Source organism: Diadema antillarum, unplaced genomic scaffold, assembly GCF_040938485.1.
Source record: "Diadema antillarum isolate AM-2024a unplaced genomic scaffold, OU_Dant_1.0 seq00000675_RagTag, whole genome shotgun sequence".
In the NCBI taxonomy this organism is placed as follows: domain Eukaryota; kingdom Metazoa; phylum Echinodermata; class Echinoidea; order Diadematoida; family Diadematidae; genus Diadema; species Diadema antillarum.
The window spans coordinates 573,740-645,828 of record NW_027271581.1 but is presented as its reverse complement, the minus strand read 5'-3'; the positions used below and the strand labels follow the sequence as shown (position 1 = coordinate 645,828).

Sequence of the window (72,089 nt, the reverse complement as noted above, 5' to 3'; positions counted from 1 at the left end):
CAGGGAGATTATCTGAGAAAGATGTCTTAAAACTCCCACAAGTCTATACGAATATGCCTGTCAATTTGTGAACAGCGTCAAGGCAATCCATTAACCACCTTGTTTACGACGATGAAGTACTTTTTAATTGCTGTTCGTCGTGAGCATTGATAGAAAGGGAAGAGTAAGAAGTAAAGGCATTATGAAACCAGAGAGTGGGTCTGTGTTCGTCAATTAGGCGTGTTTTTCATGGATAAAAGACTGCGATTCGAGTTAACACAATGCACAAGTTAACTGTAGCTACGGTTATACCGCAAATCGGCGGATAATTTGCTTATATATATATATATATATATAGATATATATATACTATATAATATATATATATATATATATACGGATTTTTTTTTCAGAATGCTGTATGTTAAAGCAACAATGTTACAAAATATCTGCATGAATGCATTTTAATTTGTAATTCAGTCCGGCTCACAGCACTATTATAGGCAGTTCATGACGTGGGCAGTTGGAAAGAAAATGAATAGGGGTAGAGATGAATAAACACAGACAGAGACATACATAGGGACAGACGGAGAGCGAGTAATATTGACTATGTATCCGTGGTAACGTATTCTCAAACAGTCTGTCAAATATTAAAAGTGGTTTCTTGACTATTTGTCGTGTGATCACATCAGCAAATCTAGAACCTTCTCTGGGCCACCACTACAACAAACCTACAGCGCCTTCTATTCTAAATCTCGAATTCTCACAATCAGTATTCAGGATTGATGATATTGTATCAAGTCTAAAGTCTAAAGTGGTGTGATGGAGCATTAGACCGATTGTAGCGTAAGTTAATACACAGCGGTATACTTGAGAGAACAGTATGAGTCTCGTCGAGACAGTATGAGAAACACTGTTGGTTTCATCTTCGTCAAATAACCGCGTCTCAACTTTGCCCAATGATGGTGTACCCCATGAGCTGCTTGAGAGTCTCATTTAATATGTGCCAGCTTTCTTAAAATTACCTTTATAAATGTTATCTAGACTACCTTATACTATAAAATCATTTGTCGACAAAATATTTTGCTAAATCTATACTTGTTATTTGACTTTGACAATATTCTGCAATGCTTGCTTATTGGCTTAATTCGAGTGGTGTTCTCGATCCACAATGGCACTCCCAGTTTGTCTGTCCAGCATTGCGGTCTTTATCTCGTTGGTGTCTAGACCAGTGAATATGTGCACAGTGTGGGTATTCGTAATATTATTCCATTAAAGTAAGAATAATTGCTCTCGTGCGAGTAAAACGAACGATCCGTTAAAGGGAAGATAAACCCTAAAAGCAATGTGGATTGAGTGAAAGCAGCAACATTAGTAGAACGCATCAGTGAAAGTTTGAAGAAAATCGGACAATCGATGCAAAAGTTATGAATTTTTAAAGTTTTGGTGTTGGGACAGCTGGATGAGGAGACTACTAGAAGTTATGACGTATGAGTGGACAAAAATACAAGAAAATATAAAGAAAATTCTACAAAAATCCATTTTTCATGAAAATTACAAAGTCCGTCAACTTGATACTGACATATATTAAGGGTAACAATTATTCCCCCTGCTTTCTGAAAGCGGTTAGTCAAGTGTTCTTTCATAATGCTAGAAAAATGAAATTTTGTTGAATTTCCTTTATATTTTCTTTGTATTGTTGTCCTCTCATACGTCATAACCTCTAGTAGTCTCCTCATCCAGCGGTTCCAACACCAAAACTTTAAAAACTCATAACTTTTGCATCGATTGTCCGATTTTCCTCAAACTTTCACTGATGTGTTTTACTATTGTTGCTGCTTTCACTCAATCCACATTGCTCTTTGGGTTTACCTTCCCTTTAAAGGTATACCCGGACTCGGAATTTGAGAGGGCGCTATTGGATTGCGTGAATCATGAGTGGACACTGGTCTAGCACGATGATCGCCATCTTCAATCCGAAGATCGACGATGTAAAGTTAGCTGTCAATGAAGTAGGTCACGTACATTATATTCACACGTATAAGTCTCCGCAGCTATAGCTGACAAGCAGGTTTTGTCTTTGAACAGTCCGTGTTACTAGGCGGAACCAGCATGACCAGCCAGGAAGTTTTACGACCGAGTCAATCGACGAACTGATATTGACACTATTTCGACCACTTTCGAGATACCACATTAAATAATTAGGACGTTTGTAATACCATGAATACCACAGATCCGTAAATGTACCGTGGGTCGATGCAACAGCTCCCTCGAGAATTCTAGTTTGTTTCCCTTTAAATAATGAGAACATGGCTAGAATGTTGTTCTTACACTTTGCCTTATTTTTATGTTTGTATGCTGTAGAAGTAATGAAACACATAGATTTACTTTGGGACTGTAGGCGGATTATCGAGTGACTTTATCATAATAGGATTACCATTTCACATTCACCTGTGCAAGTGGGTCTATACGAACAAGGAGACGAAAAAACATGAAATAGATGACGACTGAGGAGAAACATACAAAGCGATCTGTCCGGAAGGCAGGCCGGAAGGCTTGAAATGCTATGTTATATGAAGAGATTATAACTTTCCCGAAATAGCATGTCGAACCCTGAGGTTACGACGCAAAAATAAAACTGTATATCATGCTCTACTGGTTAGTCAAAGCATTTTGAGGGTAACGCAGATGTGCAACAAAAGTATACGAGTCAAGCCGTGCAGAAGCGGACACATCAATTTCGTACACCTCTTATTTCATCTGTATTACACCTTGCCATGCACACTGTATATAGGAAGCCATCCAACGAAATACAGACTAGTATCTTAACAAAAAAGAAAGAAAAATGGCCAATGTGAGTTCGAATGTCAACCCATGGACACCGAGTCTACCGCCATGCATCAGAATCACCATGGTTTCTGTAATCTAGCAGACAGCAGACCTAAATCGACCGACACTGTATCATTCTGTGCGTTGTAAGATCACCTATATATGTGATAATGACAGGGGATAAATGGGGATAGGCGGAGTTTCCGCCATGTAACCCGTGCAGGAGGTTTAACATTAAAATAAAGGCAATCCAGTTAATATCACAAATCGTCACCAAGGCTCTATTACATGATATCTATGATAGGTTCACATTATATCTTGTTGTATTACCTCATCGGCGGAACTTGATTAGAATAAAAACTGACGGAGGCGCGGAAAGATTACTACGACCACCACCACCACCACCACCACCACCACCACCAACAACAACAACAACAACAACAACAACAACAACAACAATGTGCTATGTCACACACACCTCCCGCCAAAAATGATCATGTGACGGTGGGGGGGGGGGGGGGGAAGGAGGACAGGGGGAGTAGGGGTAAGATGTATTGTCCCAGAAATTGGTCATGAAATTGGTCATGTCACATTGACAAGAAGGCGATCGACGGCGATGTCTGATTCCAAAAGGGCATTATCCGACGCTTTTAACTGGAACTGACAATGTACCTGCCATACAATTTCGGAATATGTTTGCAGTATTTCCGCACTTTGGCCATGGATCCTCACACAATGTCTCGTTCCAATTTGAACTAATAGAACATGACAGGCACACAATGAATCGAACATGATTAGGAAAAGAGTGACATCAATTAATCCCCCCCCCCCCCCCACACACACACGCACACGCACGCACGTAAGAACTGCACAGCCAATCGACTTTGTGCAGACAAGAACATCACATTACCGCTTTTAGCTCTTGTAACCTATATCAAGGTGGCTCTTAACACTAAGACATTGCATTTATCTCAGTAGCTCCAAACTGAACACGCCGTCTGAATTTGAAATACGAATTCGATGTCAACATCTCTATACACTATCTGACTATAGCCACAATAATTATCACGCAGATACAGTATTTACGATTTTTCCTCTTCTAATCTCTTCTTCGCGGTAAAGAACACGGCTATAACGAAATTCCGGTTACAACGAAGTAAAAATTCAGATCGCAACATTATCCGCTCTATATTTTTGTTGTTTATTTGTTGGGTTATAACGAAATTTTGATATAACGAAAGAAAACTGCCGGTACCTAGGACTTCGTTATAACGGGAGTCTACTGTAGTCTGCTTCCTTCAACTGTGAAGATTCTTGCAGTACTTCTGCCGTCAAAATCACAAATTCTGACCATCATCACAGTTATTTGTTTGCGTGAAGACAGTTCGAGGAAAATGGTTGAGTCCAACAATAGAGCTCCTCTATGATTTACCTTAAAGCAAGACTTTGAAGGGAGACATTTTAGTAATACATGAGCGCATGTTGCTGAAATAAAAAGAAACCCCCTTGACATCTCCATGAAAATATTGTGACCTCCACTCTGCTGTGCGGTCTATCAAAAGGGAGATATAGTTGTACAGGTTCCTTTTGTGCGTGTACGTGTGTGTGTGTGTGTATGTGTGTGTGTGTGTGCGTGTGTAAAACGTGTGTGTGTGCGTGCGTGTATGTGTGTGTGTGTATGTGTGTGTGTATGTGTGTGTGTGTATGTGTGTGTGTGTGTGTATGTGTGTGTGTGGTGTATGTGTGTGTGTGTGCTTTATAGCTTTGTTTTTGTGATGTTTGTCCAGAGGGCGTTGTGACAGTACACTTACTAGAGTTCCTATGAATGATTATGCTTTGTTGGTAACATGAGCGTATCCCTGGTGACGGTAGAGAGGTAAAGGTGCCCATTTTCACCAACCAGTAGAATCAAAATTGATAATTAAAGCACCTACAACAGGAGCACAACATATACAGTGTTTGGGATGCAACTTCCCATCTATAGAAATGAGTTCAATACTTCGTTGCGAATGCGAAATGGCGTGAAGTTGAATATGGCATGTATATCATATATTATGCCGTTGATTGCATTGTGGCGACAAATGACAAAATCGAATTCCAAGAAACAGATCGATGAATGCCTTGTGTTAATAGCCACCATATTTAACAATACCATATTGAGTGAAAGAGATAATGTTGATATTATTATTTTTTTTTTGCATTCAACAGAATCATAATCAAGACGTGTCAATTACCCTCCTACTGAAGTGTACACACCGGTTTACTATCAAAATTGTGTAGTCTTGTGATAACTTTGAACTAGTGAATTACAATGGGTTGGAGGCTGCAGTCTCTGAATAATCAACCTAACGCATAATTTTAAGAATATGAAATATTTGTTTACAAGTGTTGTGAGGCGATGGCATCAGGTTCCCTTTCAATGCGCGTAGAAAAGACATGTGGAGCTTTTCAAATTGCTTAATTCTATTATGTCACATCTTACTTTTATGAGGTTTCGCTGTTTGTTGTTGTTATTGTTGTTGTTTGTTTTCTTTTTTCTTTTTTTTTTGGGGGGGGGGGTCTACTGTACCTATAATAGCATGAACTCGGTATTGTATTACATAATGAGTTGTGATTTAAAAAAGAAAACAGTTATGGACCCGAGGAAAAGATGGTGGCAAATCAACACGTCACACGTATCATGATCAGTGACACCAAACAGATCACCACCAGACTTTCTCTGAGTAACAGCAACAGAACTTTATTCTTGCTCTTGAGCGTGATGTCTTTCCGAAACCCTCGAAGCTTTCTGCCCCACGTGGGCTGAACGCGTTACACTCATAACTTACATAAATACATATTCATGACACAAACAAATATTAAAAAAAAAAACCAGATGACGCCTATCATGAAGGCTACTTTGCGGGGCCTCCTCTCGCGAAGGCCACATCAGGAAGATCCGGTTGAACATTAAGAAAAAAAAAACCATCTCTCCCGCGACTGTGACAGCGAAGTTGATGCATCTTCACTCGAGCGAGAGAGAGGCGCGCGTGAAGAAAACTTCCAGCGACAGTTACAGCTCCGCCAGGAAGGGGGCTCCCTCAGGGGGGCTAAGCATGTATCGCTTATAACTTCTTATCAATGTATGGGGAGATGGGAGGAATTATTGACTACGAGTTTTCTTTTCGTCATATTTGGCGGGAGGGGCAGGGGGAGGGGCAGGGCGGAGAAAGAAATGAGAGAGAAAAGACACAGGAAAGAAAAAAGACTTAAAAGGAGACGAAGAGAGATTGGTTAAATGAACGAATTGTGTCTGCATTAGGATATCATTACAATCTTTCCAACACAGTAATCGCAGCAGACTGTACATCAAAAGATCGACATGATAGAAGACCAGCGAACAAACGGACAGATAGTAAAATATTACATATATACATATATTATTATGATTATACCATGCATTTTGCTCAGTATTCGTTGCCGTAGATAGTGACAGGACCCCCGCGTTCAAATAATTTCATTTTCCTTTCTCATCATGTCCAAAATTTGAACTGCTTAAAATTGAATTCATCCGAAATTAAAAGAAGAAAGAAATAACTTATGTTGGCATAGTGTCTGCCATTAAAGGTGAATGAGAGCGTTTTTGTTTGACGATGGCAGCGCCGCACTGCTCGGTTTCTGTCATACAAGTCATCGAGTTCTCTATCGAGCTCGTGCTCAAACAGAAATTTTTGAAATAGGATGCCAATATGGCGCACTTATTTATAGAGTGGGCATGAATATCTGAAGAAGAGTACGCGATAGTTTGCTGCCATTATATCCCCAAGATCTAAACAATCCAACGACATGATAAATTGAATCACGGGAGATGGGCATAAATATTCAACAATTGAGTTGGTATTATTTGTTTCCCCGTATAGTCCAAGGGCGGCCGAACTGTATAATAGATTACTCTTCAGCTCGAATCTGACATACATTTCAAAGTGGGTAGCACGCGCTCAAATATTGGTCGAGCTTGTGTCTTTGCTAGTGAGGATTCACCAGGATCACGCATTGAGCCTCATGCATGCTTGTGCCTGGGTAATGAAGCCGGGTCGAGTGCACGAGGAATATAGAGAATGAGAGATTGAGAAACAAAATTGACGAAAGAAAACCAGGAAAATAAAAACGATGAAGGGGGAGAAATGGAAAGTAAAGAGGGGTAGATGGACAATGAATGTGAGATAAAGAGGGGAGAGGGAATAGAGAGGGGAAAGAGAGAGAGAGAGAGAGAAGGAGGGGGAGACATGGGAAGATAGCAGAGAGTGAGGAGAGCGACAGTTTTTAATGAAAGTTTATACCTGTCTAGAATCTATATTCGGCACCTTTTTGCGTCAGTACCACACTTGCCATGGTGAACATACCCGAGGGTGGAGATAAAGAAAAGAGGGGGGGGGGGGTGATAACTCATTTAACTCTTTCAGCACTATACCATCTCGCCATGTATAGCGGACGCTGTGAAGAGACATTATGTGGCAGTAGTTTGTCATTGAGCCACAATATCGCAATCCGATTCTCAAAACTTTTCATTAAATATATATATATATATATATATATATATAAGACTGTGCATCACAAAACGAACAAAAAATCGCACACACTGATTTCGCGCGAGGACTGAAAATAGGTGAAATGGGTCAACCTAGCCGATCTTGACTTTTTCATATTTTCTGAAAGAGCAAGTCTTCTTCTACATTATGTTAGAATTTGGGATCATAAAACGGTCAGGAAAGTGTGTTTTTAGCAGTTTATATCGAACATTTTTGGTAGAATACTGTGATTAGATGTGTCTTTAGAGACCAATTTTCATTTCTGAGAAACCTTGTACACACTCTTCACTTTCAACTCTAATAACTTTTGAAAGGATGACGCTACTGCTTTGAAAGTAGACATTACTTATGAACAGAGTGTGTTGATAAGGCATGCTGAATTTCAGTTTAATTTGATAATCCCTTCATTGTTGTTGCTCCAGTTTACTTCCTGTTTTTTTAGTCCCATTCATCGCACAGCCAGCACGGTTTGGTAAAGATTAAGCGCTTGAATACACACTGTAGCAGGGTAACATAAATATATATACATGTGTGTGTGTGTATATATATATATATATATATATATATATATATATATATATATATATAACATATATATATATATATATATATATATATATATATATATATATATATATTATCTGATTTATCATATATTTGGAAACGATATTATAAGCAATACATAACACAATATCATAATGGCAGAACCTCGTGCTTATCATTAGAAAAAAAAAAAACTCTATGAAAAATTCTCCGAATCGCAACTAACACCTAGATATACGAGTATCACCAAAATATAAATACCTGGTATATGAAACCCACAATTATAATGAATGTAATTATTCAGAAACTGAAATAGCTTACGGACTCTTCAAATTGAGAATTCAAAAATTCATTCAAACTGAAAAGAAGATTAAGTTTAAAGTCCATGTATTCTTTTAGGAAAGCTGTAAAAACAATGTTGCTTTCTGGATATCAGTAATTCCACTGTCATTGTTAATGTATTATACACGAAATTTTTTCGAAGAAATATCGACGCATTTAATTTATTATGTAATAATAATTATGTAACTGACCATGACCTGTATCAACTGTTCACCTGTACCTCGGTGAGAAAATATTTTGTAATGCCTTGCTAATCAATGATACAAGTAGTTTTATTTTGCATAAACCTTTAGTGAAAGCAGACAAACCTCTCCTTTCCCTTTCTCCTTTCTATCTCTACCCCATCCTATCTCTATGCAAGTCATCCCTCCCTCCTATTCCCCTTCCGATGTATATCATAATATTATGTTATGCTACGGGGGCTGCACGCAAATCAAGCCACGATTATGCTGTAGCCCCTCTGTATTATTCATTGTTGTATGTTTTGTTGTACTCTTGCTGTAAATTGTACAAAGGCAATGAAGAAGAAACTGCAAGTTATATTTATGTTTGCATATGAATGTGTATGTACAATGATGATACAGAAACCAATAAATCAAATCAAATCAAACTAAATGAGCCCTGTTCATACCTTTATTGAGATATCAAGTATGATGCGGTTACGTTTATCTTTTTGGCGAGCAACTCCATAATATCTTTTCATCAATTCGATTGATATTTATATATTTTCATAAAAATCATAGATTGACTACCTCCATTTCTATTCAATTCATTCAGTTACATGAATGTGCGATCAAATTTAAGCATTTGCCGTTCGCAGAGGAAGGCGATCAATTTTGAACTTCCAAAAATTCAATCCTGTTTTTTTATTCCTGCATAATGCATCCGACTCGGGCACTATTCTCGCACGAGAGTATATCATATTAGCAGACAGCCCCGAGGCAGTCAGTTCCAATTCACAGCAAGCAAAGCCTCGCGTTATCTGATTAATTTCACGGAGTCTAAGTGATTGGTTTCATTCTTATGTTGAAACGATCTACATTTTGTAAAACGAAATGATGTTTTCTATATAGATATGATTATCATTCCGGAGGTTTTCTCATATTAGATTAATTTCTATACTCTCAAAGCGGTATATCAATACTAAAAATATGTGAATTATATATGGTTGTGACAGTAACAAAGTTTTGTACCATGTACAAGCCCCCCCCCCCAAAAAAAAAAATGCTGTAAATTGGCATATCCATTAAAATGACCTGTTGCAAGTCCATTGTTTATGTAATATTGTCGAATCGAGTTTGCTTGATTTTCCACTTTTAATGGATCATTGCACGACCATTCATCAAAAGAAACCTTGACCCGACCTCATTCCCATACTATCGTATCAAGATATGAACTTGGAAGTACGATATGGCAGACCGTATAGAGATGACAGATCGGAGGGATAATACTATATGGCAACGATTATATAGCTTTGAATATTAACAGTCAAAGCTTATTCCTTTGCCACTTTTATTAGCTCTATTATTAGGTGTATACGATGGGCTGATTACAGCCTTACCATGGTAACCGTCACACAATAAACCAGCCGCTCTGGATGGAAATATAGCGTTCAATGCGATTGCGTCCTCGAAAACTTGTGGTAACTGGCTTCAATACGATTGTTTGTTTTTTTCCCCTGGCAATTACAGTGCATTCAACTTTCCGTTCTATTCTGAAGACTCGACATGTCTAGGAAATAATAGAAGAGCAAAAAGTGTTTGTTTTGCTATATAGAGAGGTACAAAGTAAAGTTTAAGACAACTTCCACTCTTTCTTCTTGTCACTATATTTTAGGCTGTGTTCTATAATATCAATCATGAAAATGAGCTGAAATCAATTTTTGTTTGTCTTTCACGGAGATGGATGATAAAGAAAGAAAGAAAGAAAGAGAAGAGAAGAGAAGAGAGATAGGTAAAAGCTTGTGATGTCATATGAGTACAACGATATAAAGAAAGAATAAAGAAAATTCAACATATTTCCATTTTTCTCGCATAACAAAAGAACATTCGACTTCTCTCTTTCAGAAGGCAGGGGGAATAATAATACCTTTAACATACGTTAGTAGCAAGTCGAAGAAATGTGCACTTTATTCAAAAAGTAAAGTTTTGTGAAATTCTCTTTTTATTTTCCTTATATAGTTGTACGCATGTGACATCATACACTGTAGTAGTCTTCTATTCCATGTAGCAGTGACTGCGCAGATACTTAAAATATTCGTAACTTTTGAACGGATTGTCCAATTTTCCTCAAACTTTTACTGATGTATTTTATTAGTATTGCTGCATTCTCTCAATCCTAATGTATATGACGGTGGACTTGTCCTTTGATGAAGGTGGTTTAAACTTAGGTCATGGAACAAATTGAAACCATGGACTAAAATAAGTGTGAAGTTGGCTTACCTTTGACATTCGCATATCAATGCCGTTTGCTGCTGGACGTCTGTTTGCGTACGTCATCTGTCAATCGTATTTACGCAGGAAAACAAAATGCATGGTATAAAGCCATGGTTAAGTTTAAATCACCTTCGTGAATTCGCGCCAAACAGGCAAGAGGGAGACAGAAAGATACACCTGTTGAACTACATACATATACTCGCCTAGGTGCTGGAATCTGCAGCAAGCGGGTTTGGGGAGTCACTCGCTGCTGCAGATCCCAGCATCTCCCTCAATGGCTCTCTATCATATAAAACATATACATGTATATTGTCTTACGTTCCTTGCGTGCGTTTCCCTAGCAAGAACATGGGATCTCTTCGTTCATATACCTATAGTGTTATTGATAAATGATACACCTTTCATCCTTTTTGTGGTGAGAACAACTTAAAATGTTTGTTAATCCCCTTTCGTATGAGTCGCCTGCACCTAAATAATACTTATAAACTTGTGGTTTGAATTTATTTTGAAGATTATTATGACTCCCACTTTTTGGCACTAAATCGTACTTTCTTTATTTTGGGGGGCTTGAAGCCCGCAGGTATACTCATACGTCTTTGAATCCAGGATTATATCTGTATCACATGTCTCCGTTGTTTGCTGCAAATATTTTTCTGTATCAACGCCTTAGAGCTCCTTGATATAAACACTGTATATATATGTATATATATATATATATATATATATATATATATATATATATATATATATATATTTATATATATTTATATATATTTCTTCTTCTTTCTTTCGAAACAATGATACAGTTATAGTAATTTTATCTATTTTGTAACAAACATATCATTGTGCGTGTGCTCTATTTAAATACTGTACATTATTTTGGGTTGAACCATGATATGGGTATGTCTGTGCGTGGTTGGAGGTGTATGTATGTGGTTGAGTGTGTGCACGTGGATGAGTTAGTGTGCGGTACACGCGCGCGTGTATTGTGTAATTATTTGAGTTTGTTTGAAGAATATGAGGTATTCATCAATATCATATGAGCTCCCTCGTGGAGACGTAATGAGCTCCTTTGTGGAGACAAAGATTATGAGCTCCCTCGTGGAGACGATATGAGCTCCCTCGAGGAGACTTGGTATACATTTAATATTCTTGTTTATATCTCTTTAAGATCAATAATGTTTATTTTATGTTATAAGTGCTGTCTGGGGCAAATTATTTGTATAGGGCCCCATTTCTCTCTCTCTCTTCTTTCCTTCTTTAAAACAACAACAACAACAACAACAACAACAACATCTACTCGAGTATGCAAACAAACACACATAGTAATACATACAAACATCGAGAGGGACATGGAGATGAAAGTATAACGTAGGCAGGCAAAGGAGAGAAGGAAAGGAACCCGGAGAAAGTGGGAGAGTGATATCGAGAGATATTATTAGTTCCGCTCGATTAAATGGAGCTTTATATTTATCTCCACCCTCAGGATGAGGATTAGATCGACGGCGTGAAAAGCAGTCACCGCCCAAAGGCGTCACCAAGGCAACGGGCACTTCCCTTCGATATAGGGCGAACCTAGCTCGATCGTGCGGGATGTCTTGTGGCGCTAATTACTACCAAAGTGTTTTCCCATCGATTGAAAGGAGGAACTTTTGGTATTAAACGCAAAGGGGACTGGGTACGCGCTAAATTCTGTCGGCATACACTGCTTGAAATGAAAAGGCGGGAGGACGATCTAGAGAAAGATGAGGATGCAGAGAGGGAAGGGGATGAAAAAAAAAAGACTGGGGTTGAATGACATCGTCTCCATTCAAACGTATATAGTTCTTGCATAATAAAGGTCAGAGCAAACGAATGGGGATGTGGGCGGGGAGGGGGGGGGGGGTGGGGGAGGGGGGCAATGGGGAGCAAAGAGTCGCTGAAGCAGATGGTTAAAAGAGAAAAAAATGCTGAAAATAGATTATTACAACTCGTTCGTGGCGGGTGACACGTTTCACTTGAACAAAAATACGTCGTCGCTTGTAAATATTTCATCGGAAGTAGATTTCGCAAAACCTGTATACTGTTTTACAATATTCGCCAGTATGGATTTTTTCAAGCGTACGTGTCTTCATGACAACCGTGAATGACTGATGGGGGCGTATCGACGGCTAACAATGTCATGCCGGAAAAAAAAAAACTGACTACACACAATGACGGAGAAGTGCAATTTCGTTCACAGACTTACAATCACGAAATGTCAGTAATGCCATACTCGGAGCAGTCTTTCCACCAATTACGATTACGAAGACGTGCGAGTTACTTAACTGGCCACATTTACTTTGTGCGGATCTTCATCTTTTATTGAAAGTCATCGTTTGTTTGTTTGTTGTTGTTTTTTAGATAACAAGAGGATTAGAGCAACCAGGCATGCCAGGGGTGTACTCTGTGGATGATACCATTTATATTTCTACCAATGGACCTTGACGGCCGCAGAAAGGATGACGCTTATAATATGTAGACGAAAATCTGCCCTATCGGCACAGCCGAGGCACAGCCGAGATGAATGGCAGTTAGCGCGGTCAAAACGTCACATCACTGGTTATTATTGTTATTCCGGTTTCATTGGTTTTATTTTGATATTTTGACTTTTAAAAAAAAGAAAAAAGAATACAGAATGACGGACAGAAAAAGTATGACGAAATTAATATCACCGATTGCCAGCAATCACTACCCTGACCTCAACCAGCCGGCAGCCGCCCTCCGGACATCGAGGCGACCTCGATTTCGAGCAGCGAAGCACGACTTGTCACGTTCCGTATATCTTTCTATCTCGGTAACGCCACTTTCCGCGCTTACTTGTCCCTCCTGGCATTCCGGGCTACCGAGTTATGACTACTTATGGAAAGCCACAATCAGCTATAGATTCGTTTGCACGGAATTTATCATCGCAGCGTTTGCGTATGAACAATATGCTGTGTGCTTCTGATCGAGCAATAAGCAGTGTACTATAACGCTTTGATCAAACAGCTAGGTTTATGCCTGTGAGATGCATGAATATTTGACTTTGATCATTCATACTTACTCAATTACTCATACCCCGTCCGCCTTTTCAATATCCGGTCTACGATTTTAGTCTCATTTGCCAACTTTTTTATTTGATAAAGGCGAATCGATTCTAAGGAAATGTGATCCTCTTTGCTATTAGGGCTTAATGGATACAGGCTTAAAACTTGAAAGCCACTTTCTGAAATGAAAGCAGGACATAACACTAGGGAATGGGAAAATTTAAGCTGCTCCCCAACCCCTCAAAAAAAGAAAGAAAAAAAAAGACGAAGAAGACAATCTCTGGTATAATTGAAATGCATCGATCAATATACAGACTCTATACCAAAAAAAAGTGTGTGCATATCACAATCTTGTGTTGACTACGGGCAGATTTGAATGAACACTGCTGATTGGTCAGAAATCTGCGACTAGAGCTCCAATCCAGCGGTGTCGTAATCGGGCGCCACGATGCGAATTATGTCCTCAGCGGCTTTTCATATATACGCAAAGTAGACCGTCACCTCCCTTCATTAGATGACAACGTTTGGATTGCATGAACATTGACAAGAGTAAACAAGTCATTTTTTTCTTCTCCTCGTTTTCCACATGATTAACCCGCGCTAATATGAGATGAACTTTACAAGATGAATGAAGCCAGACTTGGCAATTTTGCGCCATATGCATCTCGCCCCTCCCCCCCCCCCCCTCTCTCTCTCTCACTCTCTCTTTCAATCTTTTTCTGTCCGTGTACAATACGTTGTATGAATTTATGCATCTCTGTCCCCCCCCATATCAATCTGTTTCTGTCCCTGTATGATATAATGCATATATTATCTCCCATTAAGCATGTTAAGTCCCTCTCTTTCTCTCACATACAAACTGCTTCCATCCCTGTATAATATAATGTATATTTCCCGTTAAGTCCCTCTCTCTAATACATACAAACTGCTTCTTTCCCTGTATAAATTATAATGTATATATCTCCCATTAAGTCCCTCTCTCTCACACATACAGACTGCTTCTATCCCTGTATAATATAATGTATATATATCCCCTTAAGTCCCTCTCTCACACACATACAATCTGCTTCTATCCTTGTATAATATAATGTCGATATATCTCCCATTAAGTCCCTCTTTCTCACACTTACAATCTGCTTCTGTCCCTGTATAATAATTATATCTCCCATTAACTCCCTCTCTCTCACACATACAATCTGCATCTATCCCTGTATAATATAATGTATATATCTCCCATTAAGTCCCTCTCTCTCACACATACAATCTGCTTCTATCCCTGGATAATATAATGTATATACCTCCCATTAAGTCCCTCTCTATCACACATACAATCTGCTTCTGTCTCTCTTCTATCCATGCATTATAATGTATATATCTCCCATTAAGTCCCTCTCTCACACACATATAATCTGCTTCTATCCCTGGATAATATAATGTATATATCTCCCATTAAGTCCCTCTCTCTCTCACACATACAATCTGCTTCTTTCCCTGTATAAATTATAATGTATATATCTCCCATTAAGTCCCTCTCTCTCACACATACAGACTGCTTCTATCCCTGTATAATATAATGTATATATATCCCCTTAAGTCCCTCTCTCACACACATACAATCTGCTTCTATCCTTGTATAATATAGTGTCGATATATCTCCCATTAAGTCCCTCTTTCTCACACATACAATCTGCTTCTGTCCCTGTATAATAATTATATCTCCCATTAAGTCCCTCTCTCTCACACATACAATCTGCTGCTTTCCCTGTATGTAATGTATATATCTCCCATTAAGTCCCTCTCTCTCTCACACATACAATCTGCATCTATCCCTGTATAATATAATGTATATATCTCCCATTAAGTCCCTCTTTCTCACACATACAATCTGCTTCTGTCCCTATATAATAATTATATTTATCTCACATTAAGTCCCTCTCTCTCACACATACAATCTGCATCTATCCCTGTATAATGTAATGTACGTATCTCTCATTAAGTCCCTCTCTCTCACACATACAATCTGCTTCTATCCCTGGATAATATAATGTATATACCTCCCATTAAGTCCCTCTCTATCACACATACAATCTGCTTCTGTCTCTCTTCTATCCATGCATTATAATGTATATATCTCCCATTAAGTTCCTCTCTCACACACATACAATCTGCTTCTATCCCTGTATAATATAATGTATATATCTCCCATTAAGTTCGTCTCTGTCACACATACAATCTGCATCTATCCCTGTATAATATAATGTATATATCTCCCATTAAGTCCCTCTTTCTCACACATACAATCTGCTTCTATCCCTGTATAATAATATAATGTATATATCTCCCATTAAGTTCCTCTCTGTCACACATACAATCTGCTTCTATCCCTGTATAATATAATGTATATATCTCCCATTAAGTTCGTCTCTGTCACACATACAATCTGCATCTATCCCTGTATAATATAATGTATATATCTCCCATTAAGTCCCTCTCTCTCACACAATCTGCTTCTATCCCTGTATAATATAATGTATATATCTCCCATTAAGTTCCTCTCTCACACACATACAATCTGCTTCTATCCCTGTATAATATAATGTATATAGCTCCCATTAAGTACCTCTCTCTCACACATACAGTCTGCTTCTATCCCTGTATAATATAATGTATATATCTCCCATTAAGTTCGTCTCTGTCACACATACAATCTGCTTCTGTCCCTGTATAATATAATGTATATATCTCCCATTAAGTACCTCTCTCTCACACATACAATCTGCTTCTATCCCTGTATAATATAATGTATACCTCCCATTAAGTCCCTCTCTCTCACACATACAATCTGCATCTATCCCTGTATAATATAATGTATATATCTCCCATTAAGTTCCTCTCTCTCACACATACAATCTGCTTCTGTCCATGTATAATATAATGTATATAGCTCCCATTAAGTCCCTCTCTCTCACACATACAATCTGTTTCCATTCCTGTATAATAATCTCCCATTATAAGTACCTCTCTCTCACATAATCTGCTTCTGTCCACGTATAATACAGTACATTTTATATGCATCCCCTCTCTCCCTTGACCTGCTTCTGTCGATGTATAATACATTGTACTGTGCACCTCTCTCTATCTCTCCTCAACCCCTCTCTTATATACAATCTTTTCAATCTTCTTCTGTCGATGTATAATACAACATACATACATAAATCTATCTCCTCCCTGTGGGGGCGCTGTGGCATATATGTGGATAAGACTCCCGACTCCTAATTCGAGGACCCAAGTTCGAATACTGCCAAGTGCTTACATCCTTGGACAAGATGCTTTTACCAACAATGTCCCTCTCGACCCAAATGCATAAATAAATGGGTACCTGACAATGCTCGGGTAATAATAATGGCAGGGCCCTCTGGTAGAGCAGTGGCAACACTGAAGAGACTACCCTGGGTAAATAACACCTTATAATAGTGATAATAATAATGATAATAATAATAAAAATAATAACAATAATAATAATAATAATAATAATAATAATAAGAAGAAGAAGAAGAAGAAGAAGAAGAAGAAGAAGAAGAAGAAGAATGATAATAATAATCATAATGATGATAATATTAATAATAATAATAATAATAATAATAATAATAATAATAATAATAATGATACAGTACTCTCCGCATAATCGGGTAGGCTCGGGCAGAGCGTTTCTTACCCGATTAAGCGGAGTACCCGATTAACAGAAGAACACGTCTACACACAATGTGTAGGTAGGCTACATGCATTTTACACTGCACCAAACACCTACACTGTATGATAGTGTATGCTTAACAAGCGTGCTTGCACGGCACATTATACATACCTTCCAATAACACTTGCTCAGTCACGAGCAATAATTTACAGTCTTTTATGGACAAATACGTCTTCAGAAAACTTCGTCGTTTGACTATAGACTCCTTGCTAACACGCAGGCGTTTTCCGAAATGAACACATCTTTTTGCATGCAATTATAGTCACGTAGAACGTAGGGTTACTTTTCGAGAAGTGACTGCATGGGGAATAGTAAAGTTATGAAGCTGGTGCATGGCCTGATTTTCGTTGCAAACTTCAAGGGAGGAGCGCAAGTGTGATCAACTTCTGTCTGTCGATGCAGTTGTGAGTGCCAGCCACATTTGTAATGTTCGTTTACGTGTGGCAAGTCGGTACACATGGGTTTTCATGTTAAATCACTCCCCAAATGATCGGTCTTGTTTGCAAATTAAGTAGAGGATGCAATTAGCAGTGGAAAATTTGACATTCATGATTTCTTAAAGTGTTTATCTGCAATAAAATATGGGTAAAAATTAGACAACAAGAAAATTATTTACCCATTTATGCGGAGAGGCAACCCGACTATCTGGTAATTTTAATGTGCATTGGAACTTATTTTGAAATTACTACCCATTTAAACGGAGTACCCGTTCAAGCGATACCCGATTACGCGGAGAGTACTGCAATAATAATAATAATAATAATAATAATAATAATAATAATAATAATAATGATAATGATAATAATGATAATGATAATAATAATAACAATAATGATAATAAATCAATATTATTTCTATCATCATAGTTCTCTCTATGTGTGCCTTAGCTGTCTTTCAAGAGTCTCACCCCCCCACCTTTTCTCTCTTATTTGTCAAACAAATTTCCTTCACAGAAAACACAGATACCAGTCAGCATTCAGAGAAAATCTTGTTGCTTTTTTTTTAATAAAGTAAGCTTTCTAAAAAATAACATATGTTTGATTAAGCCGCTTCCTCGTGGAAGAATGATTTCATTCAGTTACAAACACCGTGATTAACATATCCATTCGTAGTATACTCAAAGCAGCCACTGCTGATTTAACTCTTGAAAGCCCATTAATATTTGCACATTACATGTATTCTAATATGTGTCATATCATTTTAGCATAATAGTAAAAGTAGAACGAGATTTCATTATTGCTAGACAATCACTTGTAAAACCTTTTGTACATATAAAGTGTGGCATGAATAATACTACATTCAAATTCACGATCTAGAAATTGTGGAAGCAATGTTTACATTCATAAAACTCTTGCATCACACATACAATACAAACAAAGTATCATTTTCATAATAACCTTTGGACAACTCTATAAAAAGGCACTGCGTACTTCAGTATAATATCTCTCTTTACATGAGTTCCTGGTACTGGTATAAGCCTAATGTAGACAATAATATACCTCTGGGCCCTGTTTCATAAAGCTGTTCATAAAGTTAGGCATGATTTTAAGCATGACTGGAATATGGAGTGTCAATGTGTGTGCCATTTTTTTTCCCCTTGCATTTTGGCAAAGTACGACTGTATGTCAATATTTCATCTACATTGGGGCAAAAACACACTTTCAACTTAAAACATGGTAAGAATAATCATTATAATCTGCAAATTTCAATGTTAGCTTGTGAAATTAACGTTGACTCGGAAACTCACTTGGCTTGCCATAATTAAGTCGTTCATAAAGCAGTGTGTAACTTTTCGAACAGCTTTATGAAACAGGGCCCTAAAAAGCAGGGTGCTTTTTTTTTCTTTCTTCAAAGAAGACATCTTGACCACATCCAGAATATTACGTACATGCAACTTCTGGAAAGCCATTATTATGGATCAGATGATTACAACTGCCATAAGATGTGTTGTAACATACAGTCCTGTTTCAGGAACTGGCCAATCTGGTAATGCCATCATATCAATGTTGAATGTTGAAATTCTTAAAGAGATGGTATAGTATTGGTGAAGATGAGGATTTGGTTTGAACTTTTTGCAAGATATCAAGAAACCACTTGTCAAATAGCCATTTCACAACCAATTTTCATCAAATAAATGTTGAATACCTCTTAGAATATTGCATGCTCTTTCATATTTCATGAGAAGTTTCTCATTATCTCACAAAAAAATGTCAGAAACCTGAAGTTAGTTGTCAACCAAAACTATACCATCCCGTTAAAACCAACTCACAACTAAGTAATTCTTGCGACAGTTTACAATCATATTCAGAGATACGATTTACTTTTGGCATAATGCCAATTCAGAGATGTACTAATGTAAGGCAAAAGAAATGTAGTACCAATGCCAAATTCATAAATAGCATAGCACAATTCTTACAATGCATTGCATTTCTGTGTTGTGCATATAGAGTAAAACAAAGAGTAATAGGAATTGTGCAATCTTTATATAAAAAAGATGAAGCAGATAATGGCTCAAATTAAGACTCTTAGCCCTAAATACCCTATTCCAACTTCCATATCTTTGTACTACTGCTCCTACATACTGCCCCAATATGGCAAAAAAAAAAAAAAGTGGAAACAAGTAACAAAAGTGTAATTTGCCATGATGAGCAAAGCATGTGCCTAATTCACATTGGTGCAAATACCTCCTCAATTGACGTAAGAGTAATTTTTAAATTCTCTGAGTAGATAGTAGGCCCAGTGTTTTATGTAAAACGTCATATCTGAGCAATACATTCTAAATCTGACCTAAACAAAAAAGAACAAAATGATAATATAATAAAATTAACTCAGATCTAAACGTCACTCATTTCTAGATTATGTAGTATTCACACTCTAGTTTTTAATTTTACCAGAATGACAATTGAAATATGCAAGCACATGTTGGAGGAGAAGATGGGAGACTAAAATCATGTATGACCTCTCACACAACAATACTTGGATCATAAGTGGTCTCCTCAGTATTTTGGGATGGGGTAGAGATAGTCCCAGCATATCCCATCTGAACTTTAGTGCATCAGCTAATCAAAATCAGCCTTAAGAAAGAAAATACCTCTAAACATCTTCATGAGTTCTTTCATGCACAAGTGCCCATCTATTTGGAATCAAATTGATACAAAGTTTGGCAGTACAGGAGTATTCCTTGAACTTTCTTCGAGTTGTGATGGATGTCATCCAGTCATCTCATAACAAACAAGTTGTCTTTGTGAGGTAAATGCTTAACATTGTCATTTCAAATGTGCCTCACCATGATTACAGATTACCCTCTGAGTTGTCCCTTTAAGCCTGAGTTGACATCTGTTCCACCTTACTTTGACTATTGTAAAAAGTTCAGTGTATTAGAGAAAACTGATTAGGGACAAATTAGGCCCTATAAATGTGGCTGTAACAAGAATGTCTGAAGCAACAAACTGATTAAATGTACAGCGATGATTTGTCTGTTTTTGCAACCAACAAAGGAGTTGTTTAAACATGTGCATGTGCCATTGTTGCAAGTGTGAATAAGTGCTAGATAAAAGAAGGCACTACCATCCTTCAACAGCAAAAGAATGTAAGAAATTGTCTTTGTATCTTCATTAAAAGAGTCTTGCATCTTGACAGTTGCTATGGTAACTCGATATGAAAATTTTACAAAGAAATTTCTTACGGGTATGTTTACAACTGGGCTACTATGAAGCTTGACAAAAGAGGGCGCCACTACACCTAAAAATACAAGTACACATTTAGCACTCCCTTTTGCACCAGTGTGTATACTTTGGGTGAAAAATTGCATGATTATAATTCCTGTCAGCGCATGCAAAAACTGCAACATTCCTGCAACTATGGAATACTGTGATACTCTCTACATGCTGAAAACATGTCCTATAAAAATATCTAAAATATGATCTGTGGAAAAATGTTACACCAAATTTTGATGAGAACAAGATTTGAAAAAAAAAATAAAAATTCCTTCAGTTCCACTTCACAAGTATTTCAGAACAGAACAGATTTCAGAATTTCTGGGTAGACTAGATGGCTCTTAAGAGAGGTACCTGCTGGACGCTACCGACTAGTGAAAGTACTGTTAGTACTAAGAAACAAATGGCTTTAGAATTCAAGACTTTTCCCAGCAGCATGCGAATGTTTCTTCCCACTAGAATGACAGCTATTTCTTACCCTGCAGCAGAACTCACTCCAACAATGTCGACTGTCCACTGGTCATCCTGTAGGGTATCAATAGCTCCCGACGTGTCCCAATCAACCTCCATGTGACCATGTCATGTGAATATTCATCACCCATTTCATAAATTGTTATACTGATCTTGCATGAAGAATACCACACACACACATACACAGACAGACAGACAGACACACACACACACACACACACACACAACAAATTCATTCATTTTCAGACAATGACAGCCATTGAAACCTACATCTGTTTCGCTGGTCTAGTTTTGATAAGAGAATGAATTAAAGTCATATATAGTGGCACTTTATAGATACTTTTTCAATAAAAAAATAAGGTCAATACTTAGAAAAAACTCTTTATAACACACTCTTACAAAAAAAAAAGAATACATACTAGTTTACCCTTTGATGATGTAGCTAAGGCACAACAATAAAGGAGCATAAAAAAAGCATTGAGTCCAGAAAATAATTGCATCTTCACCACTGCGATCACGCAGAGCTTTCCCGCGTGTCGAAAGTGCTGTAGTTGTATGCCTGCGAGTTGACTTTATCCATGGGTTCCCTGTCCTCCCTGGAGTTGAAGTAAAGGTGCGTCTGCGTAACTGGCAGCGACTTCTGCTCGCGACGAGGAGCGACGCAGTAGACGAAAATCATGTTGACCGCGATGAGAATGACGAGGAACCCCACCCACTGAAATATTTTACAAACGCACGAAACAAAATCAACAACAGATCATTAGAAAGCACACTGAGAATGATACACGACAGGGAAACAAAGTTTTGAAAGCATCCAGCTACTCAATGCATAATATGTGATGAGAAATTAGCAGTGTGAAGTTCTTTACGGCAACGCCTTGATCTTCAAGAGTGGGAGGTTTAAAGGTACTGTTAACCACTGGAAGCAGTGTTTTAAACATTGTTCGAGTTATCCCATTTGATGCATATGTGTAGGTCAATTGTATTACAATACATCCTACAATATAAACATTTTGCAATAAACCCTAAAATACGAGGAGACATCACTATATTTCTCAAGAACCATAACTGTAAACGGTTTGTTCTAAAAACAATTTTATTACAACTATTGTTCACATTATATATATTTAATAATTCTTAACATTGATTGTACTGATTAACATTTTTACATTGGTTGTTTCTATCCCTAACTCACATTTCAGAACTACATTTAAGTACTAAAGCCGAGTTTTTGTTTCATCAGCAAATAGTAAATAATGCCTTTAATAGTGGGAGGGTGTCATTATCAATACCTGTACAATAGTAGCCATGAAGCTCTCCGGTGAGAATTGGTACCAGGGCTCTGCTCCCGGCTCTAAGGAGGCTTGGATGGTGTCCACCCCCCACCAGACGATGAGGACGACGGCCTCGATGGGGGCCACCACTCTGCGAGAAGGAGAAGAAAAAGAAAAAGAAGAATGATAACCCCCCCAAAATGGGATGAGATTAGGAGAAACTAGGAACTGATTCACAGACCAACTCAGGATGCCTATAAAGTACCACACTTTCTCTCCATGGATTAAAAAAAAGAAGTGGGAGATTGGTTACGATCCGAACGAGTTCCTCCAATTCAGTTACAGAAGAATAAGCCTATGTGCATGACACTTGTCTACAAAACAGGTTTACTGTTGCTCCATGTCACTGCTGATGACTACTGCTACACAGGTGACTCGGGTCATAACAAAGTCCTTTATATAGTAATGACAGTTTTCAGTCATTATTTAGAAATTTCTTTGTACGTCCGTAGCTTAAGGGAATTTTGCACCATAGATCTTTATGATAAATATTTTGGGATCTGAATCTCTACTTCCGTTGTAACAAAATTTCATTAAAACCATGTCCATTGTAACGGGAGCACCCTGTACACTATATCACTATATTGGTGTAAAAAAAAAGAAAGAAATAAACAGATGCATATTAATTGAAGTATGTACGTACAAAATTTATATGTATGTCTGTATTTGGTGTCTATGTATAGTAACATGTTATCCAATTATCAAGAGGTTGGGTAAAGGATAAGTGGCAGGTTATCTTTCTACAAGGGAATATAAAGGCAGCAATTATAAACTACACCCAGACATATACTACATGCAGCTTTTGTGCAACCAGTGGACACAGTTCCAACAATGTGCGAAAACTTGATACTTACAAGACGAGCACATCGAATATGCCATATAGATGCCAGTCATTGTTGCTGTACTCGTTGAACATGAGGCGGCGGAATTTCCGCACACCGAATCGTATCACCATGTAGAGGAACATCAGGCCCGAGATGAGAAGTCCAAATCCCCAGACAAAGTCCTTTAGAAATACAGTAATAAAAAAAAAGGAAAAAGTCATAAATACAAATTAAGTAATAAAGCAGAAAATCTTACAGCAATCTTACAGTGTTGTTGAGATGCTAGTCTAGGCTCAAGGTTTTACTGATACGGCAAATTTTAGTCAACCACCCCTCCATCCCCTTTGAACATCCTGCATTGGTGTTAACTTTGTGATTGTCATCTTATATATTTCAAATTCTTGCCACAAACTGCTGGAGTAGTATGCAGCCAGTCTTGGTCAGTGATTTGTAAAATGTGAACATACTGATGTGTACTTTTATTTCCATATATGTATAATTTATTTCATGTTCTTGTCTATATCGTTTGCATAATGTGCGCATGTTTAAATACTCCTGTGAAAATCATGTGTATATGTACCTGGCTACTCAGGAAATAATAGGCTTACACTACAGGTATATATGTACATGTAATTATTGATTCTAGATGATGATTGGAACATATGATTATTTATATGTTCATATCTTAACAGCCTCTTGCTCGGAATACCGATAAATGCCTGTCCAAACAAGATCCCACTGTTTAGTCAAAGATATTGCATGGTTATAGATAGCATAACTCCAATGATGATATCTCTCACAGATCTACATGTGGTCTATACAGGACCAAGAGAGGTTAAATGACATTGTAATACTACATTACTTTAAATTGTATTTGTCAGATATTTGAGTGCATACAGACAGACGTTCTGCCAAAAATCTATTGAAGTGCCAAATGAGAGTAAGGTGAGGTTTTGTAATTGTGATATAAAATATGTACAGTATAATGGCACCAAGTATGTAGTCACCTAGGTACATGTAGCAGAATTCACAAGCCTAGCAATCTATCAAAGAGTATGGACTGACATAAACATCATATCATTGTATGGTATAATCAGACTAAATTCTGATATATTGTTCAGCCCAGACAGATACAAAGTTGTGCAATAGCAACGCATGTAATATTGCCATCAAACTGATGTCTCATAATATGCAAAACTCATAAGCCATAAGCAGATAATATCCAATGTACAGCTGTGAGAGTGTGATGTATAAATACAGTCATCTGAGGTCATGATATATGCTGAATTGCAAATCCCACACAAAGTTGCATGATCACTGATACCAACATATATATGTCCACCTAATTGATGTCACATGAAGGCGAGCCAAATACAGAGTCGCGTGATATTGACATATAGTGCATGGTCATTTGATATATGAGACATGCGGACTTCCCAAAGTCCAAGGGATCAGGTGAGAGATCATGTGACTTTGGCTTGCTTGCGGTCACCTGATTGATGAGGAAGTTGAGGTTAATTGCTGAACCGACGCCCAACAGGAAGAGAGCGGTGGAGCACAGAAGGGTTGCAAACTTTCGTTTCACTGCAGAGACAAAGAAGAATCAGAACATTTCAAACACCTAGAATCCAATCCTCATTCAAAGTCACTTCCATAAATGAATATTCTTGAATAACAAATGAAGAGTTTTAACACAAAACGAGCCAACTCCATTCTTGTTAAGTTGAGATATTTGTGAAAAAACAAAGAAAACAATAAGAAAATACAGGACATTTTTAAACATGATTTCCAGAATATTCCTTGTTATGTCACAAGTGAGGTATTACTGGAAAGGTTTGATTTTGCTCTATCTGATGATGAACTTACTTTGAAATGTGTAAATTATGGAGCTTAGCTCATTTTGCAATAAAACTCTTCAAATATACACACATATCTTCTTCTTTTTTTCACACAATTTGAAGAAGAAATATTCATATCATTCACAAGGTACAATATTGGTACAATAATCAACTAACACTGATGACTGAATAAAGCAGACGTGTACATTTTGTAATTAGTGATGAAAAAAACGATTTTGTGTTTTCGAAAACAATCAAGTGGGGAGGGGGGTATCTAATTCCGACAATCCCTCATCGTGAAGATGGCTTTGCTATGCATTACGAGAGTGACTTTCACTTTACTATACCCACTTTGAAACTACAGCACTGAAAAAAAAAACAATCCTAATACTATGCACAAAATAAGTGAGGGTGGAAATTATTCCCAGAATATTCGCAACAAGTTTTGTCTCGAGAATTGGGACTGCTTGAAATTCAAAGATTTTGTACTTTTGCTCACATGCATATATGCACACAAACACTTCAGAAGAAGTTCTACTAAAAATAGAAACTAGATAATGGGGCTTCAGCAAATTAAAGCTAGTTACTACAATTTGTAACCTACCTCCAAAGTCTTCCAAGATTTTCACAAAGAGCTCGATGTTGGCCAGCAGGGAGCTCAATCCAGCAAACATCAGGGCAATGAAGAAGATGATGCAGAAAAATCTGCCTCCTGGAATTTGCTCAAAGAGGAGGGGAAACCTGCAAAGGAGCACCGACAATCAGCAAAATGTAAGAAATGCATTTTTAAGCAATAGATCGAAATATAAATTGAAAGAAGTTTCACTATCCACGGATACTTTCTTCTCAAGAAGTATCAATCTGTGGCAACTCAGGATTCACCTATTTGAAGAATATTGATGATCATGTAATTTATGTATTATTCGAACTTGTAATTTACTTACATGTATATGTTGCTTCTTTTAGGAGTTAGTAGTGTTCACTCGATGTTATCTTGAACTGCAAAGAGCTTAGAATTTTTTTGTAATGGGCACTAAACAAATTCATATTATTGAATAACTATTGAATAAAACCTTGAAGAGGATGTTTGACATTGCGGTGGCGTAATTTTACAAATTGCCGATCTTTGCTGACTGTGACATATGATGATAATAATTCATATATGTGAAGAAAAAAAAAATCCAGCATAAACAAGTTTTCAGAATTACGCTGATACTATCGTATTCTCAAACCTTTTTTTTTTTTCATTACACCTTCATATTTGCACAATGGCAGAGACTGTGATGTCATGGGGTGATCACACAGCTCAGATTTTGTTTTATTTCCAAACCAGAAACACTGTTGACATAGTGCCTTTCAAGTTTGCCCTTCATTTGTCTGATGTTTGCCTGATTTGGTAACGACGAAACATAATGCATAAAAATTACACATCATTGCAAACAACTTGATAAAACAGGTGGATGTATTTGTGCTACAGGCTGTCAGATAAAAGTATGAAACCATGTTTTTGGTTTTGCTACTTAGTGACACTTCCCTAGTGATGGTGAATTCATGTGGACAAAATAATAATAATGATAACAAGGAAAAGTAGAAATTACGCGGTGCGTAATATATGTCCCCGCCGGAAGTAGCATTTAGTAGCAAAATGTACAATATAGGTAAAAAGATCAAGGTCAAAGGTCAAAGAAGTCAAAGGTCAAAATTCTATGTAGAAGTTTTGAAGCCCTCACCTAGTGCCATCACATAAAGCAAACGGAATCGAAATCGGGTTAGAAATGGCGAAGGAGTAGCATTTTGTAGCCAATGTACAATATGGGTCAAAAATCAAGGTCAAAGGTCAAAGAAGTCAAAGGTCAAAATTCTGTGTAGAAGTTTTGAAGCCCTAACCTAGTGCCATCACATAAAGCAAACGGAATCGAAATCGGGTTAGAAATGGCGAAGGAGTAGCATTTGGTAGCAAAATGTACAATACAGGTCAAAAATCAAGGTCAGAGGTCAAAGAAGTCAAAGGTCTAAGTTTTGAAGCCCTCACCTAGTGCCATCATATAAAGCAAACGGAAGCAAAATCGGGTTAGAAATGGCGAAGGAGTAGCATTTTGAAGCAAAATGTACAATATAGGTCAAAGGTCAAGGTCAAAGGTCACAACTGAAAATCTGTATAGAAGTTTCAAAGCTCCCATGTAGTGCTATCATATAAAGCAAACAGAATCAAAATCGGGTTAGAAATGGCGAAGGAGTAGTATTTTGAAGCAAAATGTACAATATAGGTCAAAGGTCAAGGTCAAAGGTCACAACTGAAATTCTGTGTTGAAGTTTTGAAGCTCCCATGTAGTGCTATCATATAAAGCAAACAGAATCAAAATCGGGTTAGAAATGGCGAAGTAGTAGCATTTTGAAGCAAAATGTACAATATAGGTCAAAGGTCAAGGTCAAAGGTCACAACTGAAATTCTGTGTAGAAGTTTTGAAGCTCCCATGTAGTGCTATCATATAAAGCAAACAGAATCAAAATCGGGTTAGAAATGGCGAAGGAGTAGCATTTTGAACATTTTGATCACACACGGACACGGACGGACAGACACACGGACGCAAGGACGGACAGACACACAGACACACACACGTACGGAGCCCGTTTCATAGTCCCCTGCTCGAACTCGTTCTGCGGGGACAATAATAGCATGAGTGATTTTGTTTGTTTTTGTTTTTGTTTTGGGCACTAGAATCACAGAGTGTCAAATAATCACAGATTTTTATACAGCAAACTATAACTCCTTTACAAGACTAAAGCCCCCAAGATATTCTATTCCCAATCACATCATGAATTCTGTCTTTAGTTTTATAGATGAGAAGCAGGCAAGAATTTTCATGACACCATGTTCGAAAATAATACTGCTGTTAGTACTGCTTGACTTTTCATGGGCTATATCAGGATAAACAATCTATGGACACAGCTATACTATCTTTGTGCATGCTCATTCACAAAAGACAATACCACAGTACATTGAAAGCTGATGGGAAGTATGCCAAAACCATTATGGAACCATTCATGCCTGCTTTAAAAAAAACGAAGAAAAAAAAATCCCTTTTGTCAGTGGTAAATTCTATCAACCATTACGATATCTGACTCTCACACTGTGCGCTGGATTCATCATCTTCATGCTGAAAGCACAAAACAAACAAACAGACAAACAAAACACATCCCTTTTCTGAGCCCAACATAAAGACTGTTCCCAGGCACAACCAAAGCTGGTAGGACAAATACATAACAAATATGATAATTGACATGCTTCAAAAGTTGTGCTTTAGACGACAGGGTCCCCCTCCCCCTGGGAGAAAACAAGAATCTGTTCTGAACAAGGGTGAAGAGAACAATATGAGCTACTGAGATGTTTATTCAATAGCAGACTTATATGTGGCTTACAAATGTAATATCCATGACACATATTGCAAGTACGCATGTAGTAAGAATCATGGTTTAAACAAAAGGCAACATCAACAACAAAAAATTACACTTTATTCATATAATATGCAAAAATTGTTACAAAAATAAACAAACAAACAAACAAGCAAGCTCTTTAAAAAAAGGTATCCCAGATGTTACCTGTACAAGAAAACATTATAATTGCAAATGATACTGTAATTATAAACAAAAAATCAACAAGAATTGTGTAGGTACACATGTATACAAAGAAGTGTGGGAGGGGTTTCGTCAACAATACAATCCGCTGGCAATAAAACTTTTGATCTCACCAGGTTTATTGTCAAAGTGTTTTTGCATAGTGCTGCATGACAATGCATTTGTAATGACGGGGTAGTAAAGAAACTCCAGATGCACTTGAATTTTGATTAATGAAGCGAACATGGCAGGCTTCAGACCAAGTGGAACATATATACATCACGAAGCTAAGTACCGCAGGCATAAATGCGAATCTGAAGCAGCGATCATTACCATATGAATGTGAGCCCTGTGTTTGCAGGACCGTTTGTCTTCAGCAGCTCGACAATCTCCGTCTGGGTCCTGTTCTCTGCCATTTGCGTTGAGAAGACAGTGGCGTATGTCAGCATGCCACAGATAAGACTATGGTGGAGGTACAAAAAGATACACATCCACATCGTTATATACATAACAGGGCCCAATATTTTTTTTTTCTCTCACATGCCCATTGGGGAGGTAAAATCACAAAAATATTCTCAAATCTTTACTTGCAAGAACAAAAAAAAAAGAGTACTAGTCGCCAAAATGGCAACAATGAATCAATTGACTTGAGGAGCTTTTGATCTTCATGCTAAAATCAACATTTTACTTGCCTGATCAGAAGAGTAACTACACTGTATTAGCATTCTAATATTTTCAATTGCCCGAGATACAATTTCACTTGCCCCAGGTAGGTGCTAATGCTGCGCCCTGTACATACATTTGCAGAGGTTGATAAAGGGGAAAATGAGTCTTTGAAGATGTGTACACCCAGATGCACAAAATGTTCTTTCTCAAAACAGTGCCACTAACAATGCACTGTACTGTTTCAGGGCAATATTTTTTTTTATTTTGTGTTGTTTTTTATGATAATGCAATACACAATGTCTTCTCTGTATTTCAACTTTTTTACATAGAAAAAAAAAAATCTTAGCTGAGAGCTGATAAATGGTCAGTCTTAATCATGATGCCAGTAAACTATATATATATATATATAATATATATACATGTATATATATGATGGGCTCAATCATAGTGCGTGTGTGTTTGTTTAAATGTTTGGTGTGGGTGCAGTTGGTACCCCATGAGTGATTAACCCATTGGGGAGGAGTCTTGAGTATACTTGGGCAAGCGTCTATGGGAAATGCGTTTTGTGGCAAAATCAAACTGTCCTCAATGGGTTAAAAGCCTCAGTATATCAACAGGTACATTGTATACTTGTGTGCTTGTTTCAGTTGTTACAGGTGCAGTTGGCAGCCCTTTAAAGTAATCCGTATCCTCAGTACCTACGTATCAACAGGTGGCAAGTTAGAACTATATACCTGACCAAGTTGTTGCCGATTGGGATGAAGTTGCCGTAGCGAACGATGCCATGATCAGCCGTCATGTAGGCAGAGTAGGACACAAAGAGACCGGCAGCTGCGCCCGTGTCGAATGCGTTCTGGCTTATGGCATCCACCCACATCCTTGCATTGCCAAACTGGGCTGAAATTTAGAGAAAGAAAGAGAAAGAAACAAGAGACCCGCGGGTCTAGCGCTCACCCGAGTATCGCAAGTTCACCTTTCACGCAGTCACTAATCTAAATTATTCACAGCTCTACCAAAATTTGACCAGGCATTCTCAAGTAGAAGATGAAACTGTACAATAAGGGCCCAAATTTTTTAAGATTCCTTAATTTGGGGGGGGGGATTGGGGCCCCCTGGGGCCCTCTGGGTGGGGCATGGTGCCCATTTTTATAAATTGAGATCCTGACCCCCTAGGGATGCTACCTGCCAAGTTTGATGAAAATACATCATGAGGTTTTCAGGAAGAAGATGAAAATGTACAATTCAGGTCCCCATTTGGACCTTCCCAACCAACCCCCCCCCCCCCCCCCTGCCCCCAAGAGGGGCACCCCTTGATCTCCTATGAACAAACTTGAAAATACAGTCATTAATGTACTCACTCATAGTATTATCTTACCTCTATAACTTCTGATTCTAGAGAAGATTTTTAAAGATTCCTTCATTTTGGGGGTTTGGGGCCCCCCTGGGGGCCCCCTGGGTGGGGAATGGTGCCCATTTTAAGAAATTGAAATCCTAACTCCCTAGGGATGCTACCTGCCAAGTTTGGTGAAAATGGGTCATGGGGTTCTCAAGAAGAAGATAAAAATGTACAATTTAGGCCCCATTAGGACCCCTCCTCACCCCCCTCCCCTGGGTCCCAAGGGGGGCACCCCTGATTCTGCCATGAACAAACTTGAAACTACAGTTATCAATGTACAAACTCATAGTATTAACTTAGCTCTATCACTTCTGGTTCTGGTTAAGAAGATTTTTACAGATTCCTTAAGTTTGGGGCATTTGGGCCCCCTGGGGGCCCCCTGGGTGGGGCATGGTGCCCATTTTAACAAATTGAGTTCCTAACCCCCTAGGGATGCTACCTGCCAAGTTTGGTGAAAATGGGTAATGGGGTTCTCAAGAAGAAGATGAAAATGTACAATTTAGGCCCCATTAGAACCCCTCCCCACCCCCCTCCCCTGGGTCCCAAGGGGGACACCCCTAATTTTGCCATGAACAAACTTGAAACTACAGTCATCAATGTACTAACTCATAGTATTAACTTAGCTCTATCACTTCTGGTTCTAGAGAAGAAGATTTTTACAGATTCCTTAATTTTGGGGGGTTTGGGCCCCCCTGGGGGCCCCCTGGGTGGGGCATGGTGCCCATTTTAACAAATTGAGTTCCTAACCCCCTAGGGATGCTACCTGCCAAGTTTGATGAAAATCGGTCTTGGGGTTTTCAAGAAGAAGATGAAAATGTAAAAAGTTTACGCACGACGCACGACGGACGCCGGACGAAGGGCGATCGCAATAGCTCACTTGAGCCTTTGGCTCAGGTGAGCTAATAAAAAATATAGTGAGACAGATTATAGACAATAACCACACACATTTAATAAAGGAATGACATCCCAAAATGCATGTTGGTTGAGTGAATGCAGCCATATTAGTAGAATACAGCAGTGACCACTTGAAGAAAATTGGACAATCCGTTCAAAATTTTATGAATTTTTGAAGTTTTGGTGACAAAACTGGTGGTTCAGGAGACTACTACAGATCATGACATCTCATATACACAATGATATAGTGAAGATAAAGAAATTCAACATACAAGTTGTAGTTTCACATTTCTAGCATAATGAAAGAGCACTGAAATCAGGGAGAAGAATATTACCCTCAACATAATATATCAGTAACAAGTCCAGTGAATGTGAACTTTTCATATGAAATAATATTTTGTGGAATTTTCTTTAAAGTATTATAGTCTTCCTCAACAGCATTTCAAACCCTTCAGAAGGAACATTCTTTATTGTGCCCTCCAACACAAATTGTGTGTGGCCATTCTTTGACACAATCATATCAAGCTGAAAGTTAAAACTGTAATTTCATGTCTGTTGTTAATTATTCTTTTTTTATTGGGGGGGGGGAGGGTAAATAATAACTTGCATAGCCTTTCAGCTTTAATATCAAACTTTACTGTTGATTTCAGTCACTGCTATGTACTCTCGAAGAATTCATGATCAGCATATTGAATGCCTCTCCCTACTAGTAACTGCCAACCTACACTCAGCAAGGAAGAAAAGAAAGAAGATCTGAATGACATTTCATTCTAATTCAGATTTCATTTCACATTTAAAGGTAAAATCACATAAGACAAAACTCACTGGAGTGCAATCATTATCCATCCACATAAATTTCACAATATTCACAGTCATTGGGGATGTACACAGAAACGCCAAAAAAAAAAGAATAGTCACATGACTTGATGAAAAATATCAAAAGTGACATTAAAGAAAATAATGTGATTTTTGCCAACCTGGTATGTCGCAATAGTCATTTCATAAAATTGTAATAGTTAGAACTCAGTGCCACAAAATGTGTATCCTTATTGTGAAATTCCATATCATTCGTTTTCAGCTCCAAATCAGTATAGTACTTAACCATGACTGTGCTGAGTGTACATCTTTTGTAGCTTTTAGTAAACTGTTGTTAAAGGTGCACTTACCCCAGTCGGGCGTGAACATAAAGCGGACACCGCTGATTGCGTCGGGCAGCGTCATGCTCCAGATGAAGCAGACGACGACGAGGACGAGGAAGATCGAGACGATGACCGAGCAGACCACCTCGATGCTCTTGACCCCCCAGAGGACGGTCAAGCCGGCTAGCAAGATGGCGACGGTGTGGTAGAGAAGTGGCCAGTCGGAGTCCTGATGGACACAAGATCACAAAAGTGTAATGCAGTTTTGAGGATTCACCAGGAATAGACCGATTCTATGACGCGCTATGTGTATTTTTGGCATGGGAAGCGCCATTACGCAGTATCTCAGCCGACCTTCCCCCCTCCCCTCTCCCCCACCGCCTTCCGCGCATGGAATGAAAAACTGATGCATGGTTGTTTTAGCCAATAGGCGTCTCGTAATGAGTGCACGAACGCTTGCTTAGTGCGCGAACCTTTGTTACAAGTGCGTGATAAACATGTTGCCCGGGGGTGGGGGAGAGGAGGGGGGGTCGGCTAAGACACCTCAAAATGAGCTCATGGCTGCGCCCAGTGCCACGAATTGTCTGCTGCCCTCAACGAACCCGAATCGGTCTATACAACACTGCAAAACTTTCATCTTTCTTTCCTTTTTGCTTTATTCAATTATTATTACTATAATTTTTTTTGAGCTGCCATGCTGGATAGAAGGTTTGTTACCTTCACCAAGAAGGCTACACGTATGTTTCAGCCAGCATTGGTTTGTTTGTCTGTCTGTCTGTCTATTTGCAAAATAACTTAAAAAGTTGCGAACAGATTTGGCTGAAACTTACAGAAAAAGTCGATAATGACACTATGAGCAGATGATTAAAGTTTGGTAGTGACCTGGATAACTGTCTGAATCAAGGATACCTATCTTGTATTTATGACTTTTTTTTTTTTTTTGAAGGATTATCATTGGTAAATACATAGGGCCAACAAAAGAGGGAGTTCAAGCTGCGCATATTTGAGATGTACATAGGCGCATTGAGGGCGCATTCTAGGTGCAGTGTGCAGTATAAAGCTGCTGAATGACGTATACTCCAGACACAGCAAAAAAGCTTCTTTTAATCATTAGGAAATAAGGGCCATTTTCAGCATGTGTGTATGGATAGAAATGGGCTACTTGGCAGAGGTCTGTGCTCTCAGAGTGATTTCATAGTTTTGAATAAATTAGGACAAAAGGGGTTTGCTTGAGGATCACAGTGTAACTATCATTCATACTGATATACTTTCAAATACAAAGTGTACATACATGACTTTTTGTACATCTAAATTACATAAAATGTCAACATGCTTACAGGTACTTTCAGGCATATACTGTACACTGTCCTGAGAGTTTCAATAGTTTGCTCAATTTTGGGAGCTCTCATCCATGGAAACAAAACATGCCCTAAAAACTCAGATTGTATAAATACAAGTGCCTCTACTCATATGACTATCGAATTGAAATAAAAAACAGACAAAGTTTCCTGTTGATAACCTTGATTGGGGCATTATTGAGCGTTGATTTCTATGTTGTCAAAGTTTGGAAAGTACAGGTTCATACCACTGTATAACTTTACTAATCAAAAGAAATTGCGTTTTCACTTTTGCCCGTCATCGAACTGCCATTTTCCCATTAAACTGCACCTTTTCACATATTCCATATTTTTTTCTCTATTTTTTTCGGGGGGGGGGGGGGGGGGAGGTTGGAGGGAAAGGGGGTGGGGGTGATTTACTGATTTGACTTGAAGGGAGCATGAGAACTTAGTTATGGTGCAAACTTGTAACAGCCAGCATGCTTACAAAATGTGTTATAATTAACCTCTCAGCATATCCCAGCCACGAATATCAGAACAAACACTTGATGAAGATTTGGGAAGTTTGTTGACACATCAAACAGGAAATTCTGCTACATCATGGCCAGTCACCCTCTATGTTTTCTGCCTCGTCACTGGCAGCTCGAATATGCTTCGTGTTGTGACAATGTTTACATCCTGCCCTGAATTGGTTCCAGTGTGGACTACAACTAAGTACAAATATTCCAACTAATTATCTGTGTTTTAATCCTCAATATCATGTAGTCATGTAGCATTAAGGCAGAGCTTTGTCAATGCCAACAAAGAAAAAAAAAGTTTTGTACGACACCCATTCTATCCTACATTACATGGTGGGCATGTTATTTTGGGCACTATGGTTCACCAGAAACTGAAGAGCACCTTTAAACCTATAAGGTTCACTGGACAAACAAACAACTATAACAAACAAATTGCATGCACTCAAACCAAAAATGTAGTGCAAAAGAGAGACAGTACACAGATGATAATACACATAATGTACAAGCAAAAACAGATGCTGGTCATTCTTGTGAATTTTTGCCCAAAGGACTTTATAAGTGGCAATATTGCAGGCAAATACAGTGTAGTCGTTTTACACAGGTCAATTCACATATCACATTCAGCTGTATAAGACAGTGTTTACATGTAGCTCTATGCCATTAGATGAAATAGGATGATAGCCTTAGATTTCTGATAAAAGAAAAGGAAAATATGGACAATAAGCAAATAAAGATGTTAAGATGGGAATTTTTACTTCTAACAATAATACCAAATATGTCACACATTCAATGATAATCAGTGTAAAAATAACAAAGTGAGATTCTAACCACGGCAAAGTCTTGAAACGTTTGGTTGCTTGCAGTCAGGCTCTCGGGAAGGTCGTGGCCAATGTAGAAAATGAGGTAGTAGATACACCAGCCAACGATGACACAGTAGTAACCACTATAGATGGGGAATTTAGGTTGTAAACATTTATGGGTGTTGCACAGGCAAGTGTACACATGTATCTGGTCAATTCTAGTGGAAAAAAACAACAGAGGACTTTGCTGGCAAATATGAATAGAAGAAGAACTAGACGTACGTTGTATACAGAATGAAAGCAAACAAATGAATACACATTTCAATGAGCATGTGTACAGCTTTGGTTTAAAAAAAAGGACACAACAAGAGAAAACTTTAAGTCATTGTCATATCTGGAATCTTTCATGGAATTTTGGGTTCATCACTTGAAATGAAAACAAACCTTTCTTAAAGTCTACTACTCCATAACCAGCCACTACACACTGAAAAAAACATAGCAAGAATTAATTGCTTTTTAATAAACCAGTATATTACAAGAGAGTCAATTCTCAACTTTCATTGGCAAATTACCTTTTAACCCTGTGCATGTGAGATTCTTAAATTCCCATTGAGTTTGCACAGGACACAGCAGATTAAACTATGAGGAGCTTTAGTCTGACTTGATAAGACATTGACTTTCTGTGCCAAGTAATGAATCTCATGCATAGAAGGTGTATTTTGTCATTATGTCACAATGTGAATAAGAGTTTCTACAGAAACTGGTATGACCCAACTAATAACATTTTGCATGGTCTAATGATTATAACATAGTTATCTATATTTGTATAAAGAAAGATAATAATAATTCAATTTCAAAGCATACATATCAAGCCAGGGGGGGAATTAAAGCACACATTAAATAAAATGTACTATAGTGTATTAAACTTGCAAATATCTCATGGTTTCCAGAGACATGCTGCTTGAAAGTGATACCCAGTATGACGAAAAAGCTTGAGGTTGAACAAATCTGTACCTTATTCCGAAGTCAACGAGGGCCACCCAGGCCCCCGCCCAGCCGTTCTTGGGCCCGATCAGCTCCGTGAAGGCCCCGATGGTGGCCTTCTTGGTGTAGCGCCCGGTGCCATACTCGATCAGGATGAGAGGAATGGACCAGATGAAGAGGAAGACGACCCAGACCAACATAAACTGGAGGCATCCTGTAAGGCGTGGTCACAAAAAGGGGAAAAATTCTTGACTACGAGGGCGCAAACTCCACTGTAAAGAAGAGTATGGACCAAGGTGTGTAGACAGGCAAAATAAAATGTTGGGGCTAAAATATCCAAAGATCCTTTTCTTGAAACTGTTTTAGGAGCTGATGGCCCAGGGCTTGTGCAGAATCTGTCTACATGGGCCTACCTTTTGCCACACATTAAAGTTTGATATTGAGATAACTGAAATTTAGCATTTCTCGAAACATATTTGATAATGCATACATTGAAGCAAAAAAAAAAAAAAATCTACCTTAAAAGAGAAAGCTCAACAGCCCTAAATAAAATACTAATAATGATAATGATAATAATAATGATAATAATAATATTAAGTATCATGATAATAATACTAATAGTAATAATAATAATAATAAGTATCATAATAATAATACTACTACTACTACTAATAATAATGATAATAATCATTATTATAATAATGATAATAATAATGATAATAATGAATGTATTCCATCAATCTACACATGTACAGTGATAGGTATAGTACAAGAGGTTGTGGCTGGGTCATTCCACAAGGTTTATTAAAGGCACAATTTACCATTTGCAGATAAAACAAAAACCCACCATTAGTGCTTTAAAATAGTTCAAAAATAGCAAGTTGGGGATGGAAACAACCACTGTAAAATTTGAATCGGTCAAATCGATGTTAAGTATTGTCAAATATATACAATATGTGAACAATAGTTATGATAAAAATATGTGACCCGCTACAACAAAATGATCCTAAAGTCGGGCGAGGTCGATTATTTGAAAACCGCACGATATAATCCCCTAATCTTTCTGCTTTAAATTGATATATAACACATTTTATAGAAATAATCGGCTGCGGAGATATCGATGTTTAAAAGAGAGCATGTCGAGACGTCTGGAAAATCACTGTTTCGAGAAAAGCGCCCTAAAAGTCTTCCTTTCGACGAAATCGCGATCAAGGGACACGCCAGTTAGTTTTCACCTCTGGACAATAGAAGGTAAGCCCTAGCAACCCCCGAAGAGTTCATTCAAGCACATCAACGTCGGCGGTCTCCTCACCAACCAATCAGTGACCAGGATGTGAGAAGCAGCTGAGCATAGCGCACCCGCCCGCAGGCACCAGTCGACTGGGCAGTGTGCGAGCTTCACGCTTCGGTTAGCAGCAAGCAGCAAACTGACCAATGAGATCACTCTGGTCGTTGTTAGGGGCGGAACCTATCTGTGGCGCTCAATCCAAATTTTCGAACCAGTTTCTGCTTCGTTGAAACGCCAAAAAACATGGCTCAGAAAAACGCTATTTTTGGGTCTTTCCATTGATCGTTTTGCTTCAAAATTTTGACAGATGATAGAAAACATGTTAGACTCCCATAATATATCAAAATCAGAAAATCGTAAGTTTTGACCAATTTTAATGCTCTGACTTCAAACTCGATTTTCACGGCTTCGACCGTGCGCGACTTTAGGACCTTTTTGTTGTAGCGGGTCACATATTTCAAGACTTAACCGTCTACAGTTACGGTTTATTGAGAAAAATACAGATATCTCCTTATATCTTAGGCTTTATCGCGAACATTTGTGATAGGATGTTTTGTGGTACAAGAGACTTATGCATTAAATGTGATATCTTGAAAATTTTCTAAATCACTGTTTCTGTAGTGTTGTAGACCACTAATGTGGTCTAGCGCCCCCTGTTGTTGGAATGTACTGTGAACACACCAGAAATGACAGATTAAACAGCTACAAGAGAAACGCCAGATTCGCCGTGATATTCTCTTTATTTGGGTCGTCCCAGCTGGTAGTCAGTAGATCTGTTACCCTCTAACACCAACCACACAACTCTACAATGGCGACGAGAAGTTTGTAATGTGCTTACGAGCCCATGTTTGCTGTAGATCAGCGGGCCCCAACGAATGCTTCCACTACGTGATAGCGATGCAGTAATTCATCCCTGTAGTCCCATGCATTGTCTTCCATGGTGTCAACGTGTGCATGACGTCGTCACATTACAGTGAGCTGAGTGAGTACCAGTAATCGTAGCCTTCGTTTGTTTGAATACGAGTACACAAGTAAAATGAGTGCCTTACCAGCTTTTCCACCATTTGTTGAGACTGCATCCGTGCTCCAATTGATCACCATCAACCAGGTATCTACAAGTACCACTCTGACTGACGAAATCTTCACGAAGTATGCCACTCTTTTCCAGGGCACGGGAAAGGTGAAGGGAAAGCAAATCAAGCTACACATCAATCACGAGGTGAGACCAAAGCAACAGAAGCATCGTCGTATCCCGTTCCACACGAGAAAGGACGTGGAGAAGGAACTGGAGAGACTAGAGAAAGAGGACATAATTGAGAAAATTGATGGACCTACACCCTGGATCAGCCCCATTGTTGTAGTACCGAAATCTGACGGTCAGGTACGCATTTGTATTGACATGAGAGAAGCCAATCGTGCCATAGAACGAGAGAGACATCCAATGCCAACACTGGATGAACTCATAGAGGATATGAATGGTGCAACAGTCTTCAGCACTCTCGATCTCACAGCAGGCTACCACCAGTTTGAGTTACATGAAAGCAGCAGATACATCACAACATTCAGCACTCATGTTGGCCTCAGGAGATACAAGAGATTGCTGTTTGGGGTCAATTCGGCTAGTGAAATTTTTCAGGCTGCCGTGGCTGAACTCCTGAGTGGACTAGATGGTGTGAAAAATGTGTCAGACGACATAATCATCTACGGGAAAAATCAGGCTGAACATGATTCCCGACTGAAAGCAGTGCTAGATCGACTCAACTCTCACAATGTCAGACTCACGAGAGAAAAGTGTCAATTTTCACAACCCTCTGTGACATTTTATGGCCATGTCTTCAGCAGGCAAGGATTGAGCCCAGACCCAAGGAAAATCGAGGCCATAATCAATGCTGACGCCCCTCAGAATGCCAAAGAGATGAAGTCACTACTAGGCCTGGCATCCTACATATCCAGATTCATCCCGGACTATGCTGCACTTACAGCACCCCTTCGAGCATTGACTCATCAGGATGTACAGTGGACTTGGGGAGAGCCGGAAATCAGAGCATTTGAGAAACTGAAAGAGGTACTGACAAACGCACAGACAATGTCATACTTTGATCCAACCAAACCCACACTACTGCTGGTGGATGCGAGCCCCAAAGGCCTTGGTGCAATGCTCTGTCAAAACAACCAACCAATTTCGTATGCAAGTAGATCTCTGACAGACACAGAGACCAGATACTCCCAGACGGAGAGAGAGATGCTTGCTGTTGTGTGGGCAGTGGAACGGTTCCACCTCTACTTGTACGGTGCTCAATTCCAGGTCATCACAGACCATAAACCTCTGCTCAGGATCTTTGAGAAGCAAACCCCGATGTCTGCCAGAATCGAACGGTGGAGACTGAGACTGATGCCATATAACTGCAAATTGGTGTACAGACCTGGCAGAGATGAGGAAAACCCAGTCGACTACTTGAGCAGACATCCAGACAAAGTAGAAGCACACTCACCAGACAGAGATAGCCAGTACCTGAACTATGTCTGCAGCCATGCAGTACCCAAAGCTATGACATTGGCTGAAGTTACGCAAGCCACACTGGAAGACGAGAATCTCCAACTTCTGATGACAGCCATCGAGACACAGAGACATGAACATTGGAACAGGCCAGAACTGAAGCCATACCAGTCAAGCAAAGAACAATTTTCGGTGCATGAAGGTGTGATCCTCAGGGGAAACAGACTAGTACTCCCAACAAAATTGGTCAACAAGGCAGTAGACCTGGCCCATGCCTCACACCAAGGAATAGTGAAAACAAAGAGCCTCCTCAGAGAAAAGGTTTGGTTCCCAAGGCTGGATCAGATGGTGGAAGAAAAGGTGAGGTCATGCATACCTTGCCAAGCTGCCGTATCAGATGGAGCTGAGAGACCAGAACCCCTCAGAATGACGGACCTCCCAGATGGACCATGGCAAGAAGTCTCGGCTGATTTTCTCGGTCCACTACCATCAGGTGAATACCTGCTAGTTGTAATCGACGAGTACAGCAGATACCCGGAAGTGGAAATAGTTTCTTCGACATCAGCCAAAGCAACTCTTCCTGCCCTCGACGCTATATTTGCTCGACAAGGTGTGCCGGTTACCGTCAAAAGTGACAATGGACCTCCATTCAGTGGCCATGAGTTCAGTGCATTTGCCGATCACCTCGGGTTCAACCATAGGAAGGTGACGCCATACTGGCCTAGAGCTAATGGAGCTGTTGAACGGTTTAACAGAGCCCTTGTGAAAGTCATCAGAACAGCTCATACTGAGAGACGAAGCTGGAAGCAGCAACTCTTCAAGTTTCTCAGAGCTTATCGAGCCACACCCCATTCGACAACGAATTCATCACCGTGCCAAGCCCTGAACAGACGAGAGATGAAGTGTGAGCTGCCACAAATCACGCTTCCCCTGCATGAAGTGGACGCAGAGAGCAACATGAGAAACAGAGACAACATCCAAAAGGAAAGGATGAAACAGTATGCTGACAAAGCTATGAACAGCAAACACAGTGAGGTGAAAGCAGGTGATGTTGTACTGGTCAGGCAGCCAAAGTCGTCAAAGGCTAGCTCTCCATTTGACCACAGACCACTGATCGTTGTCAGCAGAAAAGGCAACTCTGTCGTAGCCAGGAGAGGTAACTACGTCACAAAGAGGAACATTTCGTTCTTCAAGAAGGTGAATGCAGAGGTACGCCATGATGACGACCCTCCTGACTCTGATGTCGACGACATCGCAGACCGACGAGACGTCGACATCGATGCTCTACCTGCAGATGACAACGCAGGCGATGTCAACCAACCCCAACGACCGTTCCGGAGGACCCCAGTGCGACGATCTGGTAGGCGACGTCGAATGCCAGTTCGATTCCAGGACTACGAGATGTGAGCGTGACGATCCGGTAGATGACGTCGACTGCCGGTTCGATCCTACGACCATGAACGTTGAGCGGTTGCCGTATTATTTTGTAGATTTTAGACCTTTTGGTTTTACTTGTTTAGTTTTTCAAAAAAAGAAAAAAAGAAAAAGAAAAGAAACAAAAAGGAAAGATTTGGTGAACTAAAGAGTTTGAACATTCAGGAAGATTGAATGGACACTACATGAAAGTTCATGCTGGACTTATGATTGCATGATATGAACTTTGGACTCCACAATCCGCGGTCATTTTACGCTATGCTGATCCGGTTGCAAGTATCCTGCTCGGTACACCACAATATTGAACTCTGAACATTGAACATTGAACTCTGAACTCTGAACATTGAACATTGAACTCTGAACTCTGAACTCTTTTTTGTGAACCCAACAATCTTGTTTTATTCACCAGATTGTTATACATATTTTTACACTCTCAAGATATGGCGCTTATATTAGACAATTACCAGACTGTGAAGCTTTTGGAACGTGAAGTTCACCCTTATGCTGTCAAGTGTTTTAAGCACTTCGGTGTTTTAAGAGTTATCGTGTTTTAATTGTTTCAAGTGTTTCAAGCCAAAACTTCTGGAATTCTGGAGTTATTTCGAAAGAAACCTTTTGAAAAAAAATGATGAATAAGAAACCATATTTCTGATAATGTGCATTGTACAGACACAGCACAGATTTCATACGTTTCTGAAAGAATGGTTTTGTATAAGTTTTAATACAAAAAAAAAATGATAGGATGTTTGAAGTTAAAACAAAAACAAAAACAAAAACAAAAGGAAAAGGGTGATGTAGTGTTGTAGACCACTAATGTGGTCTAGCGACCCCTGTTGTTGGAATGTACTGTGAACACACCAGAAATGACAGATTAAACAGCTACAAGAGAAACGCCAGATTCGCCGTGATATTCTCTTTATTTGGGTCGTCCCAGCTGGTAGTCAGTAGATCTGTTACCCTCTAACACCAACCACACAACTCTACAGTTTCCAAAGGTAAACAGGACCTTTAATGATTAATATTATGACACTATGATGTGTTTAATGTCACTTGAAGACAGAGCCTTTTACTTTACCCAGGGCAGTAATGTGAGGTGATGACATCATCTCTTCACACATTATATACAACACTGTGATCAATATCATTATTCTGCAAGGTGCTACATACACATGTAAGCACTTGCCCAATTACCCACCTGCGCAACTGAAAGTCAATGTCGGGCAAGTGTTCAGGAATATTGTGGAAAAATACTTTGAAAGACTTTTGAAGCCACCTTTTTTGTTCCCTATCCCCTCCCAAACCCAAGAAGTCAACCAAACATACTCAAGCACTACGATAAAGACCTTCAAAGACATGTAGACACAACGCACTATTACATAAATTTCATTTCAGCAACTTTCCAACACTTTCGAACATACACTGTAAAGAAGTCCAATTGCAATGCAACACCAACACTTGATCGGACCAGGGAGGTGCTTTCATCCCACCTGCCTGATTGCAACAAGTTTGTCAATGTGTTGAATAAAACATGTGAATTTATATGTGTTGTTTGTTCAAATGATCATGTTTTATCAAACCCTTGGCTTACAAGTGATTTTCTATTATTAAAACAATGTATTGGCATAATTATCGTTTTCTTGTATTTTTGGACTTTCTTTTTGGGCAAGTAAAGTTCATGTCCGGGCAAGTGTTCTGCAACAATTTGAAAATCTGATTGCCTGACTGGGCAAGTGGTTAAAAAAAAAAAATAGAAAGTTATGTAGCACCCTGTTCTGTGAAAACATATATGTACATGAAATTCTCGAATAGAATTCCCTGAGTATCTAGTACTTTAAGTATTTCAAGTCTGACTTTGCTGAAACATGATCAGCAAAATCTATTTGACTCTGACTTTGAGCTGTAGAAGGTAAACATGAACTTGAAGAGCCTCCAACCACTTGAAATATTAAAAGCAAACAACATCCTCATTTTGCAAGTCAATGGGGAGGAGAAGCAGATACAGGAAGAAACTTAAAGTATGTGTATAACTGGCACCACAAGTTGTAATACTACAACTAGTTTCAGTTTCTGTGCCACCATTGCTGGCTGAGAAAACTACTCATAGTCTTCTCAGCAGGCGATGGCAGTACAGAAACTTCAAAAATTCCTAACCTTTGAACAGACTGTCTGATCTTCCTCAAACTTTCACTGATAAATTCTACTATTATATATAGCTGCATTATCTTAATCAAAAATATTAAAGGTGAACTTGTCCTTTCATGGAGATGAAGAGACTTTATGATTCAAATAAGTCGAAAACTATAAAGTTTGCGGTGGATAGTTGTCACAGTGATTATGCCCACAATTCTATGAAAAAGCTCACCTATTGTATCTAGGCACCGAGGAAATATTATGATACACATCTTGTCTTTTTGATACCATTATCCCCTCAAGAAATTTACATAGCTGAGTTCTTGTCAGCTGGCTTACTTGATATTCGTACACTGTTTTCATTGTCTTTAGCTTTTATCAGAAATAACTTGCTGTCACTTTTGTGTTACTATCACCGTACAATCTCCTTTGATCAATTTGCATCACAAATTTTTTGCAAGGTTGCTGTTTTGATTTATTTGCTAAAATAGTACAAGTGGCATTCTAAGACGAAGCACTATAGGTAATCAGAATGTGTATTATACTACAGTAGTGTGTGTCAGTGTGTGTGTGAGAGCGAGTACATATTTCATTTCTATATAAACAAAATCAAAAGTCTGCTATACAAGCGTGGCTTCGTCGATCTCCACTCGAGTACTTCCAGGTTTGGAATTTTAGTTAAAAAGTGTTCAGTACAGGATGTCAGCTGAGTGTGTGCAGTACATTTCTTTACAGAGTCACAGCTCTTTCAAAGACATACAGTTGTAGGCACAGTATCAGCACTTATTTGCATGAAAACCTTGGTGGTTCTCTACACATCTTTTATCCATCACATGAATGTTCTGGAAACAGATGGAAAGGGGAGATGTGGAAGTATTGTTAACACCCCCACCCGCACCCCCACATTTTGTAGTGGATATAGGGTGTGTTTTGTTTGTTTTTGTTTTGTTTTTGTTGTTTTTGTCTTTTGACTGTCTGTGGATTTTGGGAAAGAAGTGGCAGCACACAACAAATATGTGAATACCTTTTTTTGTTTGTTTGTTTGTTATTTACCCATTGTCATTGGGTCAACCACCCCCTCCCCCCCCCACCCCCAAGGCTAAATCCACCCCTGATGCAAAGGGAGTTATCCTAAAATCAGCATTTATGTGGAATTGATGGGAACTGTCTGTCATTCTGGAGCGTACATGTAACTATCTGTTATGTGATGACATCACATTATGAATTTATTATCAATTTACTATTTAAGTATTTAAATGCTGTGTGTTTGCAACCAGAAGTGAATAGTACTGGGCTGAGCATGGTGTAGATCACTATACAAACCAACCTCAGTGTAAATGCACCAGCACCTCTTCAACTGTCAATGGAAAAGAATTATGTTTACACTGGAGATACATGTAAATAGTGTATTGATCTTGTGGCCCCTGGGTTAGTGTGTATGGGTGTGTGTGTGTGTTTCTGTGTGTGTCCTTTTTTTTTCTTTCTTTTTGGTGGGGGGGGGGGGGGGGAGGAGGGGGGCATTTGCTTCTGGTCTTTTTGCACAGTCATTCTCTTCCCTGCATGGGTTAAGATTGTGGCCGGTTTCTTCTCTTTTATACTGCTGCATAGTGTATGTATTGCCGGGAACTTTCACATCATACTGTTCACTAGGTTATTTGCCCTGCATTTTCTTGTCTGCTGTGGGCTCATGAGTCACACACCACAAGACCCATCTTTTAAAGACACACCAGTACACATCAGGGCTAGCACTAATTACCTTAGAGAATCAGCTAACTGAAAAACCAGATATACATTGTATAACAAGCATGCAGTTTAGCTTTGCAAATTTCATGAGAGTCAAAATTTGCAATACAATATATCGAAATGCACACATAAGTTCTTCTACGTACATTAACGCATTGAATTCCAGTGGCCAGTCACAAAAAATTTCATGCCGGGAAAATATCTTGCTTTAGCTTACAGTATAATATACTGTACGTATAACAAGTAGATGATCAACAAAATCTGTATTCAGTTTTATTCTTTATCTTCCTGTTCATAGACAATCACAACACTTCAATGTCGAGTAGTTTACAAACTGTACGAGTATATAATTATAATTAGGTCTTGATTGATAATTGCTGTGCATAAAAATGGAATCATCATGACAAAGCAAGTACCTATAGATACAAAGTTTCCAAGGTCAAGTTTACCAGATAAGATACATTATGTACAGCTACAAATGCTTCCACACTTTGCTGTGTTTGTCTTCCTTCTTGGGACATACAGTAAAATCCGATACAAAAGACAATATCTATATACAATCCATCAATTGATATCATTAGTAACAAGTCACCAAGCAATGACACAGTCAAGAAGGTAGTACAAATGTTGTGTAAACAAAAAATTTCAATTTCCATCAACTGATACAGTGTAGGTTAGGCTGCCATTTTGAAAAACCTTGAAACAAGGGCAACTAGCGAATCACACTGCTAACTGTGTGCAGGAATTTCCCTAGGTCTGTTTGTGTTCATAAAATGTCTCGGTGACTTACAGATAGACAAATATAGCATTGTGAACTGGGATACAAATAAAGTTGTGTATTTAAACCAAAATTGGCCTTAAGAAATGTACCTTGATTTTGCTATTGGCAGTGGATTACCAACACATGTAATTTAGTATCCAGTATCTCTGGAAATGTTTTATGAGTATAACTGGTAGACTCTGTGTAAAGGTCACTTTTTATTACCAGTGATATGTCAATAACATCATCGAGCCAGAAAGGAAGATGACACTTTTGGTCTGTTTACAGGCAAACTATTCCTAAAGGAAACTGTCTACAGGTACAATTGTACAAGCTGTACCTGGGCATTGCATGAAGAACAAAACAAACAAACAAACAAACAAACAGAAAGTTGTGACTTATTGTACAATGTATGTACTAACAATTTTGAAATGCAAATCTATCCAAATGTGCTCAAAACCAAGCAGCTGCAAAAGAACTATAATTTTAATATCTAAAGTTATAAAATGCACATTATCTAGATGCATGTCCATTCAAAACATGATTTCACACAACCATTGCTCCAAAAGGCCTTGAAAAAAAAGTTAAAATGATTGTCAAAAATCCTCAAATCTAATACATGGTAGGGGAGGATATGATGATTTTGATGGTTGCAAAATGTGCCGGCCATCATAATCTCCAAGTTACCTTGGTCTCCGCTGTTATTGGCCAGAATGCGTGGGAAGCGCCATATGTTTCCCGTGCCGACCATGCATCCTATACATGTCAGGATCGTGCCAAAGGTCGTTCTGAAGCTACCCCCAGAATTCATTCGGCCGGACTGTGGTTCATGCTGTTGTTGTTAGTGGATGAAGCAAGAAAAAGAAAGAAAAAAAAAAGAAATCAAAATGATTGTAATTCAAGCAGGGAAATAAGCATTACTTTGTACAAGGGTACTAAATTGTAAGTCCACAAAATTCTGTTATATTACAACTTTTCCAACAGTGTATTTCTTTCTTTCATTCTGCATTGAGCACTCTTTGTGTGACATTGATAGTACAATCTTTCAAAGACCATTAAAATACTATGTCAGTAAAATCATTTAATCGCAATCTATGTGTCTGCAACAGTTTGGCAAGTAAGGTGCTACTGCATGTAACTTTTTTGAAGCGTTGTTCTATAAACCTTTAGCCCAATATGAAATTATAAAACATTTGGGAACATTTTGTAGATTGAAATGCATGCTCTGTGACAGACTGTGTACCATACATACAAATGACTAAAACTGCCAAGAATTACATGTATCAATTAGCCATTTGCTATACATGGGCTTTGTTAGTGGTAGCCATTCACTTGGGTGGACAAGTGACATTTGTATTTGAAACATTCACACTTGCATGACATGCAGTTACTTACAAAAATGTAGTCTTATGGACGCTACTTATCAGGTTGCAAACTTCATTTTCTTTACATTAATTATTTATCTTTTTTTTTTCATCTTTCATGATAGTAGTGATGATTGATAACAGTGGGGATAATAATGAAAATGAAAAAGTGCTACAATGTAACTCCATGATTATGCCTTGTACATACATGTACATATCCGATATATATACATGTACGTGTACCTTAGCTGATCTCGAATCCTAGAATCAATAGATAGGCATAAAAGTGGATTTACCAGGTACATTGTACTAGAATAAATGTTTGATAGATTCATTGGTAGCCAGAATTCAGTACAGTACTGCACAACTCATCAATGTAGGATAAAGAAGATGCATGACAACTTAGAGTAAACAAAGGAAGTAATGAAACACTTTAGAAATCTCATTGAACAAAATAATTTGCATAATATCATATACAAACAGTGAACGCTAATTTGCTAAATTACTACTGTTTGAGTTTATCATAATATAATCAAAGAACTGGAATTTGACAAAAATCAATGGAGGACAGGTCATGAAAAACTAGAGGAAGAATAAAAGTGAAGTTACAATGCAATTTGCTGTTCACATAAATCATTTGTACAGACCTAAGAGTATGTATAGATCCTAGTTGTCTATGGTACATGAAAAATAATGAATAAATGACTCTTAATCTACATAAAGCAAATTTATGAAATTGATATTAATGATATTTCATAACATATCTTTGACATGTGACTTTTTTCATTTTATAGACAAACTTTGAAAAAAAATGCCCACAATTGCAAACTTTCGAGCACCATGTTTATATCTTGTAAAACTTGTCCAAAATAGATATTTTTTTTAAAATCTTCTGAAGAATGACAAAGCAAATTAGACGTCTAGTTCATATTGTTCTAATTGATAAAATTACTTTTGTGGGAATATTGAGTGTACAATATTGTAGGATCAAAAATTCATGCAATATACGTATACAACTACTTTTGTTCTACAACGATACAAGATTAAAAAGAAACATTTGTGAAGCAGAATTTGTTAAAAAATTGTTTCCATACCTGGGGCTGCAACGGTGTCGTGTCAGTTGCTTCATCCATACCGAAATTTCTCACTGAATAGCAGCCGAAGTGCCCAGTTCTCTACACAACTTTGTGATTTCACTTTGGTGCCTACAATTGTAGGTCGAGATGGTCGAAAGATGTATGGACCACTGTTTATACAGGGTACTAAGAGTAGTAGTAGAGCCCTCTCAATCGCAGTGTCATTCCAGATTTTATTGCTACATGCATGCAGAATCTAAATACAGACTGAACACCACCAAAGTCCAAATTTTTTAAGCTACCACTAGGTACTAGACTCTAGTAGTGTACCCTTCGAAAAATATTTTTGGGATCTAACGTTAGAGCCAGAGGTCTAGAGTATTCTGAACTCTTGAACTGTATGGAAGTGGTAGAAGAGAGCCCAGGTCAAATCTCCTGGCTTGGCGAGGTCTGTCTGCTGCTACAGTACTGGTTGCGTTCAGTCAGGTCTCAGACAACGTTCATTTCATTCAATCCGAGGCATGAGCATCGCTGGACTGTCGGGATGAGTCTGCTGATGAAGAAAGATCAAGGAGATAACTACTGTGTTGCATTCTCGGTCTCGTCCCTGTTTCCATCCATGAAAGTCCGAAAGTTGTATCCAGGCCCAGCTGATACTCATTATCCTGATCAGTGATAGTTACATCCCTCCACCAGCCCTCCACAACTGTCAGCGACTGGCCATGCAGCGATTGCCCCTTGATTCAGGAGTACGAGTGGTAAGTGTCGAACACACATTATTACCACACCACACACACAAACACCGCACCGGTCAATCGAACTGAGTTTAGGGAAGTCACCTGACATCCGACACCTGATTATCGATTCAACCAGTGGTACTCATGATCGATCATTGTCACTTTATCATAGAATGCATCAAAGACTCAAGCTATTATATTTGTATAAATCTGTAAATTATTCGGTATTTTTTTTTACAAATTAAAGCATTTGTTTACAATCGAATATAATTAAAAATGTATGTTATATTATCATGGTTCAAACTAAACTTCAAAATTACTTAATGCATATAAAAGTAAATTAAAACGCATGCATAAAAGGCTATACGCATTGGGTTGTCGATGTTGTCGCAACGCAACGCATAAACACCCATAGAGGTAGAGGCAGCAGTAGCGCAGTGGCCGTAGCAGCTAGCAAGACCACCGTGACGGCTTCAGCAGGTACAGGTATGCATGCAGTGAACTAAAACGAAGTGTAGTGCATGGTGGTGCTGCCAAATCAACGGGTTGTGAGTCTACAGGCCTATCTTTCAAGTCAACTTAGTCCCCCTACTTAAGATTTACAGCACTTCACAAGCAACAAAGTCAAGAGTCCAACCAGGTAAAGTAGTAAGTACATTGTACACTTACCTGGGCAGCGACAGGGCTATTCACCTGTAAAAAAATTCACCTGTGTTGTCGGGCCTCTCGCTCTTTTGGCTCTGGAAAGACAATTTAACGTTTTGATAGTCTTTTTTTATGCCCTCCCACTATTACTGATCAGCAAGCTTGCTCTGTAAACTTTATGTCAAACTTGAATACCTTGAATTCATATTTGCAGGGCTGTGTTTAGTTATACTTACAGTCTTAGTTTATGCAAACACGACCTGCATTTTTATTTCTCATTTTACATGAGCCTCCTGATGTAGACCATGTAACGTTATACAACGTATTACGTAGGTTCCTACTGAATTTTCAACATCAGTTGTCTATTCTCTCTCAAAATCTTATCTAGTTGTCTACATGTACACATTGTAGTTTGCGATGTCTACTGCGTAGATCTGATTGTCACACTTGTGTCTTGGCAGGGGTTGTCCAGTCATTTGACCGAAAATCAAGTCTTCTTAACATTACTACTGCACCATCGTCTACTGCCGTACTGGAAGAAGTTGACAGTTCCAACACACGAGCCTGCAGAAAAAGAACAAGATGGGAGATGTAAGTAACAATGACACTAGAACAATGATTCAGCCCATGGTACAATACAGAATCTCATCTATATTACAGTGTCTAGATCTTTACTGATCTTTACTGATTTTCATTTATTTTCTTATGATTTTTACTGTGTCTGTGCTTGTGTGTGTGTTGTGTGTGTGTGTATAAGTTATTGTAAAAGGGAAATGTACATTGTACCTTCATAGCTGTGTGCATCATAAGAAATTGTAGAATGTACATGTACACTTGTAGGTTTAATACCTATCAAATATCTTGGGATTATTAAATGACAGCATTTTTAGATTTGTATGCTGTATAATCTTACATAAGAGGTCTACAGTTTACCTCAAAAATTTCATTTTGATGTTATGTATTAATTCTATTATGTTTTCACGATCAATAGTTCATAAAAAGCAGTTTACTGGAACATCAATGTTTCATCTACCACTTCTTTTTTTTTAATCTTCCTTTTTCTTTACAGGCAAAGGATGATGCGTTGAGCGTAAAAAGTGGCGGATTCAAGTACAGAAATAAGAAGAAACTAAACCCCAGAGAAATAAATGCCATGCACCCAACGCAGAGGAGTAAATATTTGGCTGTAAGTGACTAACCCCTCAAAAATTTGACATGCTGTGTTTAAGAGTTGAGTCCAGTAAAGTATGGAACATTGTCTGTGTACTGGGTCATGATGCACAGCAATCTTTTGAGTAAGAAATAACAAATGGAAATATGTATTGCACAAATTTTGCCAAATTTTCAGTCACATCATATGTCCACAGATCTTTTGAAAGAACTTGCTTCTAGCTTTGTGAGTTGTACATCATATTGTAGCATTTTTGTTGGCATGCTGTTACATCAACAAAAGTATACTTGTCTGAACACAAATGAAAGGTCAGCAAACTAAGCATGGAAATTTCTACTCTCACTATGTGAGGCTAGCTGAAAAAAAAAAAACCAAACAAACTGAAATCCAGCAATACATCAACAGGGCAGAAATACAGAGAATAGCAAAAGGATAGCAAAGATGTTGCAGATATTCACATGGTGATTAGTATGTCAAGTTAAGGATGAAACTATTAGTTGAATGTCTGCTGCCAGAAAACAAGGTGAACTAGTATTTGGGAGGTGGGGTATAGTGGAAGATTGTCAACAGAACTGAGCCATGTACTGTATTGGACTTGAAACATATCCACTTAAAGGAGACCTCCAGATGATTTTCAGACTTTTACATTTGAAAAACTATAAATTAATTATACTGAGTACAGAGTTTTAGAATTTATAGTGATTTGGGCGAGGAATGAAAATGTTTTCAAAATTTATAACAAATTGCAATGAACAAGGATGATAACATGGCAGCCTCACTGTAAGAATGCATGAGTTGGGGCTTCAGAAAGCAGAATGAAAGAAAAAGGCATGCATAGATTTCACACAGGTGAACTTGTTAAGCAAACGGTATTGTAATGGAATTACACTCCTACAAATGATATGTGAGGCTCCTATGTCATCAACACTGTTCAGTGTAATTTGTTTAAGATTTTTCAGAGTATTTTGTTTCTGTGCTCAAGGACCACAACAAATTTCACAAATCTGTATATGGAACTGTCGATTTAGTGTATGTGTTACGTGATTTAAAATTATGAAAATCGTCTTGAATGCCCCTTTAATCATAATACTTTACAAGAGTGCTTAGGGCAATATTCCTCAATCAAATGTAAGTGTCTATATTGTCAATAATTCATCTTTCTTGCAGTATGAGGATCCATCAAAAGAGACAGCGGAAGCCATCGCCAACTCCAAGAAGCGGGTCCAGGACCTGGGCAAGAAGCAGGCTGAGGACCTCCGGAAGGAGAACCAGGTGGACTTGGAGAATGAGAAGCACAACCAGCTGATAGGTCAACTCAAGTGAGTATAATTGGCCTTGATATTTGACAAGGTTTAACATTTAATACCAAGGATGCACAATACACTACAGTCTTACACATAATATGTAGATTGTTTAAATATACTGAAGGTACTCTACATATCAGCTATTGTAGCTTCTTGCTTGAGTATTTTTTTGGGTGGATTTTTCAACATTTTGTCTCTGCATACACAGGGATACCAGGTTGTGTTGATATTAGCCAAACTGAATCTGTACATTTTTGATAAACTAGTACATTGCAGTTGCCTTGTTAGCAAACTGACTTGTGAATTCAGCTTTAAGGGGCAGTATGCTTTGATTACAAGGAAACATTATAAACCTACAAGTCATTTTACTCATTCCTTCTTGACAAGTGCCAGAATGTTTATCACAAAAAGCACATTGGACAATCCTTAGTGCGTCAGATCATTTATTCATTGTGTTTTGGATTAAAATTTGTATATAGAACATTTATTAAAGTATAATGATACAATTACAAATGTAACTACAAATTGCAATGTAGAAATGATTGCAGTAGTGAGGAGTGGACAGTTAGTATTAGTCAACACACATCATTCATGAAAGTGCAGGGAAAAATCTGGCTTGAATGCTTCCATATCATGGTTAAAACCCAGACTTAACCTGTGAAAGTTTTGATGTCTAAAGATCAGACATCTTCCTCAAATATAAATTTGCAGACTGGGATGAACAGTCGGTTTTCCCCTTCAGTTCACTAATTTTGCGTTTAATGAAGATGTCTTTTGACAGTGCTCTGTAACGTGTAGACTGGGATGATTGAGGAGACATCAGAAAACAAAAACTGGTATGTCAAGCATCCTGATGAAAATCTGCCTCAAGTTCAGTAGAACTTTGGTGTGATACCAGGCCAGCATCATCAGCAGGTCCAATGCTGAGAACTAGTGGTTTTATCAAACCTTTGTTTCATCCAGGTTTGCTTTAAAAAAGAATTTTGATATCTTTTTCCTTTTGTTCTGTTACTGCAGAGCTGCAGAGGCAAGGAACAGATTACGAGTCATGCGGCTAAGATACCAAGCAACTAGAGTGAGTATTTTTCCCTTCCATGTCAGTAATTGAGACATATTTAAATTTTCATTGATACTTGTGCCTTGGGTACTTAGTGACAAACTTAGTTACATATATTTCACCAAAATAATTGTTTTGCGTTGTTATTGACTCTTAATGTTGTTGAATCAACGATCGGGGACCATCTTGAACTCTATGGCCCGACTCTAGGCCGTGCGACACTTGGCGCCCCATACAAAACTACTTTGTCCATGGTTAAACCGTGGACAAGATTGTACCACCTTCGTGAATTCGGGCCTAGGTGTATACAGACATTGCACTGTGTTTTTCTTCTCAATGCCATTTCTGTTGCTATGTATGTTGTAACCTGTTATGTGGACCTGTACGTTTATTGACACACCAGGTTTTAAAAGAAAGTGGTAGACAAAAGAAATATCAAAATTTCATAATTATATATCTAATTTTCCACAGGCATGCATGTCCAAGAAATTTTTGACGTATGTCGTCAGATACTAAGCGCGCTTGTAATGGCCATCAATATTTGCTGGTATCATAGCAGTGCGTATGAATTTTCATGGAAACACACAAGGTAGTTTAAACATGAGAGCAAAATAAAAGAAAACAACAACAAACAAACTATGTATTATCCTGTCTTTTTCAAGGACATGGCGTTAGACTCACTGACGGAGTTAATTATATGCTAGTTGGTTTTATATTTATGTCTCTGTATGTAGTATATATCATATGTAATGATTAAGTACAAGTATGTCTATTCCAATAAACCAATATATTCTATACCAATATTTCCCTCCATCATCTCTCTTTTTCCCCCACATACCAATATTTCTCTCTCCCATCTCTCTTTTCCCCCACATATACCAATATATATCTCTCTGATCTCTCCTTTTCCCCCACACATACCAAAATTTCTCTCTCTCATCTCTCTTTTCCCCCCATATACCAATATATATCTCTCTGATCTCTCCTTTTCCCCCTCACATACCAGAATTTCTCTCTCTCATCTCTCTTTTTCTCCCATATACCAATATATATCTCTCTGATCTCTCCTTTTCCCCCACACATACCAAAATTTCTCTCTCTCATCTCTCTTTTTCCCCCCATATACCAATATATATCTCTCTGATCTCTCCTTTTCCCCCACACATACCAACATTTCTCTCTCTCATCTCTCTTTTTCCCCCATATACCAATATATATCTCTCTGATCTCTCTTTTTCCCCCACATACCAATGTATATCTCTCTTATCTCTCCAACCCAGGCCCAAGAGGTCAAACATCTCATATCTTGCCAGCCATCAGCTATCAAGGCAGTACGTCTCCAAGCCATGGTTCCAGCCGTTCCGGACAAGTCCAGTCCAGGGGACAGTTTGGACAAGCTAGAGGTAGGTCGCCACCTCTCTTCTTTTCCCCACAGATGGAGCCTTGGAATCTTAGCTCTGATATCCAACTGCATTGAGGCTACTGTAATTGGTTTTGAATGATGTCATTGCAAATAACATTTTCATGCTAGTTCTGCAGTGCTTGTCCAACAGTGTGATCTAAGAGCGTATGTGTATTTATTTTGTGTATGTACTGTATGTGCACACATATATCGAATATATCATATACACGCAGAAATATACATACATTTTTAGAAAGGGAAGGAGTCAAAAAGATGTGAATTTACAGATGTATGTATCTGTGTACTGTCAGTAAGAAAGTGTGTATCTGCAGTAATTGATAGATGTGACAGTGCATCACAAAACCGACAAAAAGTCGTGCCCCTTCATTTTACGTGACGACTCAAAATAGGTGAAACAGGTCAATCAAGTCAATCTTAAGTTTTTCATATTTTCTGAAAGAACTTATCTTTTACATTATTCTTAAGTTTGGGATCATAAAATGGATGGGAAAGTGTGTTTTCAGCCGTTTGTCTACAACCTTTTTTTTTTGGTAGAGTAGTGTGATCAGGTATGTCTTGGAGACCCCTTTTCATTTCTTGAAAATCCTTTGCGCACTCTTCACTTTCAACTCTAATCATTTTTGAAAGGATGATGCTACTGCCTTGAAAGTCGGCATTAATCATTGACAGAATGCATTAATAGATCATGCTCAATTTTACATTATTCTGATAATCCTTTCATTGTTGTCGCTAGAGTGGTTTACATCCCGTTTGTTGTCCCATTCATGGCACAGCTAGCACGGCTCGGTAAAGATTTAGCGCTTGAATAGACCCTGTACTTCAGAGCCTCTTTTCTCAGTTCACACTTTTCTAGAGTGTGTGCTTTCTTTCCAATATTTAGATAGGTTAGCAGTGTCCTTTTGGCCTGAGTAATACATCATTTTAAAGCTTAGAGTCTGCTCTTTCAAAATCTGCCCTTAACTAAAAATCCATATCTGGTGACTTTTTGTTGGTTTTGTGATGCAGGGTCACATAATAGATTTGAACAGGGAACAACTGCAATTTATTGATACTGATATAAGTTGTAGAATGATCAGCTAGGTCTGTTAATACTCATAACATGAATTTTCTCTGCAATGTTAACAGAATTGAATTGACACAAAATTAAACATCCAATTGTTGGCAATGGACCATTATAAACATTTTGCAGAGTAACTGAGTAAAGATATGTCACCATGTTCCGTGGAAATCTCACCATGCCTTTTGTCGGTATATCCTCACCCCTCCCCACAGAGGTCAAGAGTGGAGACGCTGCTTGAAGACGAACGAGGGCTGACCATCGATCGCGATCTCAGCTGAGAGTTGGACATTCCAGATATTTATATTTTTTCCTTTGTTTCATTTTGTTTTGTTTTTTGTTTTTGTTTTTTGTTTTTTTGCTAGAGATGTAGCAAACTTGGCATTTTTGTTTTTCATCATGTGTAAATGCAAGCTTGTAATAAATGATGCAACCCAAGACAGGTGGGGATGTGTCATGTACAAGTAATGAATGAATAACTGTGTTCGTCATATGGTGGTTGTATTCTTTTGAAATGCACTATAATGTTGCCTCCTCTTTATGAGCACCGATGCAATTTTCATCATCTCCAAAAGGGGAACTCCCTAACCCTGCTCCTTGAAGAGGGTTGACACTCCTTTCTCCATCCATCGCTGCTATTCATGGTGGGGTATGGAACCACTTCCTTTAATTGCAACACTGTACTACACATCCAGATCCCAGAAGTGTCTTGCATGTGCAGAACAGCTCTGTGTTTGACAAAGTCAAAGGCAAATATGCATGGAGTGTGTTAGCTATCATGCTTGAGACCATGTGAGAATGGACTAGATTACATCTACTGTACAAGCAACAACTTACCAAATTATGCCTTCTGAGGTCAATTATTATCCTGATGCTGTGTAGATAATTACATCAGTCTTGAGTGGAAATAATGCACATGCACAGGCAGTAAACATTGGATGGAGACAGGGTTTGCCAGCCATTATAAAACCCTCACTTCTCTGACATAGGCTCTTAACATTTCCTTTAATACAAGTTGCGTATGACACTTGCATCAGTCTGGAATGAGACTATCGCTTAGGATATGCCCTTTACATTTTTGCCGTATGTTTTGGTATATTGTATAAAATGTCTTTGTACAAAATTGGTGCATTAAGCCCAGCAATACCAAGTTGGCTGCTAATAGCCTAGATGGCATGTGTGTACTTAGACATTGTCGCTGCCAATACGGTAGCCTCGATTCTATTCTAAAGGCTGCAAAATGTCTGACGTATATGAATTTTCTCTTTTTCCAATGATGCCCACCCAATGAAACAAAGTGGACTGTTCATATGAGGCATTTGCTGACAGTTAATGGCTCAGATTACTCTGCACAAAATTTTAAGACATCGTTCAGTTTGGCACTAGTGCAAACTGCACTGCCTGAGAAAAGTTGTGCATGGGAATACTGACAGCTTTACAGAAAGTGTTACGTTTTGTTTGTTTCTTGAAATTCAATCATTTGCACTGTCACCCAAGTGCTTAATATTTCTGTGGTGGTGGCGAAAAAAAAGAAATGACAAGTAAAAGCCATATAATACAAAGTAGTGTCAATGAGGCAAGCCTTTCTGCATTAGTGCAAAATAAAATTAAAAGCTGGCATCCGCTTCCACTATATAAAAGCAATTTAATTTCAAAGTAAATGTTATACATGTATTCAATGACTGTTGCAAGGATTCTAGTACCGTGCACCAGAAATTTGAAATTCTTGATTGTTTGTAGTGCAGCTCTTTGAATTGTCAGTTTTCATGATGTCATGTATATTCATCATTTAGTTGCCACCAAAAACTAAATGATGTTGACAAAATTTGTTTTACATGTTATGGTTGTAGTTAGTTAACTATGGTATCATGTAAATGTACTCAATATATTACATTGGCATAGTGATTAACTATTCACGGCACTTGCTGTTTTTTTGTTTTTTGTTTTTTGTTTTTTTTTAATTCCATGTTCTAGTCAAGTAATGTATTGTGCAATTTCTATAGTTGTTTAAAAGTCCTGTGAGGCATGTTCGAGCCTCAAGCAAGCCTTGCTGTGTGTTGTAAAATCTAGTTGTGTATGAAGTGTTGATACAATTATAATGCATGTTTTCAGTTCATCTGTTCAAATGAATTTATCTACACTTGTATATAGGTCAAATAAATTCTTCTCATGAATCTCTTTAATCCCCCCTTATGAGAAAATCAAAACAGTAATCCCTATGGACACTGCAGAATGGGTTATATGGGTCCTCACATTTTGACATAAAACCAAACAAAACAAGAAACAAATGGTGAGTGTATGTGTTAGAAGTCATTACCTTCGAATTGTTTATCATTAACTGTTCTTCCATTATATGTTGTCGTATGATAGTCATAAACAACCAATTCATGAATGAATATTAGCTTTCATAGCTGCAAATAAGAATGTAAATATCCATCTGAAAGATTACTTGTGAAATATGTGTTTGATTACACATCAAAGTAAGATTTAACCCGTTTAGGAGGGGCTGATTATTGCTATAACATACACGGGACTCGTCTTCAACGGGTTGAGGGGCAGATAAGGCACAAAAAACCCTAATTGTCAAAGTGTGAACATACTGCTTATTTTCTGAGTTAATGTACACTGCCAGGTATGAATTCACAAAGTATCGTATGTCCATTTTGCCTTTTTTGTGTGTGAACAGTGAACATATGATACTTGTAAGTGCTTTTGTACATTTTAGATGTACAGTTAGCTGTGTGTACAGCTCTTATTTTGTGTGCTTCATGTGAAACCCAGTTTAGGAGGATGAAAGCATGATTTATTGCTTGTGCACTTTTAGTTGCACATTCAAACCTCAGTCAAGGTTTACTATTTTGGATGAGTTTCAGAACAGGAATTCATGCAGCCAGGCAGTCATAGAAATCTATTTTGGGAAAGTAAACTTTAAATTAGCAAATTTCAAGCTAGAGTATTATGATATGTCATATTCAATAAGAAATGTAATTGAAGCACCGTCCATGATTTTATACGCACTTTGTACCTTTGTATTCATTTGCTATGTCAGAAATGTTTGTATTTTTGTACTATATACATATCATAGCTGTTTCAAAATATTCCAGGACTATATTCTAAAGTGATGTATTACTATGTGCTTGTGTTACACAGACACTTGATACTAGTTATCTAGTTGTACATGTGAGCACAAGTAAGAATTTACTTTGCAATAAAATATGCCTTACCATCAGTGATTGTATGTATGTGAGTGGTATTCATTAGTCGCTTGCACTAGCACAATTTAAGCTTTGTGCACATAATTGGTAAATTCACCTATAAATAATTAGTGGAAATAATGCCCACTAGTAGAGTACACCACGGTGTGCAATGGCATCATAAACTTTCTGTTTTTTGTTTTGTTTTGTTTGTTTTTTTGCCAGAAATATTTAAATCGATATTTGCAAAGCAAATTTAACATGGTGGAAGAATGCAGATATGCAAGAGTCTGTTTGCATATGAATACATGCTTTATGTGAATGTTTCCATATTTTTTTAAATGCTCTCAGAGATAAACATGTAAACCTTTTTTTACTTTTATTCACAATTTTCCTGTATGTGTAGGGTGAGTGTGTGTGTGTGTGTGTGTGTGTGTGTGTGTGTGTGTAAGAGAGACTGTCTCTTTCTGCATGTGAATGTGGAGGGGGGGGGGGGGGGGGCAGCATCACTCAAAACTGCTATTCACCGTACCTGCGTCCAGACATGTAAGAAGTGAACCGTAAATTCAAATTTCAGCACATCAAATTTGCACCCCTAAATGGCGTCACACCTAAATATAGTGGCCTACTGTAAATATCGTCACCGGGAGCGTCACATACTCTTAAAGGGGCTGCACAGTACTGGTTGAGGTGGGGATTCATGTTTTTTACATCCCTAAGTGAGATAATGAGAAACCTCCTATGAAATATGAAAGAGCATGTAATTTTAAGAAGGATTCAACGTTTATTTGATGAAAATTGGTTTTCAAATGGCTGAGATATTAAAAAAAGTGATAATAATAAAAGACTACAGGCCACAACTTTATTAGGAGCTCTTTGTTTCACATTGTTTTTGGATATCTCGGCCACTTCAAAACCGATTTTCATCAAATAAACTTTTGATATCCCTTAGAATTGCATGCTCTTTGACATCTCATAGAGTGGTTTCTGAATATCTCGCAAAACGTTAAAGCTAAATCCTCACTTCGACCAGAACTGTACACACCCTTTAATGGCATAGGCCTGCTTCATGTATGGGTTACCACTAGCGAGTGATTTGTACCTAGCAGAAACAATAGGCGAAATGAAATGAAATGCCCTAAATGGCCGTTAGAATTGCTGCTTCTCACACTAGTTGGAAAATAACAAACTGACACTTTCCTAAAATACAAAGAATTCAGTGGAATAAGCAGATATCAAATTTAATTCTATCCAATCCACAACAATAACAATCTTCTTATTCTTTCAAGATTTTCCTACCTAGATATCGATACATTGTCATAGGACCCTGAAATCCCGCAGTAGTTGTAATCAACTTGAGCAGTTATGTGCTTTTTAAGCGACAAGAATCAATGATATTGACATTTCGATCATAGAGTCTTCAAGTGTAGCCATTATCCACTATCCTGAAGACATAGTATCGTGGCGGACTCCGACACGTTACGTGGTAACAATTACACAGCAGTCACGCTGTCTTACAAACACTGCCATTTTCACCTCCTGTTCGGGTAGCGCATCCCGGGTAAAGTTTATTGGATATCACTAAGACAATGCAATAACCATGGTAACGATGGTGAAGTCCCTTGATGTGATTCTCTCCAAATGCCACGCCCGAGAATACACTGTGTAAATAATGTGTTATAACACGAAGTGTCCCGTCAATCCCGCTTTGCCCTATTGCTGGGTCTTCGGAATTCTTAAAAGGATGGCATAGTTTCGGTTGAGATGAGGATTTACATTTTAACCTTTTACGAGATAACTAGAAATCACTTCATAAATATTACAGAACATACAATTCTAAATGGTTATTCGATGAAAACTGTTTTGAAATGGCCGAAATATAAAAAGAAAACAAAACAAAGTAACATAAATTGGTCCAAATAAAAGATGGGTCACAGCTTTTATTAGGATCTTTATGTTTCTTGATATCTCAGCCATTACAAAACCACTTTTCCTGAAATAAAGTTTGAATTTCTCTGAGAATTGTATGCTCTTTCATTCTCATTATCTCACAAAAAAAAAGTCGGAAACCTGAAGCCCTAACTCACCCAAAACTATAATCATCTTACGATGTTGAAGAAGAGCAGCCCGTAATATTTTTGCTGACTATGGGCATGACGATAATCGCTAATCAATGTGGTTAAAGTCAAAGCGAAGTCACAGGCACAGTTTACTGTACTTTGCTTACGTGGTCGACCTCGCAGAGCCGAAAAGTTGGCTAAGTCGAAGAAAAATCATACCCTGGATTGATATAAAGATGTATTAAGTCTTTGTGTAGGTCGGTATTTAAGTAAGTCGAACATTTTCTTTCCGGTCTCTTTGGATTCGATCCCGACTTAGGCGATGTTAACAGTGTTTCCTCGAAATGTAGGTGACTTTCCATGTCTTGGCGCTTATCTCGTTTGCTGTTGTCTGCGCTTTAGTTACGTTTAACTTTTGGTATCTTGTGCGCGCCAAAAAAGACCTTTTCCAGCCCCATGGCAGGTCCTTCGATGAGTAGAGAGAGAACCAGCCCACTGGCGTAGGAGATAACAAGGTTGCCGACGTACCAGTAACTCTGCGGGGAGACACACAAAAAGGACGGGGAGACGGGATTTTGAGAATCATATAATTTAAAGTGATATGACTTTATCCTTACGCCTGGCATGAAAATTCAAGTTATTGTGTCGGAATGTCAGCAGTTACTATGTCAGATAGTCCTCCGATAAGCTTCCTGGTGGTCTGGAAAAAAAAATCTTTGTCATGAAGGCATATGAAACAACAAAAAAGAAAGGAATGTCACTATACAGTAGAATGGTCTTTTACGTCCTCATTATGAGGGAATGTGAATATGAAGAGCTTGCTTCCAAAGGCGGTAAATCCATCATTTTTCGATGGATTTAGTGCCTTATGGTTGACAGCTCTTCATATTGTATATATTATTCAAAGTGTATATTTTCGCGTGATTAATATTTCGCGCTGAGCGGCTCAAAAACATATTAGCAGGTTGTTGAATTGGCGCTGCGCAATGGTCAACTCATTCACAATGTCATTAAATGTGCAGAGAAAATTGTGAAGATATTTTCGCGGGTTTTAGAATAGGCACTAGCCACAAGTAGCGCGAAATACGCGAAAATTAATGTACTGCGGAAATTTCTGCGTTTACATTAATGAGAGACGGCAAAATACTTACGATAGTTAAGACGGTCATGTGGAAGGGAACCTGATCAGACAGAATCTTGGTGAACATGGGTGTGGAGTGGATGAGATACGTGCAGTAGGTCAGTCGAGCCATTGGGATCCAGAAACGCCACTCGAGGAGAACAGCAATTGGTCCTGAAAAAAAAAAAGAAAAAGGGAAGAAAAAAATAAGGCTAGAAAGGTAAGATTAAAAGCAGATATAGGTGGCAAATCATGTAACCTGTCCTTAAGGAGGTATGATGAAGCTTTTCGTATATATTTAGAGGTCATTTTTCGTATTTCACGAAACACAATTATGCATTCGACAGAGATTTCAAAACAGGTCCATAGCTTTGATCAAGGACCCTCTTTCCTTTCTGATCCCCCACGTCCATTCGTAGCTGATTTTCTTGGTGCCTGGCGCAGGAATGCTATAATACATAATGAGACGAAGATGCACTGATTTGATTTTGGGGCAAAATCTCTCGTGCTCAAACTTTAAAGGGCACCAAGTTTTGTTTTGTTGTTGTTGTTTTTTTGCGAGTTTGTTTTTACCTCCATATCCCGTCTGACAAGCGAATATGATCCACGCAACACCGATGCCCCACGCCATCCGATGGACGGTGAGATAAAAGACGGCCACCGGTTGGGAGACCTCATCCGATGACACCCAGGCTTGGCCGTACACCACGGAGTAGAGCGTTGTCAAGGCGACGCACCATCCAACCAGCATCAACCCCTTACAGGAGGAATAAAAGAGCAGTTAGCCCATCTGTCTCTTGCACACAATTGGCCATGTTTGGTACTTGGTGAGGAGTGTTGTCGATGAACATGTCCTTTTCCTAACCACGATTTCGTATGTTTGTTGAGAATCATCGTCTACACCAAAGTCAACAACATCTTCGTTGCTAGTATTATAGAATACATTAAAATATGATTCAAGAAAGATATTGAGCGCAAACTTGGCACAGAATCCATACTAGCAAAGCGCCAAAGATGACGCTCATTTTCCCCTGTTTATAAACACGCGTGTATTTCATATCTTTAGTAGATGTGTAGATGTGTATAAAACACTTGACAAGTCTCTTCCATTCCGCAAATTAACATTTTCTTAATTCATTTAAACCTCTTTGTGCCTTATGCGAGTGGAAATTTGAGGAACTAAAAGCTTTTGAGTTTGTTTTTAAAATTTCGAGGGGAGATGGAGGGGTTGCTAGAAGCGAGAAGCTTGGTAATGACTAGTATCATACACACAAGTCGGTACACGATCGCAAATTTCTTGTTACATACAGTGTTTTCGGAGGAGTATAGGCGCATTTGAATATTAAGCAGCGAATGGAGTTATTACAATAAATGAGTTATGGTGCAAAACAATGATTGATGTAACACACGACAGCCATTGTGATGAACGTACCCAGTTCAGTTTAAGTTTCTTTCCGCTCAGTTGGAAGATGATGTACCCGAGAGCCATACCGACCAAGTAGGGTTGGATACGGGTGTACGGTTTGGCGTAGGTCAAATCTGCATTGGGTGGATCGGGCACTCTCTCGTTATACCAAGGTCTGAAAATGATCAAGAGAAATAATTATGATAGTGTGCCACGTAAGAATGGATAGGTAGCTAAAAGGTACATTATAACTAGATTGGACTTCTTCGATTCCAACATGTCCAATCGTTTTATTTTGATAACAAGACTGGAAATAGATTGGGAGAAATCATCCTAAATATTACAAGGAATTTCAGGATTGATGTAAATTACCTAGTTTGTATCCATAAAAAGAACAATTATTCTTTCAGGAAACCCATCTCATTGAAAGGCACAACACGACTACCTATATATTAAAAGTTCCATTTTGAGATGGCAACGCAGGTATAATTTTGAAGCAATGGTACTGTAGGCTTCCTTTGACGTTAGAGGATCTCTTGCTCGAGTTGAGCAGGGGAAAGAAAAGTAAAGCTTTTCTGGAAATTTCAAAATTGGAATGAAGTAAGTAAACAAAATAATCTGTCATTTATCCTATAGATGTCAATATGTGAGGCTCCCTTTGCAAACTACTGCCCACTCAAGTCATGCATGTGTTTGAAATGATATTTCCAGGCATCCATTTATCAGCAGTGCGGAGTTAAACACATAAAATCAGAAGGCACGGTCCGTCGTACTATATTATCCTGCGTCGTGTTGGACATTTCGCATTCGTAGTACTTGGATACACAACTTTACACATAAAGTACGCAGTGCTTTGTTTACAAGTGCATTATTTATACCCTTTCGCGAAGAAATTCAAACTGGCAATCTTACGGATGGCTTTAAGTATGATACGAAGAAAGGTGTCAAAGAATTTTGAGGATTGAGCAGCCTACCTCCGTCGCTAAGCAACCATTCTTTTAAGTCTTCTCCTTACTCAAGTGGGTGGAATATGCCAAAGATCAGATAAATTTCGCTTGATAAGACTTCTTCGTCAGAAAGATGCGCAGTAAATTTACAGGGATGTGTTGGAGAGAGTTTATACGTACCCCGCCCCACTGATGGCTAGACCCCAGTACCAGCTGATGCCGAACACCGCCCCCAACGACACGAGCATAAGTGTGACGATCACACTCATGCCCGCTACGCCTTTTCTGTGAAGAGAGAGAGAGAAAAAAAAAAATGTAAACGATATCTTATCGTTTATCAAATTCATGAGATAAATTATTTTGTGTTACAGTGAAAAGAAACTATCTCTGACACGAGCCATTTTCAAACCATGGAACTGAATAATATATATAAATACCAATTGTCAATCGAATAAGAAGCAAAGCCGATCCTTCAAATTGGTGAGACTGATCTTATACTTCGCAATACTTGCGACGAGTGGCGTTAGGCGTATGTATTGGAAAAAAAAATGAAATGAAGGAATTGATATTTTGGGCATCATTTTGTGTGATGTGTCTGGTCGAATATTGAATGCCGAAATTCGTTGTCCCTGCGCTAGACGGATGGACTGACGTCGATACTGCATGCGACCAGTACCGTTGAATGTTGATTGACTTAACTGGATTTGAAAACAACACATGTATTGATCGATTTTATAGGTCTTACAAAGCTAGCTACGAGGGTTTTATACCTAGGCTCATGTTTTGTTCTCTCTTTCTTTCCCTTTTCTGAGTTTGTTTGTACATTTAGTTGTTTGTTTTTGTTGGCCCTTCTCAGAGGTTGTCGTACGTTCTAGCTAAAGAGGAAAGTAACAAAGTTTAAAGATAAAAAAAATCATACTCTAGAATAGTTAGGAGCTTCACGAGGAATTTGCTGTACAACAGTTTGGACTGATTTTTTTTTTTGTAGTCATGGTAATATATTTAGTAGAATAAAAAAAAAACTGTCACAAGACAACTGTATGTTATGACGTCATAGAGAAAATTCCGTAACGTTTAAAGGTGTGCATTCTTCATACCTATAAAGAAGGACTATGACGACTGGACTGATGATGTAGAACTGCATATCATTAGCCAGGTACCATGACAACCCAAAGCACTGCGAATTTGATCGAAAATGAGTGATATTTTAAAGGAAATGAAACACTGGTTGACCAAGATTTGGAAGAAATAAACAATGGTGAACAATAGTATATAAAGCTTACAACCTTAACCCAAGCTCTAGATGAACATCCCATTGTACGCGAAAGTATATGTTAGATCACCTATACAATACTTTGGCTCTGAGAAATATTTGCCAAAGTTTTACAATAAAGCCTTGACATGCAAAGTGTCTTTAATGGTATACTTTAGGCCTATAGCCCTAAATCGCCATGTTATGAATAAAATGTGGAATCAAATCAGTGATTACAAACATCGAGGACTAAGTTACTTTTATTCCAACAGAACCAGACAAAATGTAGCTGTGACTGTGTTAACGGACTGTTTTATCTAGCATGTTGCAACATTAGACGTCTAAACATGCCAAAAAATAAACGGCAGTGCACATAACGTTTCTCTAGCCACTTATTTTTTTTTGATAAATCCCATTATTGTAATGTATTCCTTTATTTGTTATTTTTATTAGGAATAGCAATTCGGGATAGTCTGTTAGTGGACAATGTTTGTTGACTACATTTATCGAAAACAGCAGTAACAACAACGACAACAACAAAATCTCACCATACTTTCCAACACATTTGGCCACGGGTACAAGTTATTGATGTAGAGTGGGTGTGTCCACCAACGCTGACGACACGACGACCTGACCATCTCGTTCACTCTGTCCGTCCACACCGAATGTCCGGCATGGGGAACAACCAGGACGTTCAAACCGATGGCCACCATCAACACTGGCGTCAGGCGCCACCACCGATGAAAATAGAACAGCGCCCATTCGCGGGCGGTCCGGAGCTTCTGAGCACTCAGGGCCTGAAGAGTCACATGGGTGACAAGAAGCCCACTGTTGACATTACAGAAACAGAAACAAAAAGAAACAAGACAAAATAAGATAGAAAACAAAAACAAGTGCAGTCATGAGGGGCGTAGCGGAACTAGGTCCTAAAAAAAGAGTCATCCTGACCAGATATTCATTCAATAACACTAATATAGGCGGTATGAAAATATTATTTAGTGCCACGAGAAAGTCCAGCGCCATGTTGAAGTATAGACTTTAGTGATGTCATTAAATGCAGACTCTTGGACCGGTTATGACACAATAACTTCTTTGCTTCATCTGATGTATCAAATGTCGTGACTTAAAATTCAAAGTCAATATCAGCAAACATGATAAAGGTTTCATTTATCTTAAGATATTTTTGTAACTTTTCAAGATTTTCCACAATGTTGCCTTGCTAATTTTACGCCTTTAACGAGTGTCAACTTGAGCATGGACAGAAGATGATGATGACAGAAATTAGAAAAGTAATTGCCTTTGTTTCTCTTACCTGAGGAGAAAAAACGTGTCGACAGATACGTCTGCCTTGGTAACGGCCCAGAAACTGTAATTCAGCACCAGCTCAACCGTTTGCCTCGGATTCACTATCAATATGTAAGAAATATTATTAATGATGACCAGAAGGAAAAGAAAAAAGTAAGTAAATAAGAACTGATATGATAATAATGATAATACCGATGATAACGATAATGACGACGACGACGATGATGATGACGACGACGATGATGATAATTGTGATGATAATGATAATGATAATGATGATGATGATGATGATGATTACAACGCATTCATTAATGATAGTGATGAAAAGATAAGTCGAGCAATAGGCCTACCTATCTACAATATTCTTCAAGCCGGGTATCTAATCTAATGAAAGCATTGCATTCCAAGTCGATGTTTGGTTAAATTTCGTACATTCCTTTTCATTTCAAAATAAAAAAGATGTACTAGTACAGTGATACAATATACATACACATGTTATACTTCATCGTCATTTTTTAACAACATTGACGTTAAGCCTTTGTTGAAGTCAATTTGAAATGAGCAGAGAACATAAGAAAAGGCTCTAAGGCCTCATGAAAATTATTATGATGAACAATCAATAACTACAACACAGATAGAACACCCCAATACACTCATACACATAGAATACATAATTATGTACTAGCTTTTTCGCCTTCAAAAGGGAAATAGTATACTACATGGCCGGCGCAGCCGTGGGGGCCTTGGGGGCTCGGGCCCCCACACTTTTTGTGCACCATACAAAGGAATACATAAGGTGTCATCACTTTGGGCCCCACACTTTTTTTTTACCCGGAAGTACGTAAGTGGCACTAAAATAAAAAGAAATAGGTAGAGATCTTGAAGTATGGCGGCGGTAAGGTTATGTTTTTGCTCTGAAGACCTTATTTTATACTATTTATTTATTTTCTATTTTTTTGCTTGTCAGGTGAAAACACCCGGAAATGGAAGGGGAGAGAATGAGCTGAGGACCTTTTTTTTTTTTCTTTTTTTTTTCTTTTTTTTTTTTGCTTGTTAGCTCATGAAACCCGGAAGTGCAGGCCCCCACACTTTTGAAAACGCTGCGCCGGCCCTGTACTATACTTACTTATCCTGCCTTGATAGAAGACTATGGTGTGACCGAGGATGACCCAGAACATGCTGAGAACACGAATTCCATTCAGTGACGCCATTGTGTTCTTGGTCTTCTTGGCGCTAAATACCTTCTTACAGTTGGTGACCATCGAAAAGGAGATCAATACGCCATCAACGAGCTCTGTGAAGACAACACGATGCAGCCTTCATTAGCATATAATCTATATAATTTATATCTCTCTCACTCTAATTCAATATTTTTTTTTTGCGGTCCATCCTAGGGCTTATAGAGTGTATTTGGAGTTTGTTAACGCTTGTTAACGTGTCATGTGTCAATCAACTTTGGCACGGTGACGATACACAATCTGCGTTTCTTTCAGTACCAACTCGTTAAATCAAGTTTTGACATTTGAATTACATTTATATCGTCCTTAATTCCCTGTTCTAAAGAGAGCTTCATATCGTGATGTTTTGTTTTGGTTTTTTGTCTGATCAGAAAGTAACGTTTATTATTTTTTTTTTTGCGTGCTGAGAATCTAGTTTCGTTACTGCAAAATGAAATGAATTACACAAAAAAACAACAACAACTGAAAACAGAAAGGTCGTTATTTTTTTTTCTTCTATTGCAGACCAAAATTGACAGTCTATATCATCACATTCAAGTTGCATCCGATGACTTTATACTGTTCAAGCTTTTAATCTTAAAAACTTTATGCCACTTACAATGTAAATATCTATTATTTCAGTGACATGAACGTATCGGAGATTAGTTACCAAGATGCCGAATCCTATTTCTACTCCAGGTAACTGCAGGCTTCTCCTTGCCAAATTCTTGAAAGCTCATGGCCTTTGCTCCCCCGTCCACGGTAGGCTTCTCGCTGCTCTCGAATCCCTCGTTGATCATTCCATCATCAAAGTCCTTGACGTCATCGTCTCCTGTGCCTTCCACTACCTCATCAGCCGACGATGCCGTCAGGGCGGAATCGCGATCTTGCTCCAAATGGTCGTCGATGCTCAGGTCATTGCCGACTGCCTTTGACATTTTGCTGGGGATGACGACGGAGGGAGGACCGAGTTCGAGACAGAGTTCGTGGTTGGTGGCTCCCGTGGCTCGAGATTCCTCGTGACTGGCTTCTTCCACCTTCTTCAAGACGAGATCTCGCACGAATGTCTCGTACAAGGTTCCCGTGATCACCAATAATGCAAGGAAAGCCACGAGTGTTCTGTTGAAACGATTCCAAAGTAAAAATCAAAGAGGTGGTTGGATGTGCCTTTGAAAATATTAAGTGATAAACACGTTCGCGTCACAGAAAGGCAAAAGGATAAATGAATGGAGTTTCGTTAAGGATACACGAAATCACTCATCATTTTGATATTCACGATATTTTTCGCTCCTTCATATCTCCATTCTCATTTTTCTGTACCACCTGTTCTTTTCCAATTGAATTTTCCTCTCTGACGCAACTGCTTGTCTTTTGCACATTGGGTATATGCATTGCAATTTTATTCATTGTCATGATTGTACTACAGCCATGCAAACGCAGAATTTGTGTGTGTGTGTGTGTGTGTGTGTGTGCGACTGGTTATCTATATCCCTTTACAAACAACAATATACTTAAAAGGCAATTGGTTCTACAGGGAAACCATATCTACGAATACGATTTATAAATAGAGGTACAGATATAATTATATAGACATAGACATAGATATAGATATAGATATAGATACAGATATAGATATAGCTATAGCTATAGATATAGATATAGAAATAGATACAGATATATATATGTATATATACAGATGTAGATATAGATTATAGATAATAGATATAGATATAAAACTTGATACTGCGTGGTGAATTAGGAATACGCTGAAGGCACATACGTGAAGGCAATATCGGCCGATCTCCATGGGAGAGGTTCTATACAGTCAATTTCAACGGTCTCGTTCCTCCTGGCAGCAAACCAACCTGTTGGGAGGTGCATATAATTATTTGATCACTTTAACCCGTACCTTGCTTTTCCGCCGATTTGCAATTTTAGAGTAGGGCCTACCTTTTGGGGGATTGGCACATTCTGGAAACTAATAGTACCAATGAAAAAGAAATTATGAGATATTCGCAATCCTTGTGCTTCTGCTATTGTCTCCCTGTATAGAACTGTCGATGCTCATTTTTGTACCAAGTGGGCTTGCTAATTTACAAACCTGCTATGGAGACTTAACTGAATGATAATGTAAAAACATGACCAAACTAGCGTGCTGAGTGCCCTGGCGCATGAAGGGTTAAAGAGTAAGTGTATCCACGTGCATTTTACTTTCTCTTGTCTCAATTTAGAGTTCACATCTACTGCTCATTCTTAAAGATGAATTTTAATATCAATATAGTAGTATTACACTGCTCTCAATAGATGACCACACTACAACACACTGAAGAATATTGTTTCGTTGATTTGGTGCGCAAATTAGAACGTGTTTTAACTATTATACACCACAGCTATTTTTTCAGCTACTGCCATGACTGTTATAAACTCGTATCAATTTCCTTGATTATGATTGAAGACAAAAAAATAACGTTAAATGGGCCTAAAATGCTCGTAATATAGATGATGGTGATCATACCAACATGATGTTGATAATAGTAGAACTGATTAAAACAAAAACAACAATGGCATCAACAACATCCGCAATAACAACAAGAATAGCAACAATAGTATGGTCTTATCTGTACCCAGTACAATCTATTCAGTGGAAGCACGTTCTTTTCCGAGAATGTTTCAAATAATTATCACCAGCCAAAGATATTTTACAAAAGACTACATTCCAGTCCTGAAACCTTTGCTCCTGATAGTTTCCTCTCCCCTACTTATTCGTTGTTTTTAACTGCTTTTGTTGTTGTTGTTGTTGTCGTCGTCGTCGTCGTCGTTGTTGTTAATCTTAATCTTAAAAAGAATTCGAGTTTCTTACTTGATTGAAAGAGGATC

At 38.4% G+C, this 72,089-nt stretch overlaps 2 protein-coding genes across 2 annotated transcripts; one reads left to right on the top strand and one right to left on the bottom strand.

The window, feature by feature from the left end:
* Window positions 1–22,086: 22,086 nt before the first annotated feature.
* Window positions 22,087–49,375, bottom strand: LOC139736986 (uncharacterized sodium-dependent transporter YocR-like). Its single transcript, XM_071647659.1, has 12 exons — window positions 49,337–49,375; window positions 47,566–47,710; window positions 37,057–37,240; window positions 36,071–36,185; window positions 33,415–33,616; window positions 30,693–30,855; window positions 29,626–29,754; window positions 26,282–26,418; window positions 25,332–25,423; window positions 23,870–24,021; window positions 22,974–23,106; window positions 22,087–22,396 (listed from the first exon to the last, which is right to left on the bottom strand). The coding sequence occupies exons 1-12, from the start codon at window positions 49,373–49,375 to the stop codon at window positions 22,196–22,198; spliced, it is 1,692 nt and encodes a 563-aa protein (XP_071503760.1). The 3' UTR covers window positions 22,087–22,195.
* A 1,801-nt stretch (window positions 49,376–51,176) lies between these two features.
* LOC139737013 (protein LKAAEAR1-like) lies at window positions 51,177–56,993 on the top strand. The gene is made up of 6 exons (XM_071647689.1): window positions 51,177–51,291; window positions 51,770–51,886; window positions 53,039–53,190; window positions 54,193–54,250; window positions 55,513–55,635; window positions 56,928–56,993. Exons 1-6 carry the CDS (start codon window positions 51,283–51,285, stop codon window positions 56,991–56,993), a joined length of 525 nt encoding a protein of 174 aa, XP_071503790.1. The 5' UTR covers window positions 51,177–51,282.
* Window positions 56,994–72,089: the final 15,096 nt, after the last annotated feature.

Bases quoted from the DNA above. Each gene is read 5' to 3' on its own strand.
- LOC139736986 (XM_071647659.1), bottom strand. From the start codon at position 49,375: ATGGATGAAGCAACTGACACGACACCGTTGCAGCCCCAG. The intron at 33,617-36,070 runs GTTAGAATCTCA...TGTGTCCATCAG, and splicing joins CGTTTCAAGACTTTGCCGTG to GACTCCGACTGGCCACTTCT. The intron at 30,856-33,414 runs GTAAGTGCACCT...TCTAAATTTCAG, and splicing joins TATGTTCACGCCCGACTGGG to CCCAGTTTGGCAATGCAAGG.
- LOC139737013 (XM_071647689.1), top strand. The intron at 51,887-53,038 runs GTAAGTGACTAA...TCTTTCTTGCAG, and splicing joins AGAGGAGTAAATATTTGGCT to TATGAGGATCCATCAAAAGA. The intron at 53,191-54,192 runs GTGAGTATAATT...CTGTTACTGCAG, and splicing joins CAGCTGATAGGTCAACTCAA to AGCTGCAGAGGCAAGGAACA.